The sequence below is a fragment of the Arachis ipaensis genome, chromosome B4 (assembly GCF_059453495.1).
Source record: "Arachis ipaensis isolate K30076 ecotype BB chromosome B4, ASM5945349v1, whole genome shotgun sequence".
Classification (NCBI taxonomy): Eukaryota; Viridiplantae; Streptophyta; class Magnoliopsida; order Fabales; family Fabaceae; genus Arachis; species Arachis ipaensis.
In genome coordinates this window covers 104,411,382-104,483,470 of record NC_142439.1, presented here as the reverse complement: position 1 = coordinate 104,483,470, position 72,089 = coordinate 104,411,382, and the positions used below count along the sequence as shown (strand labels likewise).

The 72,089-nt window shown below is 38.9% G+C and overlaps 1 long non-coding RNA gene and 4 other non-coding genes across 5 annotated transcripts; 1 reads left to right on the top strand and 4 right to left on the bottom strand.

The window, feature by feature from the left end:
• Positions 1 to 28,932: 28,932 nt before the first annotated feature.
• Positions 28,933 to 30,816, bottom strand: LOC148568646 (uncharacterized). Its single transcript, XR_015880642.1, has 3 exons — positions 30,656 to 30,816; positions 29,475 to 29,556; positions 28,933 to 29,287 (listed from the first exon to the last, which is right to left on the bottom strand). It is a non-coding gene; the product is annotated as an uncharacterized LOC148568646 (long non-coding RNA).
• Positions 30,817 to 39,974: 9,158 nt separating this feature from the next.
• Positions 39,975 to 40,082, top strand: LOC148568645 (small nucleolar RNA R71). The gene has a single exon (XR_015882702.1). It is a non-coding gene; the product is annotated as a small nucleolar RNA R71 (small nucleolar RNA).
• An 8,802-nt stretch (positions 40,083 to 48,884) lies between these two features.
• Positions 48,885 to 48,988, bottom strand: LOC148568644 (small nucleolar RNA R71). Its single transcript, XR_015881637.1, has one exon. It is a non-coding gene; the product is annotated as a small nucleolar RNA R71 (small nucleolar RNA).
• A 9,517-nt stretch (positions 48,989 to 58,505) lies between these two features.
• Positions 58,506 to 58,612, bottom strand: LOC148568643 (small nucleolar RNA R71). The gene has a single exon (XR_015881902.1). It is a non-coding gene; the product is annotated as a small nucleolar RNA R71 (small nucleolar RNA).
• A 5,912-nt stretch (positions 58,613 to 64,524) lies between these two features.
• Positions 64,525 to 64,631, bottom strand: LOC148568642 (small nucleolar RNA R71). Its single transcript, XR_015882947.1, has one exon. It is a non-coding gene; the product is annotated as a small nucleolar RNA R71 (small nucleolar RNA).
• Positions 64,632 to 72,089: the final 7,458 nt, after the last annotated feature.

Genomic DNA, 72,089 nt, shown 5'->3' with positions numbered 1-72,089 from the left:
TTGGCTAAATCCATGTTGCACTGCTTTACCGCCCAATAGGCTCGATACTCAATCTCCACCGGGAGGTGGCATGCCTTACCATAGACGATCCGGAAAGGACTCATCCCTATCGGAGTCTTGTAGGCCATTCTATACGCCCATAGTGCATCTCTAACCGGAGGCTCCAATCCTTTCTTTGCGGATTGACCACTTTTTCCAAGATTCTCTTGATTTCCCGGTTGGACACTTCCACCACTCCATAGCGCTTGAGCAATGCTTCTACCTTCCTGTTACAAAAGTGGGATCCTTGGTCGCTCACGATTGCTCGTGGCGACCCATAACGGCATACAATGTGATTCCTAATGAAAGACACAACGGCATTGGCGTCGTCAAGGCGGGTAGGTATGGCCTCTACCCACTTTGACACGTAGTCAACCGCTAACAGAATATACAGATACCCACTAGAGTTGGGAAACAGTCCCATAAAGTCAATGCCCATACATCAAATATTTCACAGAACAACATAGGTTGTTGAGGCATTTCATCCTTTTGGGATGCGTTTCCTGACTTCTGACACTGATGGCAAGACACACATAACCGGTTAGCATCCTTGAATAAGGTTGGCCACCAGAATCCACAATCCAACACTTTTTTAGTGGTCCTTTGTGGGCCAAAGTGGCCACCACATTCGGACGAATGACAAGCTTCAAGAATTGGTTAGAATTCAGACTCCGGGACACATCTTCGAATTACTTGGTCCACGCCCTTCTTCCATAAGTGAGGGTCATCCCAAATATAGTATTTGGAAACACTCCTCAACTTGTCCCTTTGGTTTTTCGAAAAGTTGGGAGGGAAGATTTTCGCAACCAAGTAGTTTGCCATTGGGGCAAACCAAGGAAAGCTATCCGACACAGCATGCAAACTATCCAATGGGAATGAGTCATTGATCGGAAATGGATCAATTTTTAAATTCTCAATGCGGCTTAAATGATCCGCAACCAGGTTTTGAGATCCACTCCGGTCCCTAATCTCAATGTCGAATTCTTGCAAAAGTAAGATCCAACGTATGAGTCTAGGCTTTGACTCTTTCTTTGTCAATAAGTACTTTAAAGCTGCATGATCCGTGTATACCACTATCTTTGAACCTAACAAATTAGATCTGAATTTATCCAAAGCATGAACAATAGCTAGGAGTTCTTTTTCAGTAGTGGTATAGTTGGATTGTGCTGCATCTTGTGTCTTAGAAGAGTAAGCAATGACATAAGGGAGTTTACCATCGCGCTGTGCAAGTGCGGCACCTACAGCATGGTTTGATGCATTGCACATTATCTCAAATGGCAACGTCCAGTTGGGGCCTCGCACAATTGGTGCCGTGGTAAAAACTCTCCTTAGCTCTTCAAAAGCTTTTACACATTCACTATCAAACTCAAAATCCACATCTTTTTGGAGTAGGCGCGATAATGGCAAAGCAATCTTGCTGAAGTCCTTGATAAAGCGCCTATAAAATCATGCATGTCCCAAAAACGAGCGGACCTCCCTCACGGATGAGGGATGAGGCAAAGTGGTGATAACATCGACCTTGGCCGGGTCTACAGAAATGCCTTCATGAGATACTACATGTCCTAACACTATACCTTGTTGTACCATAAAGTGACATTTTTCAAAATTTAAGACAAGGTTAGTGTCAACACATCTAGCTAGGACCTTGGCCAAGCTCTCTAAACAATAATCAAATAAAGTACCATAAACGCTGAAGTCGTCCATAAAGACTTCCAGACAATTCTCCATTAGATCGGAGAAGACACTCGTCATGCACCGATGAAAAGTAGCGGGTGAGTTACATAGTTCAAATGGCATCCTTTTATAGGCAAAGGTTCCAAACAAACAAGTAAACATGGTCTTCTCCTGATCTTCAGGAGCAATATGTATCTAGAAGTAGCCAGTAAATCCACCAAGAAAGCAGTAATGAGATTTACCTGCCAAGCGGTCTAGCATCTGATCGATGAAGGGTAAGGGGTAATGGTCCTTCCGTATAGCGGCGTTCAATCTTCTGTAGTTAATACATACTCGCCATGCATTTTGTACTCTTTTAGTGACCAATTCACTGTCATCCTTCTTGACCGTTGTGATGCCCGACTTCTTGGAGACAACCTAAACCGGGCTCACCCACTCACTGTCAGAGATTGGGTATATGATATCCGTATCCAGTAATCAGGTGACCTATTTCTTCATTACATCGAGGATGGTTGGGTTGAGCCTCCTTTGTGGTTGCCTAACCGGCTTAGCTCCATCTTGGAGAAATATCCTATGCATGCACTTGCGGGGGTCAATTCCCACAATATCCGTTAGGCTCTATCCTATTGCTTTCTTGTACTTTCTTAGAACATCTAGGAGCTTTCCCTCTTCTTCACTTGAGAGCTCACTAGCAATAATGACCGGAAACCTTTGGTTATCCTCTAATAAAGCATACTTCAAATGAGATGGAAGGGGCTTCAGTTCACTTTTTGTCTCAAGATGAGGTTCCTTTTCATCAAGCTCATGGGACTCATTCTTGACAACTTCCTCATGTTCATCTTTTTAGTCATCCGTCTCCTCAACAATGGGGTAGCACAACTTGTCATGGTCTTCTTCTTGCACTTTCGCTACCACTTCATCAATCACATCACATCGGAGCACGGAATGTTCTTCGGGAGGATGTTTCATGGCTTCCTCTAGATTGAACTTGATAATCTTGTCTCCAACACCAAAGGAATATATACCGGTGAAGGCATCTAACTTGAATTTGGAGGTTTTAAGGAAGGGTCTACCAAGTAGAACGGAGGATGAGCTTCTATTTTCTGCTGGAGGCATTTCAAGGATGTAAAAGTCAACCGGAAAAACCAAGTCCTTAATTGCCACGAGTACATCTTCCGCTATCCCCATCACTGTGATCACACTTTTATCAGCTAAGGCAAACCTCACCGCCGACTTCTTCAATGGAGCTAAATTCAACCGCAGATAGATAGAAAGTGGCATGATGCTTACACAAGCTCCCAAGTCACATGTACAATCATGAAAAGTGTGTCCACCAATACAACAAGACACTAAGCACGGTCCAGGGTCACCACATTTTCTTGGAATAGGTTCCATCAAGGAAGAAATTGAACTACCCAAGGATAATGTCTCCAATTCTCCTATCCTATCCTTGTGTGTACACATGTCTTTCAAAAATTTTGCATACTTTGGAATTTGTTGAATAGCATCAAGGAGTGGTATGGTTACCTCAACCTTTTTGAACACTTGAAGCATGTTCAAATCAAACTCCGGTGTTTTCTTTGCCTTCTTCACCATGGAAGGGAATGGAATAGGAATGGACTCATCCACTATAGCTTTCCTCTTGGGTTCCTTGAGATTTACTCCTTCTTCCTCATGCCTTTTGTCTACCACCTCTTCTTCATATGGAGCTTCAACAACTACCTCTTCCTCATGAATTTCTCCCATGACCCTTGGAGGTATCTCCTCTAATGTAGTCCCCGACCGTAGAGTGATGGCGTTGAGACCGCCTCTTGGGTTTGGTTAGGGATGGGATAGAAGGTTAGAGGAACATGAGGGTTGGTTGGTGTTGTTATTGGGGGTTGGTGGTTGGCTTGACATGTTCATCTTTGAAAGCATGTTGGTGAGGTTGACCAATTGAGTATTCAAGGCCTCGAATTGAGCCTTGTTGCTCTCATCTCGTTTTTCTATGGCGGCTCTAAGCTCATCAACTTGATTGTTCGAAGATGGAGGGGTTTGGTTTTGGTTTTGTTCTCTATGGTGTGGTGCTTGGTATTTGGTGTAGTTGTTTTGGTTTTGGTTGGAGTGGCCTTAGTTGGCTTGGTAGTTAGTGTTGTTATGGTGATATTGGGATGAAGATTGGTTGTTATTGTGATGAGAAGAAGAGTTATTCCACCTTTGGTTTTGATTGCTTCCTTGTGCATTATCTCTCCACCCTTGATGTTGATTACCACCTTGATGGTAATTATTTTGACCTTGAGGAGGGTAGGGTGGACGGTTGTTGTAATTCACATTGGCTACCACAAGAGAATGTTCCTCTTGAATTTGATGGCATTGGTCGGTGTAATATGTGGTGCTAGAGCACAAACCACAAATCCTAGGAGGGCCTTCAAGTTGAGCAACCAGAGGTGGGGCTTGGATGGCTTGGATGGAGTAGTATTCCTTTTGATCCCTTTGGATTTGTGTAAGGATGGTGGTCATATCCCCAAGTGCTTTGGTTAGACTTGATTCTGAAGGGGATGGTTCTACCACACCCTTGAGAGGATTACTTCTCACCCTTGTGTGTTGTGTAGCTTCGGCAACATCCTTTATCAAATTCCATGCTTCCCCCTCCATCTTGTTTTTCGAAAGGGAACCGCCACTAGAAGCGGTGAGCAATCTTCTATCTTCCGCACAAAGACCTCCGGTAAAGTAGCTAATGAACAAGTGAGTGGTCATTCCGTGGTGTGGACATGACTCCAATAGCCTCTTGAACCGAGACCAATATTCGTACAAACTCTCTTGGTCTCTTTGCATTATACCCGAAATCTCTTTTCGGATGTAGTCGGTCTTCTCCGGTGGGAAGAACTTATCAAGAAACTCTCTTATCAAGAAATCCCAATTAGTCACAATCTCATCCAGTAGCGAATAGAACTATGTCTTTGCTTGCACTTCAAGAGAGAAAGGGAAGGCAAAAACCATGATAGCTACCTCATCGGCTCCATGCCTTCGAGCCGTAGAACAAGCAACTTGAAAATCTTTCAAATGTCGGATGGGGTCTTGACCCGGCAATCCATGATACTTAGGAAGTAGATTTATCAAGCTACTCTTCAACTCAAAGTTCGGATCAAGGTTAGGATACCTTGCTTGCAACGGTTGAAGTATGATATCCGGAGCTCCTTGCTCATGCAAAGTGATCCGGCATGGCTCCGCCATGTGTGGCTCACCTGTAGGATGCAAAGATGTATTAGTAGTGTCAACAGAAGAATAGGAAGTAGCGGACTCCAAGTCACTCTCGGTGACGTCTAATGATTCGGTATTTTCCTCAAGAGAGGCCGAAGTACTAGGCGTATAGTCCAACCACCGTCTAGCTTGCCGAGTGTGTAACAAAGTTCTTTCAATCTCGGGATCAAAATTGGCTAAGCTAGAATTCGGTTGAGACCGAGTCATCAAACTTGAAAGTCATAGCACAAATGCAAAAGAAATCTAAACTATAGCTAAGTATTGAAAGAAGTAAAATATCTACAATATTCACATATTCACATAACCAATATCAAGGCACATATTGCAACCATTCCCCGGCAACGGCGCCAAAAATTTTGACCCGATGTCCCCAAGGGTGTATTGGTAAAGATTTTCTTCAATAAAATTGCGTTGCAAGTATAGCTCTACCAACAACAATCCTCGGGTGTCAAATTTAGAAGAGGGATTTGGTTGTCACAAGTTCAACCCCAATAGAAATAACCGAAGTATTCAAACCTCGGGTCGTCTCACAAGGAATGGGCAAACATATGCCTCAACATTAGTTAGAAATCCGGGGTTGGGAGTTATGAGCATGAAAATAAATCGGAATTTTAACAAGCAAGCAATCTTGAATTGCAACAAACTAATTCAATTAACTAAGCAAAACATGAGCAATTCCAATGAATAAGTAACATTCCACTTAATTCTATTATAAACCAAACAAGTAACTATAACTAAAGCAAATAATTGAGAAAGTTGGTTTTCAAATATGAATAATAAAAGCAACTCTTGGCTAGGCATGGAAATTGGGATCACCATCCTTGTCTAACAACCATATCTTGACAATTATAAGGAACCAAGCTCATTAAGTCTACCCTCAAAGTCTTAAGTACGTGATATCTATTCCTAGACTTGAAGTACGTCAAATGGCTTTGATCACATCAACCCATAAGTCCCAACCTACCTACTAATTAGACTAGTAGTGGGTTGGCGTCAATGAGTATCAAATTGACCACCAAGGGCTCCCAAATCATCAAATCCATTAGATCCAATGACTCAAGTTTACCCAATTCCCTTGACCTAGGCCAAGAGTAAAGAAGACTACTCCATAATCAAAGTAAACAATTCATCGAACACATGGTAAGCATTAACAAAAGACATGCTCAAAATAGCAATTAAATTGGATTCTAAAAATACCCACTAACAATTATCAACATACAATCATCAAAACAACAAGACTAAACATAGAAATCATCAATGTAACATCAACAAGTCAAGAATCACAACATTCATGAAATGGGTATAAAATGACAAGTAACAAGGATTCATAAACTATCACAAGATATAAGCAAAATTGTAGCAAGGAATTCAAATTGAACAATTAAAACTAGCAATTAACAAGATCCAATTCATAAATCAACAAGGGAAGATCAAATTAAAACTAGATTTAGAGAGGAACAAGGGTTTCTCTCTCTAGAATCACCCAAGAACCAAAAACTAGCTAAAAATTATTTCCTACTGTAAAATGATTGATCTCCCCTTTCCCCTAGCATCCTTGGGTCTTTTCCATGCAGAAACAGCTTGGAATTGGGCCTCATGAGCCTCAGAAATCGCCAAGCACGATTTCCTTTAATGAGGTCACGTGCAGCTTCCCACGCGTGCGCGCCATGCATGCATGCGCGCCGATAGGAATCTTCTGATCCGCACGGATGTGTCCATCCTTGCGCGCCGCTTCCAGCCAACCTCATCCACGCGTGCGCGTGGAGTGCGCGGGCGCGCCGATGCTGCTTTTTCCAATATCTCAATTCTTCATGTTCCTCCCTTTTTGTACATGCTTTCTCCCTCTCTTCTAAGTCATTTCTATCCTATAACTCCTGAAATTACTCAACAAATACATCACGGCATCGAATGGCAATAGAATAGGATTAAAATATGACAATTTTAAGGCAAAATAAGCATGTTTTCCATCATAGAGCAATATTGGGAAGTGAACACAAAACTATGCATTTCTTGCGAATAAGTGTGAGAATTGTTGATAAAATCCCCCAAAATAAGCACAAGATAAACCACAAAATCGGAGTTTATCAGGCATCTCATGGTTGGAAGGGAGATTCTTAGCTCTTGCACACCTGTCACAGTGCTTCACAAATGCTCTTGAATCCTTGAAGAGAGTCGACCAGTAAAAACCGCTCTGAAGAACATTTGTAGCTGTCCTTTCACCACCAAAGTGTCCTCCATAATCAGAGTCATGACAGTGCCAAAGAATCTGCTGCGTTTCCTCATCTGGGACACACCTCCGGATACCATCTGAGTATCTTCTAAAAAGGTATGGTTCCTCCCAAAAGTATTACTTTGCATCAGTCAGTAGCTTCTTCACTTGTTGTCTACTGTACTCCTTTGGAATGAAATTCATGGCTTTGTAATTTGCAATGTCTGCAAACCATGGAGCCTGCTGAATGAGGAATAGTTGCTCATCCATAAATGTCTCAGCCACAGCTGTGGGCGACTGTACTCCTGCTTCAGGTTCTATACTGGAAAGGTGGTCAGCTACTTGATTTTCTGACCCTTTCCTGTCTTTAATCTCAATATCAAACTCCTGAAGGAGTAATACCCATCTGATTAATCTTGGTTTAGAATCCTGTTTGGTTAGAAGGTACTTCAAAGCAACATGATCCGTATAAACAATAACCTTAGAACCAATTAAATAGGACCTAAACTTATCAACAACATACACAATAGCTTATAATTCTTTTTCTGTAGTTGTGTAATTCTTTTGAGCATCATTTAACATACGGCTAGCATAGTAAATGACATGTATAAGCTTGCGATACCTCTGTCCTAAAACAGCTCCTATAGCAAAATCACTAGCATCACACATCAATTCAAATGGTAAATCCCATTCAAGGGGAGCTATAATGGGGGTAGAGGTAAGGTTTGCTTTCATAGTTTCAAAAGCATGTAGGCATTCAGCATCAAACACAAAAGGAACATCAGCAACTAATAGGTTGCTCAATGGTTTAGCAATTTTTGAAAAATCCTTTATAAATCTTCTATAAAAACCTGCATGACCCAAGAAACTCCTGACTGCCTTAATATTAGATGGTGGTGGTAATTTTTCAATTACCTCTACCTTAGCTCTATCAACCTCAGTTCCCTTGCTTGAAATCCAGTGTCCAAGAACAATACCTTCTGTAACCATAAAATGGCATTTTTCCCAGTTTAAAACAAGGTTTGATTCTTGACACCGTTTCAATACCAGAGATAAATGCTTAAGGCATGATTCAAAAGAATTACCAAAGACAAAAAAATCATCCATAAATACCTCAATTAAGTTTTCAACCATATCAGAAAAAATTGAAAGCATACACCTCTGAAAAGTTGCTGGAGCATTACAAAGTCCAAATGGCATTCTCCTATAAGCAAAAACTCCAAAAGGGCATGTGAATGTTGTCTTCTCTTGATCTTGAGGGTCCGATCCACTGTAATTTGATTATATCCAGAATATCCATCTAGAAAATAATAAAAAGCGTGACCAGCTAACCTCTCAAGCATCTGATCAATGAAAGGCAAGGGGCAGTAATCTTTCCTTGTAGCAGTGTTGAGCCTCCTGTAATCTATGCACATTCTCCATCATGTGACTGTCCTTGCAGGAATTAGCTCATTCTTTTCATTCTTAATCACTGTCATCCCTCCTTTCTTGGGAACTACCTGCACAGGACTCACCCAAGGGCTGTCAGAAATAGGGTATATAATGCCGGCTTCCCATAATTTTATTACCTCTATTTGGACCACCACTTTTATAGTTGGATTGAGTCTCCTTTGGGGTTGTACAACCGGTTTAGCATCATCTTCAAGAAGGATCTTGTGCATACACTTGGTTGGACTAATCCCCTTTAAATCACCAATGGTCCATCCTAAGAGCTGTTTTATGGCTCTTGAGCACTGTAATAAGTGCCTCTTCCTCACCAGGCTTCAAGGAATAGCTAATAATCACTGGATATGACTCATGTTCACCCATGAACACATATTTCAGAGAAGGAGGCAAGGATTTGAGCTCAAGCTTGGGGACTTCCTCCTCCTTTTTAGGCGTGCTCATCACTGCTTTCTGGTGTGGTGAATCATCGACTTCAACTAATTCATACGCAGAAAGAGGATCCAGAATATCATCAAGTACCTAAGCTTCCAGTACCTCTTGAACAAGTGGTTCAACAACATCAACTCTCATACACCCTTTAGGATCATTAGGATGTTTGAAAGCTTCAAATACATTAAGGACCACCTGTTCTTCATTGACCCTCAGGGTTAACTCACCCTTTTGCACATCAATTAGAGCTCTACGTATAGCTAAAAAGGGTCTACCAAGAATAATAGAAGACTTTGCATCCTCTTCTATATCCAATATAACAAAATCAGCAGGAAAAATAAATGGTCCTACTTTCACAAGTAAATCCTCAACAACGCCCACAGGAAATTTAATAGAAAAATCAGCAAGTTGAAGAGAAATACGAGTGGGTTTTACCTCCTTAATTTGGAGCTTTTTCATCACTGAAAGTGGCATGAGATTAATGCTAGTTCCAAGATCACATAAACCTCTCTGAATGGTGATATCTCCAATGGTACAAGGAATGATAAAGCTTTCTGGATCTTGCATCTTCTCAGGAAGGTTATGTTGAATAATAGCACTGCATTCCTTAGTCAACACCACCGTCTCTTGCTCTTTCCAATTCCTCTTGTTAGTCAATAATTCTTTCATGAATTTAGCATAGAGAGGCATTTGCTCAAGAGCCTCTACAAATGGAATGTTGATCTACAGCTTCTTGAAGACTTCTAAAAATCTAGAAAATTGTTTGTCCTTGGAAGCCTTCTGAAGCCTTTGAGGGTATGCCATTTTAGGCTTGTACTCAGGAGCCTTGGGCAATGTAGGATAAGTTTCAAGAGAATCTGGGAATGGGTTGTCTGCACGCTTTGGAGGGGCGTGCTCCACTTCTTCCTTCTTCTCCTCTAGAACTTCTTTTTCAACTAGCTCCTCATTGACCTTGGTCTCAAAACCAGCTACTTTACCACTTCTCAATTAAATAGCCTTGCAATCTTCTCTTCGATTCACCACTGTATCACCAGAAAATGTACTTGAAGACCTCTCAGGTATTTACTTGCTCAATTGGCCTATTTGAACCTCCAAAATTCTAATGGAAGCTCTGGTTTCCTGCATAAAACTGTTTATCATTGTCTCCCAGTTAGTGTTCTACTAGGGTTGAGAGCATGCCTGCTGATGTGGTTGTTGTTGATGAGACTGAAATTAGCAATTATTTTGATTATTCTGCTGAAAACTATCCTGAGAATTATTGTTAAAATTCTGAGATCTCTGAGGTTGGTCTCTCCACCCAAAATTTGGGTGATTTTTTCACCTCTGATTGTAGGTCTTTGAGTATGGATCATTATTGGGGTGTCTAGGAGCATTCCCCATGTAATTGACCTGTTCAGAAGAAGATTGAGCATAATCATAATTCTCATTTTGCATAAAATTATCTTTCATGTCATAAGGGACCTCTTGAGGTGTATTCTGGGTGTTGACAGCTGAAACTTACATTCCACTCAACTGTTGAGTAATTAGATTTATTTGCTGAGACAAAAGTTTGTTCTGAGCAAGAAGAGCATCAACAACTTCCACTTCTGAAACACATTTCTTCTGAGGGGTCATAGAGGCCACAGGGTTCCTGTTAGAGGAATATAAATATTGGTTGTTAGCAACCAACTCAATAAGTTCAGTGGTATCCTCTGGTGTCTTATTCATGTGCAAAGAACCATCTGCAGAATTATCTAAGCGCATCTTGGACATTTCACATAAGCCCTCATAAAAGATATCCAGCTGAGTCCGTCTAGAGAACATGTCAAGAGGGCATTGCCTAGTCAGTAGCTTGAATCTCTCCCAAGCTTCATAAAGAGTCTCACCATCTTTCTTTCTGTAGGTCTGAACTTCCACCCTTAACTTAGTCAGCTTTTGAGGTGGGAAAAATTTAGTCAGAAATTCAGTGCAACCTTATCCCAAGTATCCAGACTCTCCTTGGGTTGAGAATCTAACCACAACCATGCTCTATCCCTCATAGAAAATAGGAAGAGCATGAGTTTGTATACCTCAGGATTCCCTCAATTGGTCTTCACAGTATCACAAATCTGAAAAAAATCAGAAATAAATTGATTCGGGTCTTCCTGCGGAAGTCCATGATACTGACAATTTTGTGCACAAAAGTAACTAGCTGTGGCTTCAGTTCAAAGTTGTTTGCAGCTATAGGAGGCACCACAATGCTTTTTCCATAAAGATCTGTATTGGGAGCAGTGTATGAGCCAAGCACTCTTCTAGGTTGCTCATTCTCAATTAGATTTGCCACATTGGCATTAGCAGCATGATTATGATCCATAGTGGACTCTACAGCCTTCTAAAGTCTTGCGTATTGCAAACGCCGCCTCAAAGTCCTTTCAGGTTCAGGATCAAAGTCTAACAGAGGTTCTTTGTCCCTGTTCCTACTCATAAATAGACAGAAGACAAGAAAAGATGAGACTCTCTACGTCAAAGTGTAGAGAATTCCCAGTGAGGTAACCTGTATAAAGAAATAAAAGAAAACACTTACTAATTAAAGCAGAAAAAATTCGAAAATGACTTTATGAATTTAGACTGAAAAATTAGAAAATTAATAGACAAATTAAACAAGAAAATTTAAATAAAATCAAGTAGGTAACACCAAACATAATTTCAGAAATTAAGGAAAAATACTAGTACTAATTTTTGAAAATAATAAAGCAAATATTTAAAAGAATTAAAACTAAAATGCCTAATCTAAACAATCAAACAATGAATAGTTGTCAATCACAGTCAATCCCCGATAACAGCGCCAAAAACATGGTGCGAAATTTATAACCACAAACTAATCGGCAAGTGCACCGGGTCGTTCCAAGTAATACCTCAGGTGAGTGAGGGTCGATCCCACGAGGATTGATGGATCAAGCAACAATGGTCAAGTGATTTTCTTAGTTAGACAAATTAAACAAAAAGTAGTGTTTAGGTCTCAATTTGCATTAAACAGTAAATCAGAGAATCAGAAAAGCAGACAGTAAACAAGTTGTGAAATGTATATGGAGAAACAGTTAAGGCTTCAGAGATATCTATCTTCCTGATTGACTTTTCTTACCAACTATTTTAATCATGTAAGATTCCATTCATGGCAAACTATATGTGACTAAACCCTAATTCCTTAGACCTTTTTAGTCTCCTCTAACCTTCATCAACCGCCAATTCCTTGGTCACTTAATTCCAATTAGAGGGTGAAGTTCAATTCTAGTTATATGCCACAAAAACACTAATTACCCAAATATAAGAGGATTATATGTCACGTATCATGTTAAGTCTAGATAATTAGCACTTTAGGAGAAATTGTTTTCAAGCTGTTGTTCAAGTAAAGAACTTTTCCACGTTATACAAGAACACAATTAGAACAAGAGTCATACTTCCGTTCCACCCAAATTCATAAGATAAAGAACAAAAACAATTCTTGAAATAGAAAAATAACAGTATCAATCCATACAATAGACAGAGCTTTTAACCTTAACAATGGAGGTTTAGTTGCTCTTGGTTCAGAGAGAAAACTAGGATTCTGTAAAACTGTAAATTGCGGAATAAGGAAGAAGAGAAGAGAAGAGCCCGAAAGGATGATTATTTTCCCTTTTATATCTAATCTTAATTAATGTAAAAAATATATTTCTTAAAACTAAATAATATCTTTTTCCAATTATAAAAATAATAAAAGTTTAAATCAAAATTTCTAATTGATTCGTGCAGCGTTTGGATAAACGGGGACCACCTGTATTGCATCATGTGTTGGCACCAATCCAAGTTTGGCGTGGAGTGGGCAGAGAGTCCCCCTTTTCTTCTTTGCCTGTGGCGCCAAACTTGGAAGAATCCAAGTTTGGCGTGGGATGGTGCATGAAGCTTCCCTTTGGAGCCTTTGAGTTGGTGCCAAACTTGAGTAATCTCAAGTTTGGCGTGGAGGTGGTAGCCTGCATTCCTCAGCTTTCTTGGTTGGCGCCAAACTTGGGTGTTCTCAAGTTTGGCTTCAACCAACCAGCATGCATTCTCTCCATTATCCATGGCTCCAACTCTGCTAAATTCTTCCAAAACGCTATCTGAAATAAACAAAATTACACACAACTCAAAGTAGCATTCATAATGGCTAAAATAGATTAAATCTTGATTAAACTTAGCAATTCAAATGCAAATTCAATAAGAAAAGATAGGAAAGATGCTCACGCATCATATCTCAGGGATCCTTTTACTCAGCTGACCAATCTGTACCTCTAGATTCCTAATGGAGGATCTTGTTTCAGTAATGAAACTATGAGTGGTCTTAGAGAGATTGGAGACTATAGTGGCTAAGTCAGAGAGGCTCTGCTTAGAAGTCTCCATCTGTTGCTGATAAGGTGGGAATGGTTTATTACTGAACCTATTTTGGTTTCTTCCAACTTTGTTGTTATTGAAGCCTTGCTGAGGCTTCTGTTGATCCCTCCATGAAAAGTTGGGATGATTCCTCCATGATGAGTTGTAGGTATTTCCATAAGGCTCCTTGTTGGGATTCCCTGAGGAATTTCCCATATAGTGAACCTCTTCCACCATGGGTTGATCTAGATCATATGTATCTCCTTCATAGGAAGCTTCTTGAGTATTGTCAGCTGCAGCTTGCGATCCAGTCAGATGCTTAGAGGTCATGTTGACCTCTTGGGTCAGGATCTTATTCTGAGCCAATATGGCATTCAGAGTGTCAACCTCCAAGACTCCTCTCTTCTGAGCTACCCTATTATTCACAAGGTTCCTCTCAGAAGTGTACATGAATTAGTTGTTGGCAACCATATCAATGAGTTCCTATACTTCTTTAGGCATTTTCTTCAAGTGGAGTGAACCACTAGCAGAGTGGTCCAATGCCCTCTTGGACATCTCAGAAAAACCATAATAGAAGATATCTAACATGGTCCAGTCTAAAATCATGTTAGGAGAGCACCTTCTGATCAGTTGTCTGTACCTCTCCCAAGCCTCATACAGGGATTCACCCTCTTTTTGTCTGAAGGTCTGAACTTCCACCCTAAGCTTACTCAGCTTCTGAAGTGGAAAGAACTTGGTCAAGAATGCATTGACCACCTTTTTCCAAGAGTCTAGGCTTTCCTTAGGCTGAGAATCCAGCCATAACCTAGCTCTGTCCTTTACAGCAAAAGGGAAAAGTATAAGCTTGTAAATCTCTGGATCTACTCCATTAGTCTTGACAATATCACAGATCTACAAGAAATCAGAGATGAATCTGTTGGGATCTTCCTGTGGAAGACCACGAAACTGGCAGTTCTGTTTAACTAGAGTGACCAGTTGAGGCTTCAGCTCAAAGTTATTTGCACTAATGGCAGGTATAAAGATACTGCGCCCATAGAAATCAGAAATAGGTACAATAAAGTCACCTAGGACCTTCCTTGTGTCTCCTTTGTCATTAGGGTTGGCTGCCATGTCTATATTCTCAGCTTCTTGTTCGAAAAGCTCTGTGAGGTTTCCTCCGGAGTGTTCTGCTCTAACTTGTTGTAAATGCCTCCTTATAGTACTCTCAGGTTTAGGATCAGGATCAAAGAGAGGTTCTTTATCCCTGTTTCTACTCATAAACAAGAAGAAAGAGTGCAAGAAGAAAAGAAGAAAGGATTCTCTACGTCAGAGTATAGAGGTCTTTTGTTAGAGAGATAGGTTAAGAGAAAAAGAAAAGAAGATTTCCTTTAATAAGGATAGTTTTTGAAAATCAATAGAGAGAAAAGAGGAGATATTTTCGAAAGTTGAGAGGGAAAGAGAGATAAAATTTCGAAAAAGAAGAAAGAGAAAGAAGTTAGGAGATTTTGAAAAAAGAAGAAAGAGAAAGGAAATAGAAAGAGAATAAGGTAAAACAAGTAACCAACTAACAAACAAAAATTGAAAATAAAAGAATTGATTTTGAAATTCAATTTTAAACAAAAGTAGAGAATTAAAAAGTAAAAGTTTTAAATTTAAAAAGAAGAGAAGATAAGTAAGTTTTAAAATTTAAAAAGAAAGATAAAATAAAGATTTAAAAAGATTAAGAAATATAAGATTTAAAATTTTGAAATCAAACTTTAAAAGATTAAGATAAAGATTTAAAAAGATAAGAATTTGAAATTTAAAGTTTTGAAGATTTAGGGTAAAAAGATATGATAAAGATTTGAAAAAGATTTTGAAATTTAAAAAGATTTTATTTTGAAATTTGAAATTACAATAAGATAAGATAATATATTTGAAATTTAAAGAAAGTTAAACAAAAGATAAGATAACGATTTGAAATTCAAAATTTAAACTTTATTAACAAGAAAACACCAAACTTAAAATTTCTAAATCAAGATAAGAAAAGATAGCAAGGATTTCGAAAATTTGAATAAAGATAAAAGAATTATTTTTTTTTTTTGAATTTTTGAATTTTAAGAAAAAAGAAAAACAACAAAGAGACACCAAACTTAAAAATTTAAGATTAAATGACACTAATTTTTGAAAATTAAAGGAAAAACAACTAAAAGACACCAAACTTAAAAATTTTAAGATCAAACAAGAAAAATATCAACAATTCGAATACAATGAAGAACACTCAAGAACAATTTTTTTGAAAAACTAAGAAAAGAAAAACAAAGAAACACCAAAAAGACACCAAATTTAAAAATTGACACAAGACTCAAACAAAAGAAAAGAAAAAGATGAGCAAAGATAAAGAGTTCTTGAAATGTTTTTTTTTTTTAAAAAAGAAAATAAGAAACACAATTAAAAGAGCAATAAAACCTTAAAAAGTACCTAATCTAAGCGACAAGATAATCTGGTAGTTTGTCAATCTCGAATAATCCCCAGGGGACGGCGCTGGCGAGGCTGGGATCCACTATCACTGTTGAGCACAAAAACAGAGAGAAACTCGATCAACGAGAGGAAGGAAAGAGTCCCATCGTTGTCAACGGGTTCCTGTGTCAATCTATCACTACAATAGAGCCACTACCTGAACTTTAGCTGCGCCGCCGTGCCTTGTCTTCGTCGTTGCAGAAGCTTCGACCGCTGCTGCTAGGGCTTGCTGCCATCGCCGAAGCTCCTGTTGTCGTCAAGACCATCGTCGCCGCTGCCAAAAATGCCATCCCTGTCACTGTGTGTGAGAGAGAATGCCTGAAGCTTGTGCCGTGAAAAAGAGGGCTGTTTCTTCCACCACTGTTGCCGTTACTGTCAAGCCGTTGAGATTGCGCCGTGGTGTCTGCGGTCGCCAAAAAATGGCATTAGCGCTATGGTCGCTGAAACTACCACCGGTGATGCTGTTGCTGCTCTGTTCCATCATTCCGTCTTAGTTATAGTAAGTTTTCTTGTTCCGGAACCCTTGCCATTAGGGTTCTGTTAAATATTATTGAGGATTTTGTGACGTTAATGTCTTAGGGTTGAGTCGCCATAACTGCATGTTGTGTTTAATGGAATTACTGCTGCGGGAGTAATCGGAGTCATCCTGCGAGAGTGGTCGAAGTCGTTGCTACTGCTATGAACCAAAAGGAAAGGGTTTTGTTGCGTTTAATTACTAATCGAGGTAGGGGTTGTTTGTTTTACAAATTTGGAATGCTTTAAAAGTTTAGCAAATGTGTGCATCTGAGTTTATTAACATTTTGTGGCTTGATTATTTTTATTAACGATTTGATTAACTTAATTTTGAATATTGAAGTTTGTTTAAATGATTAAGTTAAAGTCAATTAAATATTGAAAAAGAATTAATAGCTCTAATAATAAAGTTCATTAGTAACAATGCTTAAAGCCTCTTGGTGGGTGGATTGGGACTTGAACAACTTGCTTGCTGACTTAATGTGTGAAAATTTAATAACTTAAAGACAATTAAGGATAACAAATCAGGAACATTTATGCTGAAAAATTGTTGGGTATTAGAAAGGTTAAGAAGGGTTCGAGAGATGTTTGGTTGGATCTTGAAAGGTAGAAAAGTTCGAGTTTTAGGAGAGGTTCTGCCGAAAATTTTATAAGAGTTTGAATAAAATTGAATGTTAAGAATAATGGAGACCGGTACTATTTTCATAAAAAATAGTGATTTTCTCTCTTTGGATTTTTAATTTGATGAATCATAACAAAAGAATTATGTTTTACGGAGTTTTAGTGAAATCCAAAGTAATAAAAGTGGATTGAAGAATTAAATTATTTTGGTTTGATTAATTATGAAAAGAATTATGTTTTGTGACGCTTAAGTGAAATTTAAGTTAATGAAAATGATTATTTAAGAATAAAATGATTTTTGAGTCTTTTAGAAAAAGTTTTAAACTTGAAAATAAAGCGAAGTTAATTTTAGAAAACTTGGTTAATCGAAAATGAGTTTTATTTAATTAATTCTAATTAAAGAGTTATGTTTGGGGATTTCTAACGAATTTGAAGAAATGGATAATTGAAATAAACTCAACATAGAGTTGATGTTAGTTTGATAATTTGGTTAAGAAAAATTAGATTTTTATGGTTTTGTTAACTTGTGAAATCTAATTGTGATTTAACTTATTTGATTTTGATTGACAACAAAACGAGTAAACAAGTGATTAATGTTAACTGGAAAGGAGATTTGATTAATTAGTCAAAGATTTAAAAAGGTAAATTATTTTAACAACCACTGGGTTCGGGTTTAAGAAGTGTGAATATGAGACAGTGTTAATGGAGCTAACTAAAAGAGTTGAAGGAAAAAGAGATAATTGCGAAATATGGAATTAAGTTGTGATTTTCTGGCATTATGAGATAAAGGTTGAGGACCTTGGGAGTACTTTAAATTGAACTTAAAACTCACGAAAGTTTGGCTTGTTATCCCATAAAGTAAATAATTAAAGAATAAGATAATGAGATTGAATGAGAAGATGATGTGTTTAAACTCAATTGGGAATATTATAAATGATTATGTTGTACTTGAGTTAGTTGTAACCCTGACCTTAAGTCTAGGGTATTTTATTAGACGCCCCATACCCGCAAGTCGTACGTAATGGCGTAAGCCTAACTCGGTGGATATTAAGGTGTGAGGAGTAGGAGGTGAAGTTGTGTTGATGGTTATGAGATTGATGATGAGAGATGAGATTTGATTAGAGGCTTACAATGAAAAGTGAGACTAATATGAGCATTATAATGAGAACTTTAATTAAGTCGAGTGATATGTAAGAGATTACAATTGATGATGAATGATTGTTATTGATGATGAGATTTGATATGATATTTATGATGAGAAATGAGATTATGATTGATATTGTGGGGATGGTGGTTTGTCCCGCCCATGATGAGGACGATGGCTTCGTCCCGCTCACAGATTGATGAATTATAATAGACTAAATCAATTAAAATTGTAATTACGACTATGATAATAATGATGGTTTTGGTTGATGGTGATTATGATTGAGATGTGCTTATTGATTGGCAAGGACGAAAGTTTTGTCCCGCTTGCGTGGTTATGATTGAAGTGTGTAACACCCTATCACCCTAAGCCTTACCTCTAGCCTTAAAGCAAAGGGCGACAAAGCGTGACGACAGTTCTAAAGCTCATACAATAATATATAATCAAAGAATATAATATACTAGAAGCCCGATGAAGGAATAAAAGCTCAAAGATGTAGAAAACAGAGATACAAAAGCGCGAAGCGTTCACACACGATAACTAAAGCGTAAATGTAAGAAAAGAGATTTTTGATACAAGATAAGAAAGGTATATATATGTATAAGTGCAATATCTCCAAAAGAAACCTCGTCTTTGCTAGCGGAGTTTAGGCCGACTAGTTAAAACAGATACAACAGAATTTTTGAGTGTTAAAACTGATACATCCGATCCAGTATCTCAAAGTCAATCCTCTAAGGCAACAAGTACGGTATACAAAAGTGAGAGAATAACTACAACAAAATAAACAAAAGATAAAAGAGAGCCATCCTCCGCTCTGTCACCATCTGCACATTCACTGAGGTGGGTTGCGACCTGTATCTAAAAATAACAACAACATATGGTATGAGAATCGGAGGTTCTCAGTATGGTAACAGTACCCAATAGATAAGATACAAGGTTTCGGGAACCCAAAGGCAATCCTAGAACTTCCCACATGCATAAGATTCAAACTTAGAAACATTTTAAATAAAATCCATAAAGGGTTATCTAATCTTGAGGATTTTCTAACTAACAGATCACCGCTGTCCCACAGTCTTTGCCAACCCATCCTCCATGCGATCCCATTGCCACCATCTACCGAGCCTCCTCAATCCCAGCAGAAAACACAAATAGATGCAAACAAGTAAAACACAAGTAATATACATTTACAGCAAGTAATTCAAGAAGCAAGTAAGCATGTTATACACTTAGGCACTAGATGCAGTTATGCAAAGCAAGCAAACACATAGAAAAATAAAGGCTTTTTTATTACTCGTAAAGGCAAACAAAAAACCTCAAATCAAAATGATATACATGATGAATGCCTGTCCTATTGGTGGTGATATCACTTGTTGGTTTAACTTCCAATTTAACACATCTCCTTCTGATGTCGCCTTTCGGTCACGAATAATTGGTACCCCAAGGATATAGTGTCCGACACACTATCTAGGAATATAGTGCCCGTCACACTCTTATGACTCGAAAGGATGCGAGTGGGATACTCTACCTCAGACCTTACATCTCAACATAAGCAGGATTAACCACCGTCCTTACGCTGGCGCCGCAACTTCGACAAGCAGGATTAACCACCATCCTTGCTAGGTGCATAGCGACTTACCAAATCTCAGTATATCAATAATATAAAATTAGCCTCGCTGATCCCTGCTCATATAGCATAAGTTCATTAATATTCATCTCATCAGTTTTCAACAACCTCAATCATTCATTTTTCTTAATTCATTGTTACCTCAGCACTCCGCCAATCCACTCAAGTTATTCCATCCACAGAACTTTCCAAGCCTAAGTTACCGTCTCTAATTTCATAACAGAAAAAAATCTCATTAAGTTACTTAACCCATCCTCACTAGTCTCAAAGCTCAAACACTAGCTTAGGTTTATTAATTAACAATTTTGGAAGTTTAGAGAGCTAGAATAATGCTTAAAAACACAAAAATCACATTTTTAGCAAAACAGGGATCTCGCGTATGCGTGTAAAATTGCCAATGTCGCGTACGCGTGCATCGTTCGCATGTGCGAACGTTCAAAATAGAAAGAAGTTGTCGCATACTCATGCCAGGGTCACATACATAGGAGTGTTTGGCCGAGGCCAATGCTCACATATGCAAGCCTGTTTTCACGTACGCATACCACCCAATTTTTAGAAAAAGCTGTTTTACTGCAGAATTCAATTTTTGACACCGAACTTCAAACGCACATAACTTTTTCGGTTTAAATCATTTTTCAAAATAAGTTTCATTAAATTTACGTTCTGGAAGCCAAGTTATGGCTCGTTGAAGTTCGTCAAAATCAAGGTTTTACCAAAATTTGCAAAGTCTTCTATTTTTCCAAAACTCAAAACCAAACCAATTCAACAATACCCAAAATCAGCATCAAAACACTACTACACAATACAATTACTCCTCAATTACCTTTCAACCATTTTCAATCCTATTTCACTCAAATTTCCATCTCCTCCACTAGATCAATAAATCCAAAAATTCCTAATCCAAGCGTACAACTCAACAATTTTGCATAAATTCAACTCATCACAAGAATTATTCATCAATATATCATCATCAATTCTCATCAACCTCAATAATCATTAACAATCATCATCAACATCAATAATCCTTAACAATCATAATCAACATCAAGAATCATCAACAATCAACATCAATTCAATCTTATCCTAAGGACCACTGGCCTAAGTTGCCCACAACATTACATATTATTTAAAGAAAATTAAAATCATACCTTGGCCGATTCCCAAACAAGCTTAAAACATCAAAATGATTCTAAAAAGCTTCTAAAGCTCAGCCACCACTTAAACTCAAATCCAAATGCTCTAAATCCACCAAGTTAACTCCAATCAACAAGAATTCCAAGCTAATACATATAATTTACCAAAAATTAATCTTAGAGTTCACAAAATTAATAATCCATAAGAGTTTAGGGCTTTCTTACATTACCTACTATGAATTGGAACAAAATCCAACAATTACCTGTTGCTAGATACCACCTAAACAACCAAAAACACAAAAATCTACTCAACAACCAAACCTAAAATGCAAAATCTATTAGGGAAAATAAATTGGCAAGAAATTGAAATTTTCTTACTACTTTGTTTTTCAAGAAATGACGGACTTGGCGAGAGCTTCGCGTGACCGCAAACGGCATACAAATCGGAGCTCCGTAGCTCAAGATATGAGCCAAGGAAGATGAAGGTGAATAGTAAACCCTTCTCTTCCCTTTCAATCTCAACTCAGCAGCTCTCTCCCTCTATTTGTGATGAATGTGACTGAAATAGACACTTAACAATCTTATATATGTTGGGCTTTGGACCTAACTTGGGCCCGATCCAACCGATTAGCGTTTTAGGTTCGTTTGACCTAACTTTAAGCCAAAACCTTTAGAATTAGCGCCCAGTTTTCAATTCTAATTACTTTTCTAAGATTTTCTGCAGTTTTTTTTATCACTCTTACACAGTACTGGACAGAGTTAAGCTGGTACTATCGGCTAAATTACCGATACGCATTTTTATACATTTTTCGCATAAAATTACATTTTTCCATTTGAAAAAATCCGCTGATTCCAAATTTCACCTTCAAATTTTTAAATTAATATTTCTAAATTTTTGAACATATTCTGACAATTAAATTATGATCTTATTAATTGATCGGTTAATAAACTTTCGTTTCTTACAAAGTATGATTGCTGATTAGCAAGAACGTGGGTTTTATCCTGCTTACGTTGCAAGGACGTGGGTTTTGTCCCGCTTGCATTATTGATGAGGCACCTGCACCAGGCAATCATGTTAGTTTTATCCCACTTGCTCATAGTTGCGGTGTGATGTGGGGATGGTGGTTTTATCCCCGCCCACATTCTCTCTGTTTGCAATGTAGAAAGGTACTCCTTCGTTTTATATGGCATGCATAATACCCTTACTTTTAACACCTCATGATCGTACTAAAAGTTTAGGTGTTACGTACCTCTAATCCTTTAATTTGATATTATATTTATTTAATATTGAGCCTTCGCAAAAATGAACCGAATCTTTAATTATCAAAGAGAAAAGTCTTTACTTTAAAATCACATAATCACATATCATATTCACATAACAATAAACACATAGACTTATTTACAATTCTTCAAATACAAATCCTACCCCTCTAATAACCAAACAATAAATGTCGAGGGGAAATTAAATTCTAGGACTAAACTAAATACAAAAAAAGAAAACACATATATACATTAAAGCTCTGCAGTTAGTCGCAGCTTCGGCTCAAAACTTCCTGAACCTGTCACTGAAAAGATATTCTGCAGGGGAGTGAGAATATCATTCTCGAAAGGGTTCTAAGTAGAGGGTTTAAGAATTGTTATAAGAAGATATGTTTAAAAAGAAGAATTGATTTCAAGGCAGTGATTATCGTTCGTCCTATGAATCTTTTAAAAACCAACGGCTAATCGTCTAAAAGCTTTTCAAGAAGCAATATGTAATTTTTCAAAAATCCAAAACCTTTCTTTTCTTATAAGAAAATCTTAATCAGTTTCCTAGACTGTATGAATGATCAACCTGTCCGAAGCATATGTTCATTAAGTCTATGCTGAACCAGCTTGATTTTTCATACTTTACTAATACCTCAATCAGAAACCAATCACAGCCCCCAACTCAAGAAACTCAACTAAATTAGCAATCAAATCATCACATCAAGAAAAGAAACCCTCATCTTCACCACCACCAGCATGAGGGATCTCTCAGTTGCACACACATATAATACAAACAAGGAAAATACAGATAGGATGCAAATACAGCAAGTAGGCCAAATAGCATACAAGCATAGTTAAACAGATAGGCAAACCAAAACAGTGCACACCCAAGAAAAACATATAAATGCATATGATGTATGCATGTCCTATGGCTAATGAGCTCATTTGTCTGTTATATAGCCAAACCCGACATGTCCGGTAGCTACCCAAACATTGTCTCTCTGTTGCGCATTAATATCATTAGAGGAAATAGGTGCCCTGTCACCATTAGAGGAATTATCTGCCGTGTCACCATTAGAGGAAATATGTGCCCTGTCACCATTAGAGGGTATAGGTGCCCTGTCATCCTTACAACCAGAGAGAAAACACATACTCATCGTCAAACATCCTCAATCACGACTCATTTACCATATTCATTCCAATTCATTCATAATCATTCATAAGCCATACTTTAAGATCATAACTCATTTTTCTTCATTCACATTCTATCATCATCATTCCTCCCATCACACCTCTCACTCCGTTCATCAGTAATTTCAAATCAAACATAATTCATTTCTTAACAAATCACGCTCAAAATATAATTCTTTTCTTACTAAATTGAAACTCAAAGAATAATCTTTTCTATAAATTATAAGCAGAACATAAAGCTTTTCTTAATAAATCAAAATCACATACGTAATTATTTTCTCAACAATCAATCTCAAACGTAATATTTTTTTAAATAATTCGAACTCAAAACATACTTCTTTCCTAAATAAACCAAACTTAAAACAACTCTTTCCGTAATAAATAGATATCAAATAATATGATTCTTAAATCCAATTTTCTTTTTAAAGAATACTTCAAACAAATTCTCAGAGTTCTATAAAATTTCGGCAGCATCTCCTCTATAATTTGGACTTTGCCACCCTTCTTAAGTCCCAACAAAATGATTTCTTAAACTCTTTTCAACCATTTCCAATAAATCAAACTAATTTCAATACCAAAAATCATTTCCAAATCTTATAATCATATTTGATAAATCAATAAAACCCATTTCTAATATCAGTTCATTTTCAATATCAAATTAACTCCAAACCAAGAAAATCACTTTTCATAGTATTTAATAAAACCAACTTTCCAACTCAATAATCAGAAATAGACATAATCCAATCATCATCATAACAACCTTAAACCAAGTACAAACCCAACTAAACATCTTCAATCAATCAATAAACCGCTCAAACAAGCATTTACAGGCATTCAAGACAACTCAGTTCAATCAATAAGACTTACGAAATCATAAAAATATATTTTTCATATTAATATCTACTTATAAAAATTCTTGATAGAAAATTGAGTTTAAGAAATCGCCCTTACCTCGAATAGTCGAAACCCGAAAGCTACACAGCACGTCAAAACCCCTCTTCTCGGCTTGTAACCTCAACAGCCGTAACCTCAACTCCAAACCACTTCCGCATTAACTACAGCAACTCTAATCACAACATATAATAACTGAAACTCAATCTTATAGCAATTAACACCGCAAAATCTCAATGACATGTATCAAAATTGCGATAAAGAGCTTTCGAATCAAAACAACACACTGCACAAAGAAAGGAACTAAGAATGAAGCAGCGGCAGCTCTGGCAGTGATTCTGGCTACATCCGGTGACCAGACGGCGGAAAAAGCTTAGCGTGGTGGCTGTCCCTCAGCAACAGTGGTGACAGCGGCAATTCTAGTTCTTCCTCTTCATGTTCTTCTCATCCTCAAGCTCTCTCTCTCTTCGAAGGTTGCCAGCGGCGGCCAGGGAAGCTCAGCGACAGCGGCCCAGTGGTGGCGGCTTCCTCTTGCACATCCTTCCTCTCAATTTCCAGTGATGGCGAGCTCATGGCAGGCGCGATGCTTCTCTCCCTCCTCGGCCCTTGCTCGACGGCGCTCTCTCCTCTGGTGTGGGTGGCTGGCGCAACGGCAAGCTGGGCGGCAGTGAGGCGTAGTGGTGTGACAACTCAATCTCACTCCCTTTCCTCTCCTCTTCTTCTTCCTTGGGTCTGAGTTCTTCGTGGGTGTGTGTTAGTGTTTGTGTCCGTTGAGGGGGGGGAAGGGAAATGGGTGAAAAAAGGGTGGGGTGTGTGACTGGGGGGTTCTCTGTGTATGTGTGTGTGTGTGTGTATTGGGAAGGGGATAGCGGTGGGTGAGTGGTGGTGAGGCGGTTTAGGGTTTAGAGTAGGGTTAGTGGGTTCCAATTTAGGGATTTAGGGTTAAAATTAGGGTTTAGGAAGAGTATTAATTAAAAACCAAATTTAATCCAGTAATAATATCTATAAGAATACTATTTGATTATCAACTTAAAATTTATTTTCAAATAATACTCCAATTCAATATTTAGATAGAATAAAAATTAATTTCCTTTATAATCATAAAGTAAAGTTAAAAATCTAATTATTCAACTTAAATCATATAAAATTCTTGTTATTATTTAATTACTAAAGTTTTAAATCATAAATAAGAAATTGCTTAACTTATATATAAAATCTCTTAAAATATAATCTTAATTAAATATAATAAATCATAAATAAATTTATTATTAAATTTTTAAAAATTCGGGGTTTTACAGTACAACTTCCAGGAGAAGGTGGTAGAGCACTCTCTCTCGGAATTTATTCCTCCTGGGATGCGCAATAGAGAGACACAGTCCGGGTTGGCTATAGGATGTGTCAGGTATGGCACTTTAACCGACACATGAGCTCACGACCAGTAGGACAGGCATGCATCATATGCATTTGCTTGATTTGTTTAGGTGTGCATTTTGTTGTTGTGTTTATGTGATTTATCTGATTATGTGCTATGTGATATGTGCTTTATATGTGTTTGCTTCTGTGTGATTGAATTGTTTGATTTGATTGTGTTTACTGGTGTACGGAGGTGATGGAGGTTGAGAAAGATTGAACTCGGTATTATCCCGAGACTCTGGTTTATGTGTTGGATGGATACAAATGAGTGATGGTAGTTTATTGGGTAGAAAATCCCTAGGTGCGTCTTAGAACCCTAAAGAATATATTAAATATTTGTTGTGATTTGATTCTTCCAATATATATATATTTATATATGACTAAGAAATATTTGAAAAATGCAACTGTATATAAGTTAGTAAAAAGTGGTTTTCTTGAAAATAGGGAAATAAAGACCGCAAGCTTTGATAAAGATAAACTTTCCTGAGATATGAGTTGACCAGTGCATGTGTTTTTATTACTTTTGTGGTATTTCCTTCTTCTACGGAGGACTTTTGGGTTAGGTTCTCACCCCCTACAGCCCAATACTTTTTCAGGAAAGCAGACGAAGAAGGCAAGCTCTGGACATTTACTTCTGTATTCTTAGACTGGATTTGTATTTAGTTATTGTTTTCCCTCGCCATTATTGTTATATCTTGTAAAGAGTGATAGGAGTTTTAATTATATATGTATGTAATATTGGCATGTTATTTGCATAAGTTATTCTTGTGAATGTAATAGTGTTGTACAATGATTTGTATGTATGTATGTCTGTGTAAAAAAAAGTTTCCGGTTTTTCAAAGAAAGTCTAGGATGATTTTCAAGTAAAGCTCCTACTTATTATAGTTATATATAGAAGTCTTCGTAATATCCTCGTTACCAGAGTGGCGTAGTTAAAAGCACAACATTCTGGAAGTGAGAGTGTTACAAAGTGCTCGAAGAGTGGCTGGTCGTCTGCCACACCCAGCAACAAAATCAAAGTGTAGTGATGAATTTCAGCAACAAAATTGAAACAAAAGGAACAGGGGAATTTGTTGGAACTTACTAAATCGTGTAGTTGTTAAGCACTCTTCCACCAGTGCTAAAAGTTGATTCTAAAAGTACAACAAGTTATGCTAAAAAATTTTCAACTTACCAGCAACCAAAAATTGAACCACAGCAATAAATTATTATCAAATAACAAATTAGTACCAGTAAAACGAATTTTGCTCAAAATAAATAGTTGGAACCATCAACAACAGAGCCAGCAACAACCACAAATTTTACTCCAAAACTTGGTGAATATGCTGACCTCCGAGGAATACATTGTTATGTTGCAGGAGAGGGTTTGAACCACTGCTATTGCTCATCTTGGACGCGGGCTTCTCCCATGATGAGTGCCTCTTAGAGACGGAGAGGGCTGCTTGGTTTATGGTGACGGTGCAGACTGGATGCTGCCGTTCTCTGCTACGATTATGACAGAGAAAAGCACTGTGGTTGGGACTCGAACGGCATGTTGAGAGCGACGAAGAACGACCACTGCTCCTGCGTGAAAAGGATGAAGGAAGAGGAAAAGAACGCTGTGATTGGGACTAGGGACAACGTCATGAGAGCGATAATGAACCCATCACTGCTGGTGTCGTCTTGCATGTTTGCATGAGAAGGATGGAGGAGGAGGAGTGCTCGAACGAAGAAAATGAGGTAGAGGGAGGGAGGTACTGTTGCTACATGAATTAGGGTTAGGAGAATGGGGAATAAGGGTTTTGTTACATTCTCACAGAGGGAGTAGAGGTAATGATTCTGTGAAAAAGAAAGGATAGTAGAGGGGGTTAAAGGGAGTTAGGGTTAGAGGGAATGGCTGCAGTCATTTGATTTGTGGGTGGGGATGTTTTATTTAAAGTTTTTTTAAAAAAAAAACATTTTGGTGTGTTAATGGCTGAATCGATAACCCTTAAAAAGCATGGCCATTGATCCCTTTCGGCCACACTTTTGAAGTGTGGCAAGAAAAAACGTAGCCAAATAATCAATCGCAATCTTCATAAAAGTGTGGCCATTGACCCCTTTCGGCAACGCTTTCAAAGCGTGATAAGAAAAACGTGGCCAAGTCTCTAATCAATCGCCACCTCATAAAAGCATGGAAAAAAGGTGTGGCGACAGGGGTTTTTCTTGTAGTGTATGAAACAATTTGGACCTTGTATCCTTCCAGTATTTTTCTATCCTTTGCATAATTCCCTATTTTATTTTTCCTCTATGGTCGTCCTCATAGTGAAAGACCTGCTACAAAATTTTGACATTGTTAGTAACCAAAACTAATGAATATGTATAAAACTAAGATAATGTGATTATGAAAATAAGAAAAATAAAAGGCTAATCAAAATAAATTGTTAATCAAATTTGAACATGTGAAATTTTTTTTTTAAAATTCAATCAGTTGTATAAAATTTCCAACGGAGAGTTTTCACCAAAAATATTTATAATCAAATTGCCTTACACTAAAAAAAAACTAAAAAATTATGCCTTAACCATGTTATATGCAAGTTCCTAGTTAACCATTCACTATCCTCCAACTTTCTTCATAAATAGAAAATTGTTGACAGTCAGCTCCCAAACGCCCCAAAAACCAACTTAATAAGCCAGTCGCCTGATCAATCGGTTACAATTCTCTGATAAATTAGAATATAAGGGGATGATTAGTTTGCAAAAATATTTTTATTTTCATTACATATCAGAGAAATAGAATACAAGAAATACAAATCTAAGGGGATGATTGGTTTGCAAAAATATTTTTATTTTTATTTTCTATTTTCATTTTAGAAAATGATTTGTATTTTCAACTTTTCATATTTTAGAAAATATGATTGGTTTTGTAAAAAGAAGATTCATTTCTAAGAAGGTAGATAATAGATACTGTGACAACAAAACCTGTAGAGAAGGGAGAAAAAACTAGCTTGGAAGTACATTGGGTGAATATGACATGAGAAAAAATGTATAAAAAGGATTACGAGATGTTCAAACGATTATCCTAAAACTAAAAATACCGTATTTTGGGTTGAAAACGTTTTCAAAAGTTAAAACTAAAAATACTGAAAGCATAGAAATAGCATTTTTAACTTTGTTCTATTTTTTTTAAATGTTTTCATTTTCAAATATTTAATCAATCATATTTTCATACCTTATTTTATTTTCACCGAAAGTAAAAATGAAAACACCCAAATCAATTAGCTCCGAAAGTAATTAAGATAGGAGAAAAAAATTATACCAATGACATTAACAGCCCAATAATCAGTATCCTTGCAGCTAATGACATTGTTGCGACCTTCGGCTTCATGTATGGCAAATAAGTTATCAACATGGTCATTGAATGACTCAACCTCATCTGCCTCTGGGTCGTAATCTTCATCCTCCGAATATATATCGGTAACTTCATTACGATGCCGAGGCTCTTTGCGTGTTGTGGGAGCTTGAGGGTCACCACTATAGCTTGACGAAGCCAGCTGTCCTTCACTATGCAGAGGACGAAATGATCTAGTATTAATACAAGATGTTCAAGTACTATTTGCAGAAGACGGAAATGGATGAGCTCTATCACGTGGTTGCTCACTTGATATATTAACTCCCCTAGACGTTGTTCCATCCTTAGGGCAAAATGAAATCATTTAGGAAAGTATTGAAGAAAAAAGAATTTATTGAGAATTAAAATTGAGTACAGAAACTACTAAGTTTCCATTAGTTACAAAATGGCTCATTTAAGAAATAATTTCTACATAGTTTTAACACAAACTTATGTAACCGACGTTCACAAAGATCACTCACGAAAGTAACCTGAGTTTGGGCATCAATATCGGCATCAATTCCAACTGGACTCATAATACTGTACAGAGGTCTCCTTGGCATTTTTCCAAACCTTGACAAAAAAATAAAGTCATTTGACAATTATTAGAGAAACGTCAGTGTAAAAGAATGCATTAAAAGCAGTCAGAATGCCAAAAAATTACAATGCAATGGAAGAAGAAAAAAACATATGTAGGCTACTTAATAAAGTAAAAGAAAGAAAATATGCGGAATATGCTAACTATGTACTACTGTAAAATTCATCTCAAGTACAAAATGGATGGCACTAAAACAAGTGTATAAGGAAACAGATGAAATAAAAGAATCATGTATTCATTCCCACTAGCATGTAATTCTAGTCCACCTAAAGTGAATCTACATTCAAAGGGATCCTTATGATAACCTGTGCGGAGTATTTTGTTTTGCATGTCCTTTTCAACCTTTCCCCCATTCCCATCTAAATTCAATCAATTTGTCCGATCCTTATTAAAGGAAGAAAGCTATGGGATAACATGGTTACTACTAAAGAAGATCAATAGGTGCATTGGATATTTTAGGTGGGCAAGTGCGCGTATTATAAGATCAATTGCATCATGCGAAACATTTTAATAAGATCATAAAATTACAATTTCATCCCCAATACACAAATTAAAGTAGTTCCCCAAATTCTTTTTTTTTAATTTTCAATAGAATAAAAACTGAAATAACAAAACATCTTTCTCCATAGATACTTTGAGATTCTAAAGTAATTTTTATTTCTAGCAATTTATATCTTACAGGCACAAAACAAGAGTAGAAAAACATTCAACAACACCATCTGATAAAAGAGATCCAAAAATTCATTTTTCCAAAACATGTTAGTAGAGTTTTCAAATGGCAATAAATCCACAATGTGAAAACTATTTTTCCAAATTGTCACCAATGAAAAACAACATAAAATTACTAGGAACTAGTTACTATAAAGGGGCAAGAAAAAAGGAAATATTTTTCAATGGGGTTAGCTGAAGATTGGAAGAGAAGATGGATTGTGGGTTGATGATGAAGCAATAGTAACATGGGAAGCGAGTGTAGTCAATGGAATTTGTCGAGAATAACTGAAAGATGAAGACTTTATTAACAATGGGGAAGGTTCAGATAAGAAAGTAAATGATAAATGATCAGAGTTCACTTACATGATGTTGTGAGGAGAAGCAAAAAAATGTATAGCAAGGTGGACAACATGGCGTACGTGAGACAGAAGGACGGGGGAACGACGGACACGAGACTAACAATGAAGTGAAAGCAAAGATGACATGGATGCGAGGCTGATGGAAAGGAGGCGACGATGGTTGACTCTAGGTTAAGGTTTAGAGTAAAAAAGATGCTGAGAGTGAAGAGGAATAAAAAGGCTAAAAGTTTGGCGTGGCTTCGAATACTACTAAGAGAAATTTGAATCTGAGCAAACATTTACTTTTTAACAAAAAATATTTTATTTTAAATCATACTTTTTTAAATTGTTCTTCAATTCTAAATTTACACATTAAACTGTGTTTTAATTTGGATACAAATTTAAATTTTTGTTAATCAAAGAAAAAAGTTAGTTTTTATTTACTAGTTATTTTTATCTTTTTAATAAATAAATGTTAAATGACTAATTACTCTTTTTAGTAAATATTTATGTTTATCTCATATATTAGAAAAAAGACAAATTTATAACAACTTTTTATTTTATTATAGTGTACTATAATTTAAGATAGTACTTATCTTATTACAAATTTGAATTTTAAAACAAGTTAAATGGTTATAATTTGTTTTTCTAAAGATTATATACACATTTTTATACTCTTCCATTTAACAACATTGAATGGGAAGCACTATAAGGTTACATATACCCCATCACAAATAGTATGACTAGTAGTAGTAGATTGTCTAGTTATATTTTTCTTATATCTTTCTCTCACAATATTAATTATTATTTATTTTATTTTATTATTTTTCTATATTGTTCTCTTAGTTTTACAATTTTGATCTAAACTGAATCTTATAAACTTTCGACCCTTTTTTTGCTTTACTAATGATTTCATGCTCAATCAATTATTATTTATATTAATTTTAAAAGTTTAGTGTTACATGAGGCCATAAAATAATATTTTATTAAGATATATCTTCTTTAGAGTAGTTTTTTTATAAAAAATTTTATATTTTATTAATTTTGTGTTTTTGAACTATAAATTGTAAAACTCAGAACTTTTGAAAAAAGGCTATGATAAGCTAATTTCAAATTCAATATTTTTGTAACTTTAATTTCAGAAATTTATTTATTAAAGAAAATTAAAGCAAGTTTCGATTGATCGAATTTGAAATAAATTAAGATTATTATCTAATTTTACAATTATTGAATTATTTTCTATATTCAAATTATAAAGTTGGTAGTTGTGAAATAATAAGGATTTTATATGACTTGGACTAAATAATTAATATTTTAAAATATTGATACTGCTGTTTTGGAAAAATAAAGGATTTAATTATGTTATTTCTAATTATTTGATTTAGACATTTTATTGAAAATAATTTGTAAAATTAATGAGCAAATAGTATTTTTTATATTCAATTAGTGTTAGATTTAATTTGAGTTTCAATTATTATATTATTCCCAATTTTATTTGAAATTACAAAATTACCCTTGTACTTAATTTTACCTTAATCCTAAAACTCAACACACACAACCCTAACCCTGAAACCCTACCCGGTTCCCTGAAACCAGCACACACATGCTCCCTAATACTACAGCAGCAACAGCTGCAAGATGAAGGAATGAAGAACAAAAGGGTTAGGGGGAGAAGGGGGAAGTTGGGAAGGGAGATCCGAGAGGGGAGGAGGGCGACGCAGCCGCCGAGCCCATCACCGTGCCGATCGTCTTCATCACCGCCAGCTGAAGAGAGATGCGACAGAAAGTGAGAGAGGGTTCGCAGAGGGAGGCGTCGCCGTTCCCTGAGGCCGCACCGTCGTCGCTGTCCTTGGTGGTCCACAAACCGAGGGCGCACGCGCGGGGGGGAGGACGGCGCTACTGTCGCCGCTGCTTCTCCCAACGGCGCTGCTGCACGAGTCGGAGGAACTCATCCCTGCTGAAGCCATTGCCGCACCCTCGTCGCTGTTCTACCATGGATGCCGTCGGGTCAGTGAAGAGGGAGGATTGGGTCGTGCGAGAAGAGCAGAGGGTGTGCACCATGGTGCTTATGCCGCTGTGCTCCTTGCCGTAGCATCGCCACCGTTGTTTACTATTCGAAGCTGCTGCACTGCCACTGCTAAGGAGGGGTCTGCCACCGATCTGATCTGAGGAAGAGGAAGTGCGACCGAAAGAGCAGGCGGGGAGCTATCGCCGCTCCTGCTGCCCAAAACCCCGCTGCCATCGCCGAAAAACTCTGCTGGTAAGGGTTCCAATTGAGATTTCTGTTCTTTTGGAATTCTGGGAAGATTGTTGATACTGCGTAGTTGTACAGCTACTACTGTCAGAGATTTGGGCCGCCGCCGTCACTCGAAAATTATTGACGGAGCTGCTGCCGGGTCGATTTGGAGTTGCGACTGCTTCGCTTGTTAGTACGGTAAGTATTTCACGTTTCGAAAACCCCTGCTTTAGCGTTCGGTTATGTTTTGTTAAAGACCTTAAGGCTTGGTAATGTAGGTTTGAGTTCTGATGATTGCGTGTCGTATAAGTATTGCAGTGTGATGACTTGCATCATCTACCTTTTTTCTTTGCATAAAAATGACCATAAAAGAGCATAATCTCACTTGAATATTGCAATTCATGCATTATTTGATGAGCATTATAGTACATTGCTTTGAAATGAGCTTGTGCTGAATTTCAGGTGAAAAAGACACCAAAAAGAGGGAGAAAACAACAAAAGAATCTGGGCGTGGCACGCCAGTACAACTTTTCAGAGAGAAACAATGAAGGCCACCAAAGGGGCGTGGCACACCAGGCTGGGCGTGTGGTGCACGAAATTGTGATCTCCAGGCTCGAACAAATCCTGGTAATGGCTCCAAAGCTTGGTGCTCTGATCTTAATTCATAATTGTCACAACTTCGATACAACTAACCAGCAAGTGCACTGGGTTGTCCAAGTAATACCTTACGTGAGTAAGGTTCGAATCCCACGGAGATTGTTGGTATGAAGCAAGCTATGGTCACCTTGTAAATCTCAGTCAGGCGGATATAAAACAGTTATGGAGTTTTCAAAATTAATATTAAAATAGGGATAGAGATACTTATGTAAATCATTGGTAGGAATTTCAGATAAGCGAATGGAGATGCTTTTCGTTCCTCTGAACCTCTGCTTTCCTGCTATCTTCATCCAATCAATCTTACTCCTTTCCATGGCTGGCTTTATGCAAGGGCATCACCGTTGTCAGTGGCTACATCCCCTCCTCTCAGTGAAAGATATGCTCACATGCTCTGTCACAGCACGGCCATTCATTTGTCGGTTCTCGATCATGCTGGAATAGGATTCACCCTCCTTTTGCGTCTGTCACCAACGCCCAGCACTCGCGAGTTTGAAGCTCGTCACAGTCATTCAATCATTGAATCCTACTCGGAATACCACAGACAAGGTTTAGACTTTCCGGATTCTCTTGAATGCCGCCATCATTCTAGCTTACGCCACGAAGATTCCGGTTAAGAGATCTAAGAGATATTCATTCTAGCTTATCTCATGTAGAACGGAAGTGTTTGTCAGGCACGTGTTCATAGGGGAGATGGTGATGAGCGTCACACATAATCATCACCTTCATCACGTTCTTGGGTGCGAATGGATATCTTAGAAGCGAAATAAGATGAATTGAATAGAAAACAGTAGTACTTGCATTAATCTTTGAGGAACAGCAGAGCTCCACACCTTAATCTATGGAGTGTAGAAACTCTACCGTTAAAAATACATAAGTGAAGGTCCAGGCATGGCCGAGATGGCCAGCCCCCTAAAACGTGATCAAAGGATCATAAGGTAATCCAAAGATGAACAATAGATTAAAACTGAGACCAAAGATGGTCAAAAAGACGCCTAATACAATAGTAAAAGGTCCTATTTATAATAAACTAGCTACTAGGGTTTACATGAGTAAGTAATTGATACATAAATCCACTTCCGGGGCCCACTTGGTGTGTGTTTGGGCTGAGCTTGAGTGTTGCACGTGCAGAGGCCATTTGTGGAGTTGAACGCCAGTTTCTGTGCCAGTTTGGGCGTTCAACTCTGGTTTTGGATCCTTTTCTGGCGCTGGACGCCAGATTTGGGCAGAAGGCTGGTGTTGAACGCCAGTTTACGTCATCAATTCTTGGCCAAAGTATGGACTATTATATATTGCTGGAAAGCCCTGGATGTCTACTTTCCAACGCAATTGGAAGCGCGCCATTTCGAGTTCTGTAGCTTCAGAAAATCCACTTTGAGTGCAGGGAGGTCAGAATCCAACAACATCAGCAGTCCTTCTTCAACCTCTGAATCTGATTTTTGCTCAAGTCCCTCAATTTCAGCCAGAAAATACCTGAAATCACAGAAAAACACACAAACTCATAGTAAAGTCCAGAAATGTGAATTTAACATAAAAACTAATGAAAACATCCCTAAAAGTAACTAGATCCTACTAAAAACATACTAAAAACAATGTCAAAAAGCGTATAAATTATCCGCTCATCACAACACCAAACTTAAATTGTTGCTTGTCCCCAAGCAACTGAAAATTAAATAGGATGAAAAGAAGAGAATATACTATAAATTCCAAACTATCAATGAAACAGAGCTTCAATCATATGAGCGGGACTTATAGCTTTTTGCCTCTTGAATAGTTTTGGCATCTCACTTTATCCATTGAGGTTCAGAATGATTGGCATCTATAGGAACTTCAGATTTCGAATAGTGTTATTGACTCTCCTAGTTCAGTATGATGATTCTTGAACACAGCTTCTTTATGAGTCTTGGCCGTGGCCCTAAGCACTTTGTTTTCCAGTATTACCACCGGATACATAAATGCCACAGACACATAATTGGGTGAACCTTTTCAGATTGTGACTCAGCTTTTGCTAAAGTCCCCAATTAGAGGTGTCCAGGGTTCTTAAGCACACTCTTTGTTTTTGCTTTGGATCTTGACTTTAACCGCTCAGTCTCAAGTTTTCACTTGACACCTACACGCCACAAGCACATGGTTAGGGACAGCTTGGTTTAGCCGCTTAGACCAGGATTTTATTCCTTTAGGCCCTCCTATCCACTGATGCTCAAAGCCTTGGGATCCTTTTTATTTGCCCTTGCCTTTTGATTTTAAGGGTTATTGGCTTTTTCTGCTTGCTTTTTTCTTTTTCTTTCTATTTTTTTTTTCTCTGCAAGCTTTGTTCTTTGCTGCTTTTTCTTGCTTCAAGAATCATTTTTATGATTTTTTAGATTATCAAATAACATGTCTCCTGGTCATCATTCTTTCAAGAGCCAACATATTTAACATTCTTAAACAACAACTTCAAAAGACATATGCACTGTTCAAGCATATATTCAGAAAACAAGAAGCATTGTCACCACATCAATATAATTAAGCTAAGTTCAAGGATAAATTCGAAACTCATGTACTTCTTGTTCTTTTGAATTAAAACATTTTTCATTTAAGAGAGGTGATGGATTCATAGGACATTCATAACTTTAAGACAAAGTTACTAACTACTAATGATCATGTAATAAAGACACAAACACAGATAAGTACATAGCATAGAAAACGAAAAACAGAGAAAGCAAGAACAAAGAATGAATCCACCTTAGTGATGGTGGCGTTTCCTTCTTGAGGAACCAATGATGTCCTTGAGCTCTTCTATGTCTCTTCCTTGTCTTTGTTGCTCCTCCCTCATTGCTTTTTGATCTTCTCTTATTTCATGGAGCATGATGGAGTGCTCTTGATGTTCCACCCTTAGTTGTCCCATATTGGAACTCAATTCTTCTAGGGAGGTGTTGATTTGCTCCCAATAGTTTTGTGAAGGAAAGTGCATTTGAGGCATTTCCGGAATCTCATGGTGGTGAGCTTCTTGCGCCTCTTGAGCTCCATGACTGAGCTCTCTTGCTTGCTCCATCTTTTTCTTAGTGATGGGCTTGTCCTCTTTGATGAGGATATCTCCCTCTATGTCAATCCCAGCTGAATTGCATAGGTGGCAAATGAGGTGAGGAAAGGCTAACCTTGCCATAGTGGAGGACTTGTCAGCCACCTTGTAGAGTTTTTGAGGTATAATCTCATGAACTTCCACCTCTTCTCCAATCATGATGCTATGGATCATGATGGCCCGGTCTATAGTAACTTCAGACCGATTGCTAGTGGGAATGATTGAGCATTGAATAAACTCCAACCATCCTCTAGCTATAGGCTTGAGGTCCAATCTTCTTAGTTGAACCGGCTTGCCTTTGGAGTCAATCTTCCATTGAGCTCCTTCTACACATATGTCCATAAGGACTTGGTCCAACCTTTGATCAAAGTTGACTCTCCTTGTGTAGGGGCGTACGTTTTCTTCCATGTATGGCAAGTTGAACGCCAACCTCACATTCTCCGGACTAAAATCTAAGTATTTCCCCCGAACCATTGTAACATAGTTCTTTGGATCCGGGTTCTTACTTTGATCATGGTTCTTGGTGATCCATGCATTGGCATAGAACTCTTGAACCATTAAGATGCCGACTTGTTGGATGGGATTTGTTAGAACTTCCCAACCTCTTCTTTGAATTTCATGTCGGATCTCCGGATACTCATTTCTTTTGAGTTTAAAAGGGACCTCAGGGATCACCTTCTTCTTGGCCACAACATCATAGAAGTGGTCTTGATGGGCTTTGGAGATGAACCTTTCCATCTCCCATGACTCGGATGTGGAAGCTTTTGTCTTCCCTTTCCCTCTTCTAGAGGATTCTCCGGTCTTCGATGCCATCAATGGTAATGGAAAAACAAAAAAAGCTATGCTTTTACCACACCAAACTTAGAATATTGCTCGCCCTCGAGCAATAAACAAAAGAATAGAAGAAGAAGAAGAAGAAATATGGAGAGGGAGAGGGAGATGTGGTTTCGGCCAAGAGGAGTGTAGAGGGGTGTGTTGTGTGAATTTGATGAAGAATGGAGGTCTTTATATAGGGAAGGGAGGGGGGTTAAGGTTTGGCCATATGGGTGGGTTTGGGTGGGAAATTGGTTTTGAATTTTGAAGGTAGGTGGAGTTTATGAGGTAGGTTTATGGGGAAGAGGAGATGGATGTGAGTGGTGAAGGTTTAGTGGGGAAGAGAGATTGAGGTGATTGGTGAGGGGTTTTTAGGGAAGAGTGTTTGTGGGGTTGTGTGAAAGAGAGTGGTGAGAAGAAGTGAGTGGAGGTAGGTGGGGATCCTGTGGGGTCCACAGATCCTGAGTGGATCCTGTGGGGTCCACAGATCCTGAGTGGATCCTGTGGGGTCCACAGATCCTGAGGTGTTCAAGGAATTACATCCTTGCACCCATTAGGCATGTAAAAATGCCTTTGTACCCAACTCTGGGCGTTCAGCGCCAGGTTGGTGGCCATTTTGGGCGTTCAGCGCCCATTTGTGTGCCATTTCTGGCGTTGAACGCCAGAACCATGCCTGTTCTGGCGTTCAGCACCCAGAAGTTGCCCATTTTGGGCGTTTAGCGCCAGAACCATGCTCTGTTCTGGCGCTGAACGCCAGACAGATGCTCCTCCAGGGTGTGATTTTTCTTCTACTATTTTTGATTCCGTTTTCAATTTTTCTATTTATTTTGTGACTCCACATGATCATGAACCTAAGAAAACATGAAAAACAATAAAAATAAGAATTAGATAAACATTGGGTTGCCTCCCAACAAGCGCTTCTTTAATGTCAATAGCTTGACAGAGGGCTCTCATGGAGCCTCACAGATGTGCAGAGCTTTGTTGAGACTCTCCAACACCAAACTTAGAGTTTGACTGTGGGGGCTCTGGTTGACTCTGCTTTGAGAGAAGCTTTTTCTGCTTCCTCTCCATGGTTGCAGAGGGAGATCCTTGAGTTTTAAACACAAGGGAGTTTTCATTCCATTGAAGGACTATTTCACCTCTGTCAACATCAATCACAGCTCTTGCTGTGGCCAGGAAAGGTCTTCCTAGGATGATGGATTCATCCTCTTCCTTTCCAGTATCCAGGACTATGAAATCAGCAGGGATGCAAAGGCCCTCAACCTTTACTAATACATCTTCTACTTGTCCATAAGCCTATTTTCTTGAGCTGTCTGCCATCTCCAGTGAGATTTTAGCAGCTTGCACCCCATAGATTCCCAGTTTCTCTATTACAGAGAGGGGCATGCGGTTTATTCCTGAACCAAGGTCACACAGAGCCTTAAAGATCATGGTGCCTATGGTACAGGGTATTATGAACTTTCCAGGATCCTGTCTCTTCTGAGGCAATGTCAGTTGATCCAGATTACTTAGTTCATTGATGAACAAGGGAGGTTCAACTTCCCAAGTATCAATGCCAAATAATTTGGCATTCAGCTTCATGATTGCACCAAGAAACTTGGCAGTTTGCTCTTCAGTAACATCCTCATTCTCTTCAGAAGAGGAATATTCATTAGAGCTCATGAAGGGCATAAGGAGGTTCAATGGAATCTCTATGGTCTCTCGATGAGCCTCAGAGTCCTTTGGTTCCTCAGAGGGAAGCTCCTTATTGGTCACTGGACGTCCCAGGAGGTCTTCCTCCTTGGGATTCACGTCCTCTCCTCTCCTCACAGGTTCGGCCATGGCACTTATGTCAATGGCCTTGCACTCTCCTTTTGGGTTCTCTTCTGTATTACTTGGGAGAGTGCTAGGAGGGATTTCAGTGATCCTTTTACTCAGCTGGCCCACTTGTGCTTCCAAATTTCTAATGAAAGACCTTGTTTCATTCATGAAACTTACAGTGGCCTTAGATAGATCAGAGACTAGATTTGCTAAATTAGAAGCATTTTGTTCAGAGTTCTCTGTTTGTTGCTGAGTGGATGATGGAAAAGGCTTGCTATTGCTAAACCTGTTTCTTCCACCATTCTTAAAGCCTTGTTGGGGCTTTTGATCCTTCCATGAGAAATTTGGATGATTTCTCCATGTTGAGTTATAGGTGTTTCCATAAGGTTCACCTAAGTAATTTACCTCTGCTATTGTAGGGTTCTCAGGATCATAAGCTTCTTCTTCAGAAGATGCCTCTTGAGTACTGTTGGATGCAGCTTGCATTCCATGCAGACTCTGAGAAATCATATTGACTTGCTGAGTCAATATTTTATTCTGAGCCAATATGGCATTCAGAGTATCAACCTCAAGAACTCCCTTCTTCATAGGCGTCCCATTACTCACAGGATTCCTTTCAGAAGTGTACATGAACTGGTTATTAGCAACCATGTCAATGAGTTCTTGAGCTTCTGCAGGCGTTTTCTTTAGGTGAATGGATCCACCTGCAGAAGTGTCTAGTGACATCTTTGATAGCTCAGATAAACCATCATAGAATATATCCAGGATGGTCCATTCTGAAAGCATGTCAGAAGGACACTTTTTGGTCAACTGTTTGTATCTTTCCCAAGCTTTATAGAGGGATTCACCTTCTTTCTGTCTGAAGGTTTGAACATCAGCTCTAAGCTTGCTCAGCTTTTGAGGAGGAAAGTACTTGGCTAAGAAAGCCGTGACCAGCTTATCCCAAGAGTTCAGGCTGTCTTTGGGTTGAGAATCCAACCATAATCTAGCTCTGTCTCTTACAGCAAAAGGGAAAAGCATAAGCCTGTAGACTTCAGGATATACTCCATTAGTCTTAACAGTATCACATATCTGCAAGAATTCAGTTAAGAACTGAAAAGGATCTTCAGATGGAAGTCCATGAAACTTGCAGTTCTGCTGCATCAGAGAAACTAACTGAGGTTTCAGCTCAAAGTTGTTTGCTCCAATGGCAGGAATGGAGATGCTTCTTCCATGTAAATTGGAATTAGGTGCAGTGAAGTCACCAAGCATTCTCCTTGCATTGTTGTTGGATTCGGCTGCCATCTCCTTTACTTGTTCGAAATTTTCAATCAAGTTGTCTCTGGATTGTTGTAATTTAGCTTCTCTTAATTTTCTCTTCAGAGTCCTTTCAGGTTCTGGATCAGCTTCAACAAGAATGCCTTTTTCTCTGTCCCTGCTCATAAGAAAGAGGAGAGAAAAAGAAAAGAAGAGGAATCATCTATGTCACAGTAAAGAGGATCCTTATTGTTAGTAGAAGAAGAGAAGAAGAAATTCGAACACAGATAGAAGAGGGGGTTCGAATTTGGTGATGATGTGAGGAAGAGATGTTAGTTAATGAATGAATAAATAGAATAAGATGAGAGAGAAGGAGGGAATTTTCGAAAATTAATTTTGAAAAGGAGTTAGTGATTTTTGAAAATAGTTTTTGAAAAAATGTTAGTGATTTTCGAAAATTAAGATTTAAAAATTTGAAAATTAAATTAATTAATAAATTAAAAGAAATTTTGAAAAAGGGGGAAGATATTTTCGAAAAATGAGAGAGAGAGAGTTAGTTAGGTAGTTTTGAAAAAGTTAAGAAACAAACAAAAAGTTAGTTAGTTAGTTGGAACAAATTTTAAAAAGATGAGAAGTTAGGAAGTTAGAAAAGATATTTTGAAAAGATATTTTTGAAAAAGATAAGATAAGAAGATGTTTTTGAAAAGATATGATAGGAATTAGTTTTGAAAAAGATTTGATTTTTGAAATCACAATTAATGACTTGATTCATAAGAAATCACAAGATATGATTCTAGAACTTAAAGTTTGAATCTTTCTTAACAAGCGAGTAACAAACTCCAAATTTTTGAATCAAAACATTAATTGTTTATGTTATTTTCGAAAATTTGGTATAAAAATAAGAAAAAGATTTTTGGAATTTTCGAAAATAACTAATAATTTTGAAAAAGATTTGATTTTTGAAAAAGATTTTGAAAAAGATAAGATTTTCAAATTGAAAATTTGATTTGACTCATGAGAAACAATTTGATTTTCAAAAATTTTTGAAAAAGTCAATCCAAATTTTCGAATTTGATGAGAGAAAAGAGGAAAGATATTTTTTTGATTTTTGAAATTTTTATGAAAAACATGAAAATTATGCAATGCATGAAATTTTTAGATCAAAACAATGAATGCATGCAATAATGCTATGAATGTCAAGATGAACACCAAGAACATTATGAAGATCATGATGAACATCAAGAACACATTTTTGAAAAATTTTTTATGCAAAGAAAACATGCAAGACACCAAACTTAGAATTCTTTAATGCTTAGACACTAAGAATTCAAGAATGCATATGAAAAACACTATACAACACAAAACAAAAAATCATCAAGATCAAGCAAGAAGACTTACCAAGAACAACTTGAAGATCATGAAGAACACTATGAATGCTTGATATTTTCGAAAAATGCAAGATGCATATGCAATTGACACCAAACTTATAACATGACTCAAGACTCAAACAAGAAACAGAAAAATATTTTTGATTTTTATGATTTTCTAAATTTTTTTTTTTGATTTTTCGAAAATTATATGAAAAAGGAAAATAAGGATTCCAAAATTTTTAATATGAATTCCAGGAATCTTGCATTCTTAGTCTAAAGCTTCAGTCCAGGAATTAGACATGGCTCACTAGCCAGCCAAGCTTTCAATGAAAGCTCCAGTCCAAAACACTAGACATGGCCAATGGCCAGCCAAGCTTCAGCAGATAACATCAGAGTATATTGATCTTGATAACAAATTGCTGCTCATCATTTATCAAGTATGTAACTTACCTCTGATGGTTTGGAAGCCTCAGTCCAAAAGAATTTAGACATGGCGTTACAGCCAGCCAGGCTTCACATGCTTCATGAAACACTAGAATTCATTCTTAAAAATCTTGAATAAAATTTTTGAAAATATTTTTATTTTTTTTGAAAACAGATGAGAAAATTTTAGAAATGCTTTTGAAAAATTTTTGAAAAGAAAACAAAAAGAAAATTACCTAATCTGAGCGACAAGATGAACCGTCAGTTGTCCAAACTCAAACAATCCCCGGCAACGGCGCCAAAAACTTGGTGCACGAAATTGTGATCTCCAGGCTCGAACAAATCCTGGTAATGGCTCCAAAGCTTGGTGCTCTGATCTTAATTCATAATTGTCACAACTTCGATACAACTAACCAGCAAGTGCACTGGGTCGTCCAAGTAATACCTTACGTGAGTAAGGGTCGAATCCCACGGAGATTGTTGGTATGAAGCAAGCTATGGTCACCTTGTAAATCTCAGTCAGGCGGATATAAAACAGTTATGGAGTTTTCGAAATTAATATTAAAATAGGGATAGAGATACTTATGTAAATCATTGGTAGGAATTTCAGATAAGCGAATGGAGATGCTTTTCGTTCCTCTGAACCTCTGCTTTCCTGCTATCTTCATCCAATCAATCTTACTCCTTTCCATGGCTGGCTTTATGCAAGGGCATCACCGTTGTCAGTGGCTACATCCCCTCCTCTCAGTGAAAGATATGCTCACATGCTCTGTCACAGCACGGCCATTCATCTGTCGGTTCTCGATCATGCTGGAATAGGATTCACCCTCCTTTTGCGTCTGTCACCAACGCCCAGCACTCGCGAGTTTGAAGCTCGTCACAGTCATTCAATCATTGAATCCTACTCGGAATACCACAGACAAGGTTTAGACTTTCCGGATTCTCTTGAATGCCGCCATCATTCTAGCTTACGCCACGAAGATTCCGGTTAAGAGATCTAAGAGATATTCATTCTAGCTTATCTCATGTAGAACGGAAGTGTTTGTCAGGCACGTGTTCATAGGGGAGATGGTGATGAGCGTCACACATAATCATCACCTTCATCACGTTCTTTGGTGCAAATGGATATCTTAGAAGCGAAATAAGATGAATTGAATAGAAAACAGTAGTACTTGCATTAATCTTTGAGGAACAGCAGAGCTCCACACCTTAATCTATGGAGTGTAGAAACTCTACCGTTAAAAATACATAAGTGAAGGTCCAGGCATGGCCGAGATGGCCAGCCCCCTAAAACGTGATCAAAGGATCATAAGGTAATCCAAAGATGAACAATAGATTAAAACTGAGACCAAAGATGGTCAAAAAGACGCCTAATACAATAGTAAAAGGTCCTATTTATAATAAACTAGCTACTAGGGTTTACATGAGTAAGTAATTGATACATAAATCCACTTCCGGGGCCCACTTGGTGTGTGTTTGGGCTGAGCTTGAGTGTTGCACGTGCAGAGGCCATTTGTGGAGTTGAACGCCAGTTTCTGTGCCAGTTTGGGCGTTCAACTCTGGTTTTGGATCCTTTTCTGGCGCTGGACGCCAGATTTGGGCAGAAGGCTGGCGTTGAACGCCAGTTTACGTCGTAAATTCTTGGCCAAAGTATAGAATATTATATATTGCTGGAAAGCCCTGGATGTCTACTTTCCAACGCAATTGGAAGCGCGCCATTTCGAGTTCTGTAGCTCCAGAAAATCCACTTTGAGTGCAGGGAGGTCAGAATCCAACAGCATCAGCAGTCCTTCTTCAACCTCTGAATCTGATTTTTGCTCAAGTCCCTCAATTTCAGCCAGAAAATACCTGAAATCACAGAAAAACACACAAACTCATAGTAAAGTCCAGAAATGTGAATTTAACATAAAAACTAATGAAAATATCCCTAAAAGTAACTAGATCCTACTAAAAACATACTAAAAACAATGTCAAAAAGCGTATAAATTATCCGCTCATCAGCGTGGCACGCCAAACCCACCACTTAAGCCATGGGCGTGCCACTTGGTATCGAAGGCGTGGCACGCCAGCTTTAAAATTACTTGGGCGTGCCACTTGAAAACCTAGGCGTGGCATGCCAAGCTAAGAAAGACACAAATGAATGGGCATGCCACTTGAGCAGCATGGCATGACACGCTAGTACAAAATTCCAGAGAAGAGGTTGAGGGCTAAAAAGGCTGGGCGTGCCACTTGAGGTCGAAGGCGTCGCATGCCAAGCTTCCACCCTTACTTGGGCGTGCCACTTGAGCATCTGGGCATGGCACGCTAAGGTACAAAGAAGGCCAAAGCAAAGGCTGGGCGTGCCACGCCAGCTATTGGAACCAAAGCAAATGATGGGCGTGGCACGCCAACCCCTGGGCGTGGCACGTTGGTTATACTTTCCGGAAAGGGAGAAACAAGGCCAACCATATGGGCGTGCCACTTGGTATCGAAGGCGTGGCACACCAACTTTAAAAATCACTTGGGCGTGCCACTTGAGTCCCAGGCGTGGCACGCCATCATCACCAATCACCCAAGAGAAGACCTGGGCGTGTGATGAGCGGATAATTTATACCCTTTTTGGCATTGTTTTTACATGGTTTTTAGTATGATTTAGTTATTTTTATTATATTTTTATTAGATTTTATTCAAAAATCACAATTCTGGACTTTACTATGAGTTTGTATTTTTTTTCTATGATTTTAGGTATTTTCTAGCTGAAATTGAGGGACCTGAGCAAATATCTGATTCAGAGGCTGAAAAAGGACTGTAGATGCTATTAGATTCTGACCTCCCTGCACTTGAAGTAGATTTTCCAGAGCTACAGAAGCCTAATTGGTGCGCTCTCAAGTGCGTTGGAAAGTAGACATCCTGGGCTTTCCAGCAATATATAATAGTTTATACTTTGCCCGAGATTTGATGGCCCAAACTGGCATTCAAGGTCAGCCTAAAACATCGTGGTGTAAAACGCCCAAACTGGCACCAGAATTGGAGTTAAACGTCCAAACTGGCATCAAAGCTGGCGTTTAACTCCAGAAACAGCCTAAGTACAAAATATCTTCAATGCTCAGCCCAAGCACACACCAAGTGGGCCCCGGAAGTGGATTTCTGCACTATCTGCACTTAGTTACTTATTTTCTGTAACCCTAGGCTACTAGTTTAGTATAAAAACTACTTTTAGAGATTTATTTTAGAGCTTTTGACATCTCTGGACGTTTAGTCCTTAGACTTTACCATTGTACACGTTTGGAGGCTGGCCTCACGGCCATGCCTAGACCTTTTACTTATGTATTTTCTACGGTGGAGTTTCTACACCCCAAAGATTAAGGTGTGGAGCTCTGCTGTTCTTCATGAATTAATACAAGTACTATTGTTTTTCTATTCAATTAACGCCTACTTCTTCTCTAAGATATTCACTCGCACTTCAACCTGATGAATGAGATGACCCGTGACACTCATCATCATTCTCACTTATGAACGCGTGCCTGACAACCACTTCTATTCTACCTGCAATAGCTTGAGTGTGTATCTCTTGGCCTCCTGGTTCACGACGCTTGGTTGCCTCTCCGGACAACAGAGCATTCCATTCCGTGAGATCAGAGTCTTCGTGGTATAGGCTAGAACCATTGGCAGCATTCCTGAGATCCGAAAAGTCTAAACCTTGTTTGTGGTATTCCGAGTAGGATCTGGGAAGGGATGACTGTGACGAGCTTCAAACCTGTGAATGTGGGGCACAAGTGACAATGTGCAAAAGAACAATGGTCCTATTCCGACGCTAGCGGGAACCAACAGATGATTAGCTATGCGGTGACAGCGCATATGGATTTGTTTTCATCCGAGAGGATCATACAGCTTGCCATGGAAGGAGGTAACGCATGGTTGGAAGAAGACAATAGGAAAGCAGAGGTTCGGAAGCAACAAAGCATCTCCAGACGCTTATCTGAAATTTCCACCAATGAATTACATAAGTAACTTTATCTTATTTTATATTTTATTTATATTTTAATTATCAAGACTTTATAACCATTTGAATCTGCCTGACTGAGATTTACAAGGATGACCATAGCTTGCTTCAAGCCGACAATCTCCGTGGGATCGACCCTTACTCACGTAAGGTTTATTACCTGGACGACCTAGTGCACTTGCTGGTTAGTTGTGCGGAGTTGTGAAAAAGAGTTGAGATTAAGATCATGTGTACCAAGTTTTGGGCGCCATTGTTAGAGATCACAATTTCGTGCACCAAGTTTTTGGCGCCGTTGCCGGGGATTGTTCGAGTTTGGACAACTGACGGTTCATCTTGTTGCTCAGATTAGGTAATTTTATTTTATTTTTAAAGCTTTTTAGTTCGAAAAATTTTCAAAAAAATAATAATAAATAAAATAAATTATTCTATGTTCTTCAGAATTTTTAAGAATGAATTCTAGAGTTTCAGTTGATATGTGAAGCCTGGCTGGCTACTAAGCCATGTCTAATTTTTTTGGAATGAGGCTTTCACTTATCATTGCAAGAGCTTTTTTATTCTCAGCAATTCAGCTATTGTATGTCTGATTTGTATGTTGAAGCTTGGCTGGCCATTTGGCCATGTCTAATCTTTTGGACCGAAGCTTTCACATAAAGCTTGGCTGGCTATTAAGCCATGTCTAAAATTTTGGACCGAAGCTTTAGACTAACATTGCATGATTCTTGGAATTCTTATTAAAAATTTTGAAATTCTTATTTTTCTTTTTCCAAATAATTTTCAAAAAATCCAAAATTTTTTTTAATAAAACCATAAAAACCAAAAATTTTATGTTTCTTGTTTGAGTCTAGTGTCAAATTTTAAGTTTGGTATCAATTTCATGTTTTTAATTTTTCTTTAAATTTTCGAAGAACACATGCATGGAATTGTTCTTCATGATCTTCAAGTTGTTCTTGATGAATTTCTTTGTTTGATCTTTAAATTTTCTTGTTTTGTATCTTTTCTTATTTTTCATATGCATTTTTTAATTATTAGTGTCTAAAGTTTAAAAATTTTTATGTTTGGTGTCTTTCATGTCTTTCTTTTCTTAAAAATTTTCAAAAATATGTTCTTGATGTTCATCATGATCTTCAAAGTGTTCTTGGTGTTTATCTTGACATTCAAAGTGTTCTTGCATGCATTATTAGTTTTGATCTTAAATTTTTATGTTTTGCATCATTTAGTTATTTTTCTCTCTCCTCATTAAAAATTCAAAAATAAAAAAAATATCTTTCCCTTATTTCACTCATAAATTTCGAAAATTTGAATTGATTTAGTCATAAAGTTTTAAAATTTAGTTGTTCCTTGTTAGTCAAGTCAATATTTCAAATTAAAATTTCTATCTTTTTCAAAAATCAAATCTTTTTCTTACTTTTGTTTCATAATTTTCGAAATTACTACTAACATTTAATGTTTAGATTAAAAAATTTTCATGTTGTTACTTGCCTATTAAGAAAGGTTCAATCTTTGAATTCTAGAATCATATCTTTTAATTTCTTGTTAATCAAGTAATCAACTTTAATTTTCAAAATCAAATATTTTTAATTTCCTTTTTAATTCTTTTTCAAAATAAATTTCAATCATATATTTTTTAAAATGAATTTCAAAATCTTTTCTAACTTCTTATTTTTTCAAAATTGATTTTCAAATCTTCTTCAATTAACTACTTAACTTTTTGTTTGATTTTAAAAGTTTACTATTTCTATCATATCTTTTTCAAAACTACCTAACCACTTTTCTCTCTCTAATTTTCGAAAACTCCTCACCACTTTTTCAAAATTCTTTTTAATTAACTAATTATTTTAAATTTTAATTTCACTTTATTCCTTTCTATAATTTCAAATACTAACCAATAATTAAAATAAAAACAAAAAATATTTTCCTTTTATTTTAATTTTAAAATTGAATTCTCTCTCTCATCTCTTTCTATTTATTTATTTATTTACTAACACTTCTCTTCTTCTTATAATTCGAACCCTCTCTCCCTCTCTGTGTTCGAATTTCTCTCTTCTCATTCTTCTACTTTTCTCTTCTTCTACTCACATAAAGGAATCTCTATACTGTGACATAGAGGAATTCTATTCTTTTCTGTTCTCTTCTTTTTCATATGAGCAGGAGCAAGGATAAGAACATTCTTGTTGAAGCTGATCCGGAACCTGAAAGGACTCTAAAGAGGAAGCTAAGAGAAGCTAAAGCACAACACTCTGGAGAGGACCTGACAGAATTTTTTGAAAAAGAAGAAGAGATGGCCGAACCTAATAACAATGGTGGAGATGCAAGGAAGATGCTTGGTGACTTTATTGCACCCTCTTCTGACTTCTGTGGAAGAAGCATCTCAATTCCTGCAATTGGAGCAAACAACTTTGAGCTTAAGCCTCAATTAGTTTCTCTAATGCAGCAGAATTGCAAGTTTCATGGACTTCCATTGGAAGATCCTCATCAGTTTTTAGCTGAATTCTTGCAAATTTGTGACACTGTTAGACCAATGGGGTTAATCCTGAGGTCTACAGACTTATGCTTTTTCTCTTTGCTGTAAGAGACAGAGCTAGGACATGGTTGGACTCACAACCTAAAGATAGCCTGAACTCTTGGAAAAAGTTGGTCAATACTTTCTTGGCCAAATTCTTTCCACCTCAAAAGTTGAGAAAGCTTAGAGTGGAAGTCTAAACCTTCAAACAGAAGAAAGGTGAATCCCTCTATGAAGCTTGGGAAAGATACAAGCAATTGATCAGAAGGTGTCCTTCTGACATGTTTTCAGAATGGAGCATCATATGTATATTCTATGATGGTCTGTCTGAATTGTCCAAGATGTCCACTCTGCTGGAGGATCTCTTCATCTGAAGAAGACGCCTGCAGAAGCCCAGGAACTCATTGAAATGGTTGCAAATAACCAGTTCATGTACACTTCTGAAAGGAATCCTGTGAATAATGGGACAACTCAGAAGAAAGGAGTTCTTGAGATTGATACTTTGAATGCAATATTGGCTCAGAACAAAATATTAACTCAGCAAGTCAATATGATTTCTCAAAGTCTGTTTGGAATGCAAGCTGCAACAGGCAATACTAAGGAAGCTTCCTCTGAAGAAGAAGCCTATGATCCTGAGAATCTTGGAATGGAAGAGGTGAATTACATGGGAGAATCCTATGGAAACACCTACAATCCTTCATGGAGAAATCATCCTAATCTCTCATGGAAGGGTCAACAGAAGCCTAATCAAGGCTTCAATAATAATAATAGTGGGAGAGCACGGTTTGGCAATAACAAACCTTTTCCATCATCTTCTCAGCAACAGACAGAGAATTCTAAGCAGAGTCACTCTGACTTAGCAACTGTAGTCTCTGATCTATCTAAGACCACTCTCAGTTTCATGACTGAAGCAAGGTCCTCCATTAGAAATTTGGAGGCACAAGTGGGTCAGCTGAGTAAAAGAGTTACTGAACTCCCTCCTAGTACTCTCCCAAGCAATACAGAAGAGAATCCAAAAAGAGAGTGCAAGGCCATCCATATAACCACCATGGCCGAACTTGTAGAGGAGGGAAAGGCAGTGATTTCCAGTGAGGAAGACCTCAATGGATGTGCACTGGCCTCCAAGGAGTTCCCTATTGAGGAACCAAAGGAATCTGAGGCTCATATAGAGACCATAGAGATTCCACTGAACTTACTGTTGCCATTCATGAGCTCTGATGAGTATTCTTCATCTGAAGAGGATGAAGACATTGTTGAAGAGTAAGTTGCTCAGTATCTAGGAGCAATCATGAAGCTGAATGCCAAGTTATTTGGTAATGAGACTTGGGAGGATGAACCCTCATTGCTCATCAATGAACTAAATGATCTGGTTCAACTGAAATTACCTCAGAAGAAACAGGATCCTGAAAAGTTCTTAATACCTTGTACTATAGGTACCATGACCTTTAAGAAGGCTCTGTGTGACCCTGGGTCAAGTATAAAACTCATGCCCCTCTTTGTAATGGAGAAACTAGGGATCTTTGAGGTGCAAGCTGCAAGAATCTCACTAGAGATGGCAGACAATTCAAGGAAATAGGCTTATGGACTTGTAGAGGATGTCTTAGTGAAGGTTGAAGGCTATTACATCCCTGCTGACTTCATAATCCTAGAGACTGGGAAGGATGAAGATGATTCCATCATCCTTGGAAGACCCTTCCTAGCCACAGCAAGAGCTGTGATTAATGTGGACAGAAGAGAGTTAGTACTTCAAGTGAATGAGGACTACCTTGTGTTTAAGGCTCAATGATCTTCTTCTGTAACCATGGAGAGGAAGCATGAAAAGCTTCTCTCAATACAAAGTCAAACAGAGCTCCCACACTCAACTTCTAAGTTTGGTGTTGGGATGCCAATATCAAGCTCTGAATCTCTGTGAAGCTCTCTAAGAGCTCATTGTCAAGCTATTAACATTAAAGAAGCGCTTATCGGGAGGCAACCCAATGTTATTTAATTATATTTATTTATTTTCCATTGTTATTTTATGTTTTCTTTAGGTTGATGATCATGTGAAGTCACAAAAACAACTGAAAAATCAAAAACAGAATGAAAAACAGCATTAAAAATAGCACACCCTAGAGGACAGGCTTACTGGCGTTTAAACGCTAGTAAGGATAGTAGAATGGGCGTTTAACGCCCAGCCTGGCAGCATTATGGGCGTTAAACCCCAGAATGGGCAACACTCTGGGTGTTTAACGCCAGAAAGGGCTGTCTGGCACAGGTTGGCATTAAACGCCAGAAATCGGCATCTGGCTGGCATTTAACGCCAGAAATGGGCATCTGGCTGGCGTTTAATGCCAGGAAAGGTAGTAGAGCTGGCGTTAAATGCCAGAATTGGCACAGAATAGGCGTTTAAACGCCAGAATGGTGCAGAGACTCAAATTCCTTGACACCTCAGGATCTGTGGACCCACAGGATCCCCACCTACCCCACTTCTTCTTCTCTCCTCTTCACACCTTTCCATAACACTCTTCCCCATACACCCTTGACCAATCACCTCAATACCTCTTCCCCAAACACCATTCACCTATCAAATCTTACCCTCTTCCCCATACTCTCTTCACCACTCACATCCATCCATCATAAAACCCCACCTACCTCACCATTCAAATTCAAACTAATTCCCTCCTAAACCCTCCCCTTCATGACCGAACCCCCCTCTCTTATCCTATAAATACCCCTCCTCACTACCTTCAATTTCACACAACATACACACTACAACCCACCTTGGCCGAACCAACACCAACCCTCCATCTCCTCCATTTCTTCTTCTTCTACTCTTTTCTTTCTTTTTTTGGTCGAGGACAAGCAAATCTTCTAAGTTTGGTGTGGGAAAAGCTAAGCTTTTTATTTTTCCATAACCACTAATGGCACCTAAGGCTGGAGAAACCTCTAGAAAAAGGAAAGGGAAGACAATAGCTTCCACCTCCAAGTCATGGGAGATGGAGAGATTCATCTCAAAGGTCCATCAAGACCACTTCTATGAAGTTGTGGCCAAGAAAAAGGTAATCCCCGAGGTCCCCTTCAAGCTCAAAAAGAGTGAATATCCGGAGATCCGACATGAAGTTTGAAGAAAAGGTTGGGAAATCCTCACCAACCCCATTCAACAAGTCAGGATCTTAATGGTTCAAGAGTTCTATACCAATGCATGGATCACTAAGAACCATGACCAAAGTGTGAACCCGAACCCAAAGAATTGTCTCACAATGGTTTGGGAGAACTACTTGGATTTTAGTCTGGAAAATGTGAGGCTAGAATTTAACTTGCCAATGATGCAAGGAGATCCTCACCCTTTCACTAGAAGGGTCAACTTTGATAAAAGGTTGGACCAAGTCCTTAGGGACATTTGTGTGGAAGGCGCTCAATGGAAGAGAGATTCAAGAGGCAAGCCAGTTCAACTAGGAAGGCTTGACCTCAAACCCTGGCTAGGGGATGGTTGGAGTTCATCCAACGCTCTATCATTCCTACTAGCAACCGGTCTGAAGTTACAATAGACCGGGCTATCATGATCCATAACATCATGAATGGAGAGGAAATAGAAGTTCATGAGATTATATCCCTATAACTCCACAAGGGGGCAGACAAGCCCTTCACTTTGGCAAGGTTAGCCTTCCCTCATCTCATTTGTCACCTATGCAATTCAGTTGGAGTTGTCATAGAGAAAGACACCCTCATTGAAGAGGACAAGCCCATCACTAAGAAAATGATGGAGCAAACAAGAGAGCCCACTCATGGACCTCAAAAAGAGCATGAGGAAATTCCTCATCATGAAATCCCTGAGATGCCTCATGGGATGCATTTTCCTCCACAAAACTATTGGGAGCAAATCAACACCTCCCTAGGAGAATTAAGTTCCAACATGGGACAACTAAGGATAGAGCACCAAGAGCATTCCATCCTCCTCCATGAAATTAGAGAAGACCAAAGAGGCATGAGGGAGGAGCAACAAAGGCAAGGAAGAGACATAGAGGAGCTCAAGCACTCCATAAGATCTTCAAGAGGAAGAACTAGCCGCCATCACTAAGGTGGACCCATTCTTTAATTTCTTTGTTCTTTATTTTCTGTTTTTCATTTCCTATGCCTTATGTTTTATTTATGTTTGTGTCTTTATTACATGATCATTAGTGTCTAGTGTCTATGCCTTAAAGCTATGAATGTCCTATGAATCCATCACCTTTCTTAAATGAAAAATGTTTTTAATTTCAAAAGAACAAGAAGTACATGGATTTCGAATTTTATCTTGAAATGAGCTTAATTATTTTGATGTGGTGGCAATACTTTTTGTTTTCTGAATGAATCTTGAACAGTGCATATTTTTGAATTTGTTGTTTATGAATGTTAAAATTGTTGGCTCTTGAAAGAATAATGAAAAAGGGGAAATGTTATTGATAATCTGAAAAATCATAAAATTGATTATTGAAGCAAGAAAAAGCAGTGAATAGCAAGGCTTGCGAAAAAAAAAAGAAAGAAAAAGAAAAAGTAAGCAGAAAAAGCCAATAGCCCTTTAACCCAAAAGGCAAGGATAAAAAGGATCCAAGGCTTTGAGCATTAATGGATAGGAGGGCCCACAGGAATAAAATCCTAGCCTAAGCGGCTAAACCAAGCTGTCCCTAACCATGTGCTTGTGGCGTGAAGGTGTCAAGTGAAAAGCTTGAGACTGAGTGGTTAAAGTTGTGGTCCAAAGCAAAAAGAGTGTGCTTAAGAGCTCTGGGCACCTCTAACTGGGGACTCTAGCAAAGCTGAGTCACAATCTGAAAAGGTTCACCTAGTTATGTGTCTGTGGCATTTATGTATCCGGTGGTAATACTGGAAAACAAAATGCTTAGGGTCACGGCCAAGACTCATAAAGTAGCTGTGTTCAAGAATCAACATACTGAACTAGGAGAATCAATAACACTATCTGAATTCTGAGTTCCTACAGATGCCAATCATTCTAAACTTCAAAGGATAAAGTGAGATGCCAAAACTGTTCAGAAGCAAAAAGGCTACAAGTCCCGCTCATCTAATTAAAGCTAATCTTCATTGATAAGTTTGGAATTTATTATATATTCTCTTCTTTTTATCCTATTTTATTTTCATTTGCTTGGGGACAAGCAACAATTCAAGTTTGGTGTTGTGATGAGCGGATAATTTATACCCTTTTTGGCATTGTTTTTACATGGTTTTTAGTATGATTTAGTTATTTTTTATTATATTTTTATTAGTTTTTATTCAAAAATCATATTTGTGGACTTTACTATGAGTTTGAGTATTTTTCTGTGATTTCAGGTATTTTCTGGCTGAAATTGAGGGACCTGAGCGAAAATCTGATTCAGAGGCTGAAAAAGGACTACAGATGCTGTTGGATTCTGACCTCCCTGCACTCGAAGTGGATTTTCTGGAGCTACAGAAGCCCAATTGGCGCACTCTTAATTGCGTTGGAAAGTAGACATCCTGGGCTTTCCAGAAATATTTAATAGTCTATACTTTGCCCGAGATTTGATGGCCCAAACTGGCGTTCAAAGTCAGCCTAAAACATCTTGGCGTAAAACGCCCAAATTGGCACCAGAATTGGAGTTAAATGCCCAAACTGGCATCAAAGCTGGCGTTTAACTCTAGGAACAGCCTAAGCAAGAAAAAGCTTCAATGCTCAGCCCAAGCACACACCAAGTGGGCCCCGGAAGTGGATTTCTGCACTATCTGCACTTAGTTACTCATTTTCTGTAATCCTAGGCTACTAGTTTTGTATAAAAACTACTTTTAGAGATTTATTTTTTAGAGCTTTTGACATCTCTAGACGTTTAGTCCTTAGACTTTACCATTGTACACGTTTGGAGGCTAGCCTCACGGCCATGCCTAGACCTTTCACTTATGTATTTTCTACGGTGGAGTTTCTACACCCCAAAGATTAAGGTGTGGAGCTCTGCTGTTCTTCATGAATTAATACAAGTACTATTGTTTTTCTATTCAATTCACGCCTACTTCTTCTCTAAGATATTCACTCGCACTTCAACCTGATGAATGAGATGACCCGTGACACTCATCATCATTCTCACTTATGAACGCGTGCCTGACAACCACTTCCGTTCTACCTGCAATAGCTTGAGTGTGTATCTCTTGGCCTCCTGGTTCACGACGCATGGTTGCCTCTCCTGACAACAGAGCATTCCATTCCGTGAGATCAGAATCTTCGTGGTATAGGCTAGAACCATTGGCAGCATTCCTGAGATCCGGAAAGTCTAAACCTTGTCTGTGGTATTCCGAGTAGGATCTGGGAAGGGATGACTGTGACGAGCTTCAAACCTGCGAATAGGGCTGGAAGTGAGCTGAGCTAAGCCGAGCTTGACCAAGCTCAAGGTCGGCTCACAAAAATTGAGCTTGGCTCACGGCTCGACTCATTAACAATCGAGCCTATTTCTTAAGCTCAAGCTCGACTCACCAAAAGGTCACGAGCTGGCTCAAATAATAGAAATATAAATACATAATCTATAATTCTATATCAATAAATTATAACTTATATTTTTTTAAAAATATTTAAAAAGATCAATTTTATATACTGTTATCTATCAATAAATTATAAATTTTTTATTTATGTCCTGCATCAAAATTATATGTAAAAAATAAATATAAAATTTTAAATAATTAAGATTATTATTATATATATATATATAATCGAGTCAGCTCACGAGCTAATGAGTTGAGCTTATCCAAGCTCAAGCTTGGCTCACTAGCTCACGAGCTTAGCTTATCGAGCTATTAACGAGTCGAGCTCGAGCTAGCTCATGAGCTGGCTTGACTCACTTCCAGCGCAGGCTGCGAATGTGGGGCACAAGTGATAGTGTGCAAAAGGACAATGGTCCTATTCCGACGCTAGCAGGAACCGACAGATGATTAGCCGTGCGGTGACAGCGCATATGGATTTGTTTTCATCCGAGAGGATCATACAGCTTGCCATGGAAGGAGGTAACGCATAGTTGGAAGAAGACAATAGGAAAGCAGAGGTTCAGAAGCAACAAAGCATCTCCAGACGCTTATCTGAAATTCCCACCAATGAATTACATAAGTAACTTTATCTTATTTTATATTTTATTTATATTTTAATTATCAAAACTTTATAACCATTTGAATCTGCCTGACTGAGATTTACAAGGATGACCATAGCTTGCTTCAAGCCGACAATCTCCGTGGGATCGACCCTTACTCTTGTAAAGTTTATTACTTGGACGACCCAGTGCACTTGCTGGTTAGTTGTGCGGAGTTGTGAAAAAGAGTTGAGATTAAGATCGTGCGTACCAAGTTTTGGGCGCCATTGTTAGAGATCACAATTTCGTGCACCAGCGTGCCACTTGAGTTCTGGGCGTGGCACGCCAAGCAGAGGAGCCAAGCACATGAAGGGCGTGGCACACCAAACCCTGGGCGTGCCACGTTAGTTTAACTTTCCAGAGAGGAACTCCAAGCACATGATGGGCGTGGCACGCCAAACCCTGGGTGTGCCACGTTAGTTCAACTTTCCAGAGAGATAGATCAAGCACATAGCATGGGCATGGCACGCCAAACCCTGGGCGTGCAACGCTAGTTCAAATTTCCAGAAGCTAACAAGGAGAGGGACAAGGCCTGGGCATGCCACTTGGGCTCAAAGGCATGGAACGCCAGGCTAACCAAGGCTTTAAAAAGGCCTGGGCGTGCCACTTGGGCTCGAAGGCGTGGTACGCCAGGCTATCCAAGGTTTTAAAGAACCCTGGGCGTGCCACTTGGGCTCGAAGGCGTGGCACGCCAGGGTGGTCAATAGAGGAAGACGTGCCATTTGAAGATTGGGTGTGGCACGCCAAGTCAAATTCAGAGTGAGGCGTGGCATGCCACTGAACACCAACCACATGCCAGCTGTGAGATCACGTTTATTGAGTTTCTTTTCCCTCCAAAATGTAATTTTACTTTCACTTTTGTATTTTCTTTATTTGCTAGTTCTAGGAGTAGTATAAATACCCCTTGCAAGTACTGAAGAAGGGGGTTAAGCAGTGGAGCTATTAGTTGAAGCATAGTTAGATTCATTTTTCCATCTCTTACTTTTTCTTGAGCTCTGAGTAGCTAAATTCCCTCTCATTGAGAGAGGGAGCTCTGTTGTACTTGATGGATTAATGATAGTGAATTTCTTCTTCTCTTTATCTTCTCTTTGATTTGCTAGAAGGAATTTCGTTCTTCATGCTAGTGTTCAATCACCTTCGAAAAGGGGTTGAATGCAAAATGGGTTTCATGGGAATCTTGGAAAAGGAAACATGAAATCATGCTAGAAATCCCTTCTCACACTTGAGTAGGATCTAGGTTTTAGTGTTTGGATATGGTGACATAAAATCCTCCCTCTACTTGGAACTATGATGATGTGTGGTATAATCAGGGACCAAGCATATCTCTCTTCATGAGCAATTAGACCAAGGAATTGGCTATTGATCAAGATCTGAGAGATTGAGTCACCAAGGGATTAGGGCTCAATCAATCATGATTGCCAAGAGGTCAATGAGTTGCATGATTGAAGAGGATATGAGCTGGATTTAATCCAAAGAGGCAACATCTCCTGATCTCAATAAAATCCCCTCATTCTCATCTTCCACTTTCTTTATAGCTTTCTTTATATTCTGCAATTCCCCATTCCCATTTACTATTAAGTCATTTAAGTTTCTGCTCTTTACTTTCCTGCCATTTCCAATTCTGCCAATTACTGCTTTCATTTACTTTTGAGTCATTTATAATTCTGCACAATTACAATTCTGCAATCACAATCTATTTTGCTTAGCTTGACTAATTCACCAATTGATTAAAATTGCTCAAATCTATCAATCTCTGTGGATACAATCCACTCTACTGTGGGTTATTACTTGACGATAATTTTGGTGCGCTTGCCAAAAGAACGGATTCACAAAATTTATAATGGGGTGTGAATTCGGTTCATCAAGTTTTATGGCGCTGTTGCCGGGGATTGGTTTGAATTTGACAATGATTAAATTGATTGGGGAGCTAGATTAAGCAATTTTATTACCTTGTTATTTTCTTTTAACTCTTTACTTTTCTGTCCACTCTGTTTTCTTTATTTTTACTTTGATTATTTTAGCTATTCATTGTTCATATTTCCATTCTTCTAACTGTTTGATTAATTGCATTAACCAAGCTAACCACTAATCTTAACTGTAGTGATTCTTTCACTTGTCCTCTATTTGATGTTTGTTGAATGTATGACAGGTAGAAGGGGAGAAACTTCATCCTCTTTTGATAGTGAAATTGAGAGGACCTTCTTTAGATTAAGGAGGAAAGCAAGAGGCAAAGGCATAGTTGGAGAGGAACTAGTGGAGGAACATCTGAGAACCACCATGAATGACGAAGTACAAGACAATATTGGAGGAGATGCTGGAAATCATGTTGGGCAAGAGAGGAGAGTCTTAGGCTCCTACATCAACCCAAATCCAGGAAACTGTGGCAGCAGCATCCTCAAACCAACAATCCATGCTAACAACTTCGAGTTGAAACCTCAACTCATCACACTTGTTCAGAATAATTGTTCATATGGAGGAGGAGCCCAGGAGGACCCAAATCAACATCTCAGTACATTCTTGAGGATTTGTGACACTGTAAAGTCCAATGGTGTGCACCCTGACACCTACAAGCTACTTTTGTTCCCTTTCTCACTCAGAGATAAGGCAGCAAAGTGGTTGGAAGCATTTCCCAAGGAGAGTCTAACCACATGGGATGACGTTGTAAATAAATTTCTAGCAAGATTTTACCCTCCACAGAGAGTCAACAGGCTAAGAGCTGAGGTACAAACTTTCAGACAGCAAGATGGTGAAACACTCTATAAGGCCTGGGAGAGGTTCAAGGATTTGACAAGGAAATTCCCACTTGATATGTTCAATGAGTGGGTGCAACTACACATCTTCTATGAAGGGCTGTCATATGAGTCAAAGCAAGCAGTAGATCATTCTTCTGGAGGCTTACTCAATAAGAAGAAAACCATTGAAGAAGCCATAGATGTCATAAAGACTGTAGTCGAGAATGAGTACTTCTATGCTTCAGAAAGAACTCAAAAGAGAGGAGTGATGGAGCTCAACTCAATGGATGCCTTGCTGGCCCAAAACAAATTGATCACTGCACAACTAGCAGTCTTGACCAAGAAGATGGAGAGTAATCAAGTCTTAGCCATCCAAGTCCAAACTCCCCAACAAGAAGGGGATGCACCAGAAGTCGAAGGTGAATGGGAACAAGCTAATTATGTGAATAATTCTAGACCTCCATATGACCCAAACTCTAAAATGTACAATGCAGGTTGGAAGAACCACCCAAATTTTGGGTGGGAAAACCAACAAAACCACAATCCAGATCATACAAAGCCATACCAAGCCAATCAATACCACAATCACAACCCCAACCATCAATCAAACAATAACAGACCCTACTACAATACACAAAATGCATCATATCATTCCACTCAACAAATACACAACAACCACCATCAAGACACATCAACCTCAACCATGCAACCATATGAGATCAAGAGCAACTTTGAGAGAGTCGAAGCTGCAATAGCACAACTGTCATCACAGCTGACAGGAGCTATTTACACTCTTTTGGAGAGAAAAACACAAGATGACAAGAGGATAGATGCCAATCAAGAAGAGTACAGGTCAAATCTGAAGAATCAAGGCGCAGCCATTTCAAAATTAGAAGCACAAGTGGGGATTCTATCCAAGAAAATTCTTATGTCTACACATACATTTTTCAGTGATACCATAGCTAACCCAAGAGGGGAATGCAAAGCCATCACACTTAGAAGCGGAAAGGTGGTGGAAGAAGCAACCCCAAGTCAGAGCAACCAACAAAAAGGAGCTGCAGAAAAGCCTGAAAACAAGAGTGAAGAGGAGACCCCTACCCCATCACCACCAAAGCCAATCTTGAAGCCTTATGTTCCAAAGGCACCATATCCACAAAGGATGAGGAAAGATGGGAAGGATGGCCAGTTCTCTAGATTTTTAGAGATCTTCAAGAAGCTCCAAATCAACATACCATTTGCTGAGGCACTGGAGCAAATGCCACTCTATGCCAAATTTTTTAAGGAGCTCATGACAAGAAAGAGAAACTGGGGAGAAAAAGAGACCATAGTGCTAACTGAGGAGTGTAGTGCCATAATACAAAGGAAGCTATCCCAGAAAATGAAGGACCCAAGGAGTTTCCAAATCCCCTGCATCATAGGAGATATCAACATTGAGAAGGCCTTGTGTGACTTAGGAGCTAGCATCAATCTCATGTCCCTAACCATGATGAAGAGGATGAAGATTGAGGAAGCCAAGCCAACAAGAATGGCACTCCAATTAGCTGACAGAACCTTCAAGTTCCCACATGGGGTAGTAGAAGACTTGCTGGTGAAAGTGGGAGAATTCATTTTCCTAGCTGACTTTGTTGTGTTGGATATGGAAAAAGAGGCTAACACATCAATTATTCTAGGAAGGCCATTCCTAGCTACTGCTGGAGCCATCATTGATGTACAAAAAGGGGAATTAGTCTTGAGATTACATGAAGAGAAGATGGTCTTCAATGTCTTTAAGGCAATGAGTTACCCCAAGGAATCCATAAGAGAATGCATGATGGTAGACACCATAGAATAGATAGTTCAAGGAGTTTTGGAAGAAGAACAATGTGAAGGAACTATTGAATTAGAACAGCAAGCATCAAGTGGAGAACTACCACAAGGAACCATGGAGAATTCAATCATGTTGAACCCCAAAAACAGCAAGGAAGTAGATGCACCAAAACTAGAGCTGAAGACCTTACCACCAAGCTTGAAATATACATATTTGGGTGACAACAACACTTACCCGATGATCATCAATTCAAGCTTGAGTGAGGAATAGGAAGAAGAACTTATCCAAGTGCTAAAATAGCACAAGGATGCCATAGGCTGGACACTTGCAGACTTAAAAGGAATCAACCCTTCAATGTGCATGCACAAGATACTACTTGAGGAAGGTGCTAAGCCCTCAAGACAGCAACAAAGAAGGTTGAATCCAACCATGAATGAAGTGGTCCAAAAAGAAGTATTAAAGTTGTGGCAAGCAGGGGTGATCTACCCCATCTCAGACAGCCCTTGGGTAAGCCCTGTGCAAGTAGTCCCAAAGAAAGAAGGGGTCACTGTTGTACCGAATGAGAAGAATGAGCTGATACCTACAAGAACGGTGACCGGGTGGCGCATGTGCATTGATTATAGGAAGCTTAATGAGGCCACCAGGAAGGATCACTTTCCCCTACCTTTCATGGATCAGACGCTTGAGAGATTGGCTAGACATGAGTATTATTGCTTCTTGGATGCTTATTCGGGCTACAACCAAATTGTTGTAGACCCCAAGGACCAGGAAAAAACTTTATTTACTTGTCCATATGGCATTTTTGCTTATAGGAGAATACCATTTGGATTGTGCAATGCACCTGCAACATTCCAAAGGTGCATGCTCTCCATATTTTCAGACATGATTGAAAGATTCATTGAGGTGTTTATGGATAACTTTTCTGTATTTGGTAACTCATATTCTAATTGCTTACACCACTTAGCCTTGGTGCTAAAGAGATGCCAAGAGACCAACCTTGTTTTGAACTGGGAGAAATGCCATTTCATAGTTACAGAGGGGGTGGTCCTTGGTCACAAGATCTCAAAAAGGGGCATAGAGGTGGACAATGCTAAGGTGGAGGTGATTGAAAAGTTTCCCCCACCTTGCAATGTTAAGGCAATTAGAAATTTCTAGGACATGCTGGCTTCTACAGGAGGTTCGTTAGAGACTTCTCCAAGGTTGCCAAACCTTTGAGCAACCTACTAGTCTCTAATGTACCTTTTGTTGTTTTATAATGAATGCATGATAGCTTTTAAGAAACTTAAGAGTAAACTCTCCTCTGTGCCTAATATAGCTCCACCTTGTTGGGATTTACCTTTCGAGCTGATGTGTGATGCATCATATTTTACCGTGGGTGCTGTTTTAGTACAGAGGAAGGACAAATTGGTACATGTCATTTATTATGCTAGCAAGTTTCTTAATGAGAATCAGAAGAACTATACCATTACAGAGAAGGAATTACTTGCCATTATTTTTGCTTTTGATAAATTTAGATCATATCTTATTGGCTCTAAAGTAATTGTATTCACCGATCATGTAGCACTCAAATACTTGCTCACCAAACAAGAGTCCAAGCCCAGACTAATAAGATGTATTCTACTGCTTCAAGAGTTTGACATAGAAATTAAAGATAGGAGTGGAGCAGAGAACAAAGTGGCTGACCACCTCTCAAGAATACGACAAGAAGAAGATTGGGCATACCAAGTTGCAGTGAATGAAAGCTTTCCTGATGAGCAGTTGATGGTGATACAAGAGGCCCCTTGGTTCGCTGACATAGCCAACTTTAAGGCTATTGGGGAACTACCAACTAACATCAACAAGCATATGAGGAAAAAGCTAGTCAAAGATGCTAAACACTACATCTGGGATGAGCCATATTTGTTCAAAAGTGTGTTGATGGAATCTTGAGAAGGTGTATTTCTCATGAGGAAGATCAAAAAGTGCTTTGGAAATGTCATGAATCTGCATATGGAGGCCATTTTAGTGGGGATAGAACTGCAGCCAAGGTGCTACTGATAAACCACTATTTTATGGTTTATATTGTGTTTAATTGTGTGGTTTTATCATGATCATTACCCACTTATTCATTAAATTAGCATGAAATTATAATTCCTTCCTGAATTTATAACATGTTTGGAAACCGCTTCCTAAAGACTTTAATTATGTATTTTTTAATTCTCCTTTATTCCATTCGATGCCGTGATCTGTGTGTTGAATGTTTCAGACTTTATAGGGCATGAATGAGTTGGAGATTGGAAAGGAAGCTAGCAAAAATGGAAGGAACACAAGAATTTGAGGAGATAACCAGCGAGAAGTGACGCAGTTGCATGGCTCACGCGACCGCTCGAAGGAGAGCAAATCGCAGTGACACGGCCGCATGGCTCACGCGGCCGCGCAGATTGGAAAAGCTCAGGCGACGCGGTAGCGTGGATGACGCGAACGCGTGGCAAAGAAAAGCGCGAATGACGCGTCCGCATGGATGACGCGATCGCTTGACATGTGCGATCTGCATAATCTGTAGACTTCGCTGGGGGCAATTTTGGACCTTATTTCGACCCAATTTTCGGCCCAAAACAGCAGACTAGAGCCAGAGAAGATGCAGAAACAAAAGAGAACATTCATTCTAGACAATTTACAGTTCTAGATCTAGTTTTTCCTCCTCTAGGTTTTTCTCTCTAGGTTTTAGAATTTTAATTTTGGGAATTGATCTTAGCATTGGAACATTGAGAAGAGTTATTTTTCCTCATCAAGACCTCGTCATTCTAGTTCGTTCTCTTAACTTGGTTTTATTCTTCCATGTTCTTTGCTTTGTTCAATTTTGTCATTTGAATACTTTCATGATTATTTGATACAAGGATTATTTCTTCTATTTTAATTTATTTTTCCATTCCAATAATTATGTCTTCTTTTAATTCCCTTTCATGTGTTATGGATTTATTATTTACAATGAGTGAGTAGTTTCCCCACCTGATGGGGAGTTGATTGAAAGGAACTCTTGAGTTGGAAGGATTGAAAGAAAATTGTAATTGGGTTAATTGTTGGATTGTTATCTAATCACTAACACCAATCCCTTTGAACTAAGTGGGTTGCAACTCGTGAATAGATCTAGCATTCCAACTTGTTTGACTTTCCTTTACCTAGTAAAGGATAACTAAACAGAACAACCATTAATTATAAATTAATCTTGAGATCGTTCCATCAATTATAGAGATTCCAACTAATCAACTCCCAGTCAAGGTCTTTATTCATATTATTTGAATTTTCTCAATTTAATTTTCCACCTACTTAACTCAACTTCTTGGAACATCTGATTAATAAAATAGCACACTTTTCTGCAACTCGTTGGGAGACGACCTGGGACTTAAACTCCCAGTAATTTTTAATTTAAACTCTCTGTGACATATTTCTAAATTGATAGGCAGATTTTCGGTGAGTTAGGAACTATACTTGCAACGTAACTATTTTAATAATTTTTAATTCACCAACTTCTGCGCCTCATCAATTTTTGGCGCCGTTGCCGGGGATTTGCAATAGAGTGCTAAAGTTATTAATTAGAATTTATTTATTTGCATTTTATTTTATTTTGCTACTATGAGCTGCATGTTTCTTTCGTCAAATGACGCGTTCACTTCCTGATCCGCGCTTGCTAATATTCGATCCTGAAATTGAAAGGACTATTTCACGAATAAGGCGAGAACAGCGTCGGTTAGTCCGCTCTGAAGGCGGATCTGAGAGTGAACTTGAGGAAGTAACCAGCCCCCGTTCTACTGATTCGGTTGTTTTACGTGCAGAAGACATGGCAGCTAGGAGAGTTACCATCCAGGAGGAAGGAGCCCCTGATTTTACAATGCAACCGTTTCAAGCGCATCATCCAGCAGTAGCTACAGATTTTGAAATAAAGACTGCACTGCTAAATTTGATGCCCAAGTTTCATGGCCTACCTGCTCAAGAGCCTATCAAGCACTTGAGAGATTTCCAGGCAGCCTGTTCTACTATCAGGCGTGATGGTACTGATGAAACTTCAATTTTACTGAAAGCTTTCCCGTTTTCTCTTGAAGGAAAAGCAAGAGAGTGGTACTACACTCAACCTCTAGCAAACGTATCCAACTGGGATACACTCAGAAAGGAGTTTTGGGAAAAATTCTTTCCATTTGAAGTTACTGATAAACTGAGAAAGGATATTTCCACAATTGTTCAGGATGACAATGAAACTCTCTTTGAATACTGGGAGCGCTTCAATAATATTCTGGAAGCATGCCCCCACCATAGGATTGACAAGATAGTGTTGCTTAGCTATATCACACAGGGCATGAGGCCCCAAGATAAGACCACATTGGAAAGTGCTAGCAATGGATTTATGAAGAAGTACAAGACCACTGATGAGGCTTGGCAATTGATCAGTGATTTAGCTGAATCTACTAGGAACCACAGACAAAGGCATGGCCGTTCAAAAGTCATTGCAGAAGTATCCTCTAACAGAGAGACTGCTGCTCTAACTCAAAGTATATGTGAGATGACCAACTTGCTGAAGCAGATACAATTGAATCAACAACAAGCTCAGCAAGCTCAACCCCCTTCGCCACAGCAAAACCAACAACTAGTCCCACAAAGAATTTGCGAATCTGTGCTGATTATGGCCATTACACTGATGAATGCCCACAGCTCCAACAAGAAGACAACATGGTGGCATCCACTCATAACTTCTATGACCGCCCCAACCAAAGGTACAATCAAAGTGGAAATACAATTCTAACCAGAATTGGAGGGACAACAATAACAGAGGAGGCATAGATAATCAGGAAAATCAGAGGTGGAATAATAACAACAACAGGCAGCAGAATCAACCTTACAGAGCACCTCACCTGAGGCAAAACCAAGGACCACAGAACAATCAACAGCAGACATCTCAATTTACTCATTCTTCTTTATCTCCTAATGAAGAGCTACTACAATCTTTTGAGCGAAGACAACAGACCATGGAAAATAACATGAATAGTATTAACGTCAGTCTGAATGGTCTCACCTCTACTTTGCAAGCTCTTATGTCACAGCTTGGATCAATGTAAAATTCCAGTAACCAACCTTCAAGCTCCACTGGAATCCCCTCTCAACCATTACCCAATCCAAAGGGAGGCATTAATGCCATCACCCTAAGGTCTGGAACCACACTGCAGGAGAGGAATCAGAAGGAACCAAGCCCACCAGAACACACCTCAGCTGAAGAGGTAGTAGAAATAGAAGATGTTGAAGAGGAAGAGGACATACAGGACATAGCTGAAGAAGAAATAGCTCAACCACAGGAGGAAGCACCAAAAGGCGCAAACACCACAGAAGACACCACTCCTATTCCATTTCCACAACTTGCAAGGAAGCCCAGGAAGTAGCTGGAACCCGACCCCAAAATGGTAGAAATATTCAAAAAGGTTGAGGTAACTGTTCCTCTTTTTGATGTTATTCAGCAGGTACCTAAATATGCAAAGTTTCTAAAAGACTTATGTATCCATAAAGACAAAATTAATGAATTAGAAACTATTCCTTTAGGTAGTTCTATATCTGCTTTAATGGGAGGATTACCTAAAAAATGTAGTGATCCAGGTTCTTGTATAGTTAGCTGTACTATTGGTGGTGTAGTAATTTATGATTGCATGTGTGATTTAGGAGCATGTGTCAGCATAATGCCTTTGTCTATATATGATATTTTGAGGCTCCCTCCCTTAAAAAGGTCGGCAGCTCATTTTGTGTTAGCAGATAAAAGCATTATTACAGTGGCTGGAGTTGCTAAAAATGTTTTGGTGAACATTAAAGGACTTACATTTCCCACTGATTTTTATATCTTGGAGATGCCCCATAATGATTCAGATAAGCCATCATCAATCCTACTTGGAAGACCATTCCTGAAGACATCAAAATTCAAATTGGATGCTTTTTCAGGAACATACTCCTTTGAAATAGATGGCCGCATAGTAATCTTCAATCTGAATGGAGTCATTGACAATCCCCCAGAAGATCGTTCTATCTTCCAGTGTGATGTCATAGATGAAAGTGTAGCTGAAGTTCACAAGGAAGAGTTAGAAAAGAGGCACACTGGACAAGGTCCAAGTGTGGGGACCCTTTTAACTGACAATGAGGGCACTTCGTCATTTTCACAAGTTCCAGATAATCCAGAGCCTACCCATGATCAAAAGTTAGAGTTGAAACCCCTCTCTCCACATCTCAAATATGCTTATCTTGAAGATGAGCATAGGTTTCCAATTATCATTACAAGGAAACTTACTTCTCAACAAGAAGAGCAGTTACTTGATGTGCTGAGGAAGCATAGGAAGGCAATTGGGTGGAGCTTGGCAGACATAGTAGGCATCAACCCTCAAGTATGTGAGCACAGAATATTTTTAGAAGAGGGAGCAAGACCTGTCCGTCAACCCCAAAGAAGATTGAATCCCACCATCTTGGAAGTTGTCAAAAAGGAAGCGACCAGACTATTGGAAGCAGGTATCATATATCCCATTTCAGACAGTGAATGGGTAAGCCCAGTACAAGTGGTGCCCAAGAAGTCTGGAGTCACTACAGTGAAGAATGAACATGGAGAACTCATAGCAACTAGAGTTCAGAATGCTTGGAGAGTCTGCATTGATTATAGGCGTCTCAACCAAGCTACCCGTAAAGATCACTACCCACTTCCATTCATTGATCAAATGCTGGATCGCCTGTCAGGTAAATCACATTATTGCTTTTTAGATGGTTACACAGGTTATTTCCAGATTCATATAGCTCCTGAGGATCAGAAAAATACTACTTTTACATGTCCTTTTGGGACTTATGCTTACAAGAGAATGCCCTTTGGCTTGTGCAATATACCAGCTACTTTCCAAAGGTGCATGATGAGTCTTTTCTCCGATCTTATTGAGGACTGTATGGAAGTTTTTATGGATGATTTTAGTGTTTATGGTGATTCTTTTAGCCTTTGCTTAGATAGATTATCTAGAGTATTAGATAGATGTGTTAATACAAACCTTGTATTAAATTTCGAAAAATGTCACTTTATGGTAAAACAAGGGATTGTCTTAGGACATGTGGTATCTAATAATGGCATTTTTGTAGACCCAGCAAAGGTGAATGTTATTTCTAGTCTACCTTACCCCTCTTCTGTGAGGAAAGTCCATTCGTTCCTTTGCCATGCAGGTTTTTACAGGAGATTTATTAAGGACTTTAGTAAGGTCGCACTTCCCTTACCCAGATTACTGCAGAAGGATATTGAGTTCGAGTTCAATGAGGATTGCAAACAAGCGTTTGATAAGCTGAAGACTGCTCTGACTCAAGCTCCAATTGTGAGAGGACCAGACTGGAGCCATCCATTTGAAATCATGTGCGATGCTTCCAACCATGCAGTAGGAGAAGCGCTAGCTCAGCGTGAAGGTAAGGATCCTTTCGTTATTGCTTATGCGTCTAAGACTTTAGACACTGCCCAGTCCAATTATACTACTACTGAGAAAGAGCTTCTTGCTATTGTTTTTGCTCTGGATAAATTCCGAGCTTATTTACTTGGTACTAGAGTAGTAGTGTATTCGGACCATGCAGCTTTAAAGTATTTATTAGCTAAAAAGGAATCCAAACCAAGACTCATACGTTGGATACTACTGTTACAAGAATTTGATTTAGAAATAAAGGATAGGAGTGGTAATCAGAATTTAGTGGCAGACCACTTGAGTTGCCTTGAGCATGTTAAGGATGATTCTACTCCTATAGATGATAATTTTCCTTTTGATAACCTGCAAGCAGTATCTGAGGTAGTCCCTTGGTATGCACCTGTTGCTAATTATTTAGTTAGCCGCACATTTCCTCAAAATTTTTCTAAGCATCAAAGAGACAAGCTGAAAAGCGAACCTAAATATTATATATGGGATGACCCATATTTATGGAGATGTGGCACTGATCAAGTAATTAGACGTTGTGTGCCTCAATCAGAATTCCAGTCCATTTTAGCGGCCTGTCACTCATCTGAGAGTGGAGGACATTTTGGTCCTCAAAGGACAGCTAGAAAGATCTTAGACTGTGGATTCTGGTGGCCTACCCTTTTTAGAGACGCTGCTGAGTTCTGTAAATCTTGTCTCCCATGCCAGAAATTTGGTAATATATCCAGGAGGGATGAGATGCCTTAACAAATTATGCTTTTCTGTAAAATTTTTGATGTCTGGGGCATTGACTTCATGGGTCTATTTCCAAATTCTAATGGATATTTTATATATTGTTAGCTGTGGATTATGTTTCCAAATGGGTGGAAGCAATTCCTACCCGCACTGATGATGCTAACACTATTGTTTCCTTTGTGAGAAACCATATTATATGTCGCTTCGGATCACCACGAGCAATCGTGAGCGATCAAGGCACCCATTTTTATAACAGGAGACTGACGGGATTAATGAAGAAGCATGGGATAATTCATAAAGTTGTAACAGCTTACCATTCCCAAACTAATGGGCAAGCCGAGGTGTTAAACAGAGAAATTAAGTGTATCTTGCAAAAGATAGTAAAGCCTCATAGAAAAGACTGGAGCACCAGGCTACAAGATGCACTCTGGGCATACAGAACAGCATACAAGACACCCATTGGGATGAGTCCTTTCCGCTTGGTTTATGGAAAAGCTTGTCATCTCCCAGTTGAAGTAGAACACAGAGCCGTTTGGGCAGTTAAGGAGTGCAACATGGGAATTGAGAAAGCTGGAGCTGAAAGGAAGTTGCAACTACAGGAACTGGAGAGCCTTCGCCTAGAAGCTTATGAAAACTCTAGAATATACAAGGAAAAGATGAAGGCTGTACATGATCAAAACATCAAGAAGAAAGAGTTCCAACCTGGGGATTTAGTCCTCCTTTACAAATCTCGACTAAGGCTCATGCCAGGTAAGTTGAGATCAAGATGGGAAGGTCCATACAGAGTAGAGAAGGCCGAACCGTACGAAGTTTATCACCTAAGCCATCCTTCAAGCTCTGAACTTATTAAGGTTAATGGACAATGCCTGAAGCTATACCATGGCGAGAAGGTACAGAGAAATAAGGAGCTTGAGATCTTCCTCTTGGAAGATCCCCACATAGCAGAAGATTGAGCTAGTGGAGCGTCCAACTTACGGACGTTAAAGCAAAGTGCTAGGTGGGAGACAACCCACCATGGTATGATCGTTCTTTTCTTTATTTTTAGTTTTTTTTTTCCTATTCAATAACTCTTCTCTTTCTTAGTACTTTCATGCATCTGCATTTACATGTTTTTACTTAAAAAAAAAAATTTTCGCTGCGCGACGCGATCGCATCAGCGACGCGTCCGCGTCACAGGGAGAGTAAAGAAAAATAAAAATGAACAGAAAGTTACACTGGAGTGTGGCTGGAGGCGTGCTAATGGCACAAATCCTCCAACGCGACCACGTCGCTGACGCGTTCGCGTCGCATGGGAATCATGGCCTCCCACGCGACCGCGTGCCCACGCGGCCGCGTGCCCTGAGTTTTCGACGTAAAAGGGTGCACAATGAAATATTGTGCGAGAGTGATGCTGGATTGGTGCTGGAGGCACAATCCTTATCACGCGACCGCGTCGCCGACACGGCCGCGTCATTCGTTTTCGAACGCACACTCACGCGATCGCGTGACCCACGCGATCGCACCACCCCAATTTTGGCAACTAAATTAATTTGAACAGAGAGTTGTGCTGGTGCGAGGCTGCACTCGCACCAGAAGCATAATATGGGTCACGCGACCGCGTGACCGACGCGATCGCGTTACCATAACTGAAGCGCATCCACACGAACGCGTGCCCCAACGCGGCCACGTCGCATGCGCCGCACAGCTCATCCAAAAATTTCCACATATCTTATCTTTCTCTCCTCCAAATCCTAATTTTTCTTTTCCCTCCTTATTTCTTCCTTCTCTCTTCTTCTTCCAATCTCACCTATCACTCTCTCTCTCTCTCACCTCCATTACCAAGGTTCTATTTTCTTCTTCCTTCTTCTCTTTTCTATCATTTTATATATTATTCTTCTTCTCATTATTCATATTTTCCTTCTTTTTCTTTTCCTTTTTACATGGTGTTAGAAATTTTTTTGAGTCATTATCCCTCATTATATGCTTGTAGATTGTTGCAAATTATTTGACAATTATTTTTATTCTAATTAAGGGATTGCTTGCATGTTCACCTTCATATTTTCTATACCTTATTCATCATGCATGCTATGTGTTTGTGAAAAAGCTCAAATGGCATTATGCACTTCTCTATGTTGTTATACTATTCAATGCTTGCTTTTCACAACTTTCCTTTACTATTGTATTAATTGAATTTAATTGTCAATACAAACGTGATGGTTTGTTACAAAGTCTTGCCTGGTCTATGCTACTCACGCCCTTTGCCGGCATGCCAATAAACACCTTGCAGTCACTTGTCTTTCTATGCACTAGCTATTTTCCATTGTTGGCTTTTCACATGTACTCGAGAGCATGTGTTAATGTCATCTACATCCTAACGTGAATCCATCACCACTCTTCCGTTCTCTTCCTTGTTATATATCTATTTGAATTTAATTTACTTTCTCCTCTCTTTTCAGGATGGCCACCAAGAAAGGAAAGGAGAAAGCGACTCCTAAACCCCCAGCAAGAAGAGGCACTAAAAGAGCATTAGTGGCAGAGCCCTCTTCAACCGCAGTCAAGCCCTCAACAAAAAGAGTCCAGAGGATAATAAAAGTTGATGAAAAGGAGAAAGCCTTTCCAGCAAAGGACACTGCGCGATTTTCCAATCGCTACTGTGAGCAGATGTTCCCTATCTTGGCAGAAAGGAACTATAACAATGAATACCTTCTTATCCTCCCGTCCAATATTGCTACCTTTGTTGAGCCGCAAATTGAACGAAGACAATGGGGTTTCCTACGGAGACAGCCAAGGCAGGTCAATCTTTCTTGGGTAGTTGAGTTCTACTCTAACTTCTACATGCCAACCCTACAGTCCATTTACGTCCGGCAGAAGCAAGTCCCCATCACAGAAGAGGCCATTCAGCAAGCTCTGAGTCTTCCCCCTATTCCAGAAGGAATGGACGCCTTCCAAGAAGCCGCACTTAAGCGCCAGAGGTACCAATTTGACTGGGACTCCGTTCTCAGAGTTATCGCATTACCTGGCAGCCGTTGGATCTACGGATACCACCGTACCCGCCCTAAGAGAATCTTGGCTTCAGCACTTACCTTGGAGGCTCGCGTATGGGCACAGATCATGACCCATTACGTCTTTCCGAGCACTCATGAGTCCTCCTTCACTGCGGACATGGCTGTTCTACTATGGTGCATCCTTACAGACCAACCTCTGCATCTCTCAAGACATATCCGGAATGCTATGGGACACGTACAAATTGCGGGCAACTTACCTTTCCCCGCCTTGGTCTCAGATCTTGTCTCAGCAGCCGGAGTCTCCTACAGAGCTGGGGACACCAAAGCCGTGCTTCCACGGGATGATCAGTATGTCCCTAACGGGAAATACCTCAGACTTCCAGCAGCCACTACAAGTCTTCCTACTGCCCCAGTTGAAGATAATCCTTCTTCAACACCACAAGCACCTACAACTGATGAATTGCTCCAGCAGATAATCGAAAGGTTGGATCAGCAAGAACACAAAGCTAAGTTGAGAGAGCGTCGTAACGAGCGCCGATTCAAACACCTCAAGGAGCTACTTAAGGGACACTTCAGGGACTCGAATACCCCGGACTCCACTT